The following is a 60,948-nucleotide window of genomic DNA, read 5'->3' on the forward strand; positions in this document are numbered from 1 at the left end:
AATCAACTTGTCGATAGAAGACTCCCTCACTTGTCTTAAAGCCATAGATCAAAACACACAACTCACAATGCCCATACTCTATTACTGCCATAATACCGCAGTGAGATTCAACCAAATCCTTCCTGAGCTCTTGTAACGCAAACCATCTAATACTTCACATTATCTGCAAATCTCGCACTCACCCTTATAATAGTCAATCCAACTTCCACAAGCGATCCAAACTAAAATTGCAACATATATCATTCACTGGTAAAATAGAACTCTCTATAAAACATCATAAGGACCAAACAACCTCAAGACACCTCGCAGGAGATAACCTACTTGCTCTGCCTCAAACTGACATCTCTCTATACCCTTCCACAGTCACGACTACTATGCAATCACTTAATCTTCTTGATTCGGAACTCATCAACACGACATGAGAATCTACTTTACTCCACAACTAAACAACATGAGAGATCCCTCAACACACCCAGAACTCGAGACCATATGCCAAATCAAGACAGAAATCAAACACCCCATAGTCTTTGCTGCCTCTCAAGTAAACTCTTCTCGTCATATTCGAATGATTCAAACACATCTCGAAGTCACATCATACTCACCACATAGCCATTTCACCGCTCATCGAGCCACAAATTCCTCTCGTAGGGACATTACCGGACATATGAGTCCAAATGTACAAGTTACCACTGAAGCTACCGAGCTCAAGTTGCGGTCTAACCATGGCCTCAAGTCCTCTAGATTGGCCCGCCATCAAAACACATACTACACATCCCAAACCTAGTTCATAGAATCACAAGCCGGAATTGCACATCCGATATCGAGCGCTCACATGCGCATACGAATATGTGGAAGGAATTCAAAGAGTTATGCTTGAAGCTAAATCAATATCGCACGATAAGGAAAGAAAGATGGAAAATATATCCTAAATGTCCTGTAGCCTCTTGAAGATATGTATGGACGTCATAATACCGATCCGCAAGACTCTACTAGACACTTGCTCATGACTTGTAAAATCTATGAACCTAGAGCTCTGATACCACCTTGTCACGACCCAAAATCTGACTAGTCGTGATGGCACCTAACCCAATCCGCTAGGTAAGCCAATTAACCACTAACCAATTCCAATAACAATTAATAAAGTAATTAAGTAAAGAAATATCTAAATCTAATACATTTCCCAAGAACTTGTAGTACAAATCATGAGCTTCTAAGAATTGAGTTTACAAAGCGGAAATGAAATAAATACATAGTCTGTTTGAAAAGTACATAAACAGAGTTTTATAGATCTAAGGCTACCACAAACAAAAGGCAGCTACAACCGGGACGCAGGTACATCTTCAATCCAGCTCCCATCGAATACAGCAACATCAGCAGCCCACATCTGCATGCAAGGTGCAGAAGTGCAGTATGAGTACAACTGACCCCATGTACTCAATAAGTAACAAACCTAACCTTAGGTTGAAAGTAGTGACAAGCTTGTACCAAGGTCGGGTTCCCACTTCAATAACCAACAATAGTTCATAACAACATAAATCAAGTAATACCAGAAGTAACTGAACAATCAAATGCTCAACAAAAACATGATTTCGGAAAATAGTTCTACCTTTCAAGTACATCAATAAAAACCCAAATCGTTTACCGGAGTTTCCAAAAATATGAATAAGTTTGAAAATAATAATTTTTCCAAAATCCTTTCCATAATAAATAAGATGTTTCATTTTCTTTTCAGATAACCAATGTAAAACAAATGCATCACTATGCCCATCTGTCAACATGTGTGAGAAATTATGAATGATGTGATACCGTACAACATGAGAAAAATACATCTATATGCATGTATGTCATATGTGTATGTCAATGCAATGTATCTTAGAGATAAACTCACGTACTCACACTCTCATAGTACTCAATCTCACATTCTCACACATTCCACTTATCATGCCCAATCACTCGGTACTGTATATGGCCAATCTGGTCCAAGGAAGATCCATCCCGGAATATACATATCAACTGATCATCAGTCACCCAGTATCGAGTAGGGCCAATCCAGCCCGTGGAGAAGATCCATCTCCAGGTATATAATGCTTCGGATAAGATCCATGTCCAGGGAAGATCCATCCCTCAATAATAGCAACCGCGCTCACTGGGGGTGTGCAGACTCCGGAGGGGCTCCTTCAGCCCAAGCGCTATATCAAGCCAATCATGGAACAAATCAATATAACATGTTGCGGCGTGCAGCCCGATCCCAAAATGTAATAAATATAAAATCCTGCAGCGTGCAACCCGATCCCATAATATCACTCATAATTAGGCGCTCGGCCTCACTTAGTCATCAATCTCTCCAGTCTTTCTCCCATGGTCTCACAATGTCATGATACTAGCCCGGAAACAATGACATGATGCATCAATAAATAACAACAGAGACTGAGGTATGATATGCATATGAATGCGTATGACTGAGTATGTAATGCAATGAAAGCAAATAACTCAACAGCAAAAATGACCTCCATGGATCCGAGCGAAATAAGCATGTAGCCTAGACATGGCTTCTAACATGGATCACAGCTCGATAACTCTAATACATAGAGATTTCATGATTACAGATAAGTTCAAGAAATTATACAGTACACAGAACTAACGGAGTCACAGTTCACACGGTGCACGCCCACAGGCCCGTCACCTAGTATGTGCGTCACCTCAACACCAATCACATAAGACATATAGTCAGGGTTCATACTCTCAGCTCCAAGATTAAAAGAATTACATACCTCGAACAAGCCAATATCAATACCGAGCAAGCCAAGCGATGCTCCAAAGTTGCCATCACACGCATTCCGACCTCCAAAGGGATCGAAACTAACCAAAAACAACTCAAATACATCAAAAAATGCTAAAAGAAACCAATCCCGATCGAAAAAGATCAAATCTTGAATCAAAATCCCAAAACCGGCCAAAAGCCCAACCCGAGCCCGCACCTCGGAACCCGACAAAATTTATAAAATTTAACAACTCATTCAATTACGAGTCCAATCATACTAGTTTCACTCAAATCCGACCCCAATTCGATGTTCAAAACTCAAATTTTCATTTTATGAAACTTTAGGCCAAAACCCCCCAATTTCCTCTTTAAAATTCATCAACCAAAAGCTAAAATCGAAGATAGATTCATGGAATATAACCAAAACCGAGTCGGGAACACTTACCCCAATTCATATGGTGAATATTGCTTCAAGAATCACCTCAATCCGAGCTCCATAGCTCCAAAAATGTAAAAATAGTTGAAACCCTCGAAATAGAGTACTTTATAATCTGGCCAGGCCTCCTTTTTCGCGAACGCCGGAACTCCATCGCGTTCGCGATGAATAAAACTCACACTGCCACAAAACGACTTTACGCGTTCGCGATACACCCCACGTGAATGCGATGAAAACTGTTGCCAAAGCTTCGCGAATGCGACTAACCTTACGCAATCACATAGAAGAACACTCAAATTCCCAGCTGCCAACCTCAACACTTCGCGACCGCGATCCTCCATACGCGAAGAACAATTTTCTGCTGTCATCAAAAAACATTACGCGTTCGCGACACTTGCCATGCGAACGCGATGAAGAACAGAGACACCAAAAAAATAGCAGAACACAGCAGTACCAAAATGAAGAAAAATAATCTGGAATCAATCTGAAACACGCCCGAGCCCCTCGGGACCCCGTCCAAACATGCCAACAAGTCCCATAACATAATACGGACCTACTCGAGGCCTCAAAACACACATAACAATATTGGAACGATGAATCACACCTCAATTCGAATTCAATGAACTTTGAAACTTCAAACTTCTACAACCGATGCCCAAACCTATCAAATCACGTACGATTAACCTAACATTTTGCACACAAGTCACATTCAATATTACGGACCTTCTCCAACTTCCGGAATCAGAATTCGACCCCGATATCAAAAAGTCCACTCCCAGACAAACTTTCCAAAATTTCAACTTTCGCCATTTCGAGCCAAATTCAACCACGGACCTCCTAATCATAATCCGGATGTGCTCCCAAGTCCAAAATCACCCAATGGATATAAAGGAACCATCAAAATTCCAACCTGAGGTCAAATGCTAAAAAGTCAAACTTGATCAACTCTCCCAATTTAAAGCTTCAACTATGAAATTCATTCTTCCAAATTCGATTCTGAATGACCTGAAACCAAAACTGACGATTCACATAAGTTATAATACATCATACGGAGCTACTCATGCCCTCAAAAATCCGAGCGAAGTGTAAATGCTCAAAACGACCGGTCGGGTCATTACATTAGTAGTAGGCAGCAAAGGTGGACAAAGAAAGATACTCATTTCTCTCTCAACGCATGTTAGCATAGCATGAACCACCATGGGGAAGAGAGCTCGAAATCCCTCGCATAAGGCAATAATGGAACAGGAGACCATCGAATTGGGTGCGCATCATCAAAGGAAGAAGGATAATAAACTGAAAGGAAGTGAAATTTCAACAAAGCAGCTCGAGGAGGTGGGAACTAATGGAACAATACCATGCATGGATGAATTGATTGAACAAGGGAAAATTAAAGAATTAGCACCAATTGATAGTCAATTAGGATCGCATGTCAGGGAATTGGGGGAAGGAATGTCATCAATACCACAACAATGGAAGGAAATGTTGAATTCTAGGGCATGTAAAGGGAAAATGTCATGGGCTGATGAAGCTGAAGCTTCGCCAGAGTTGAATGTTAAGGGTTCCATTTGGGACAATTTTGATATAACTAAGGTAACAAATGTTGGTTTCAAACTCAAATTTGTAGAACCTGAAATACATAAACAGGCACATGTTTGCGAAATTGAAGCAGGCGACATAAGCTCTGAGATAGAGTACTGGAAATCAGCAATAGTGTGTTATGTTCAATGAGCTCACCCGCCATTCTCAGTGCTTAATAGGTATGTGCGTAGACTCTGGGGTAAACATGGTATAAATAAGGTGTCTATGTTGAAGAATGGGATTGTATTAGTGAGGTTTGATTCGGAGATTGGGAATAATGAGGTGTTACATGGGAGTATATATCACTTTGACAACAAACCTGTCATTGTGAAAGCCTGGCATGGAGACATGGAACTCACAAGAGAAGGGTTGTATAGAGTCCCTATATGGGTTAAATTGCCTAGGCTGGACTTCAAGTATTGGAGTCCAAAAGGTCTAAGAAAAATTGGTAGCTTAATAGGAAGACCATTGACGGTTGATAGTCACACATAAAGAAAGGTGGGGCTGAGCTTTGCACGACTTCTAATGGAGGTTCAGATGGATACCCAATTTCCTGATAAAATTTTCTTTAGAATGAGAAAGGGATGCTAATGGAACAGAAAGTTCAATACGATTGGAAGCTAATTTTGTGTAAAGTGTGCTGGAAATATGGCCATGATGACCAAGTATGCAGAGCAACGAAACAGCAGCAACCAGCTGGTACCAAAACTCCAGAGGATACTAATGGAAAAAAGGATGATATAGGAGCAGAACAAGTGGTTAAAGAGAATGATAAGGAGGTAGTAGCAGAGGGCAGGCAAATGATAGGAAAGAACAATGCAACAGGGCAGTCAATCACTCAACATAGGTAAGACACTGCAGGATGGGTGACTCATTTAAATGCTGCAAGACCAACAAATCGACAGTAATAAGAAAAGGGAGCAGGAGATAAAAGTTATCAAAATAATTTTCAAGTTTTGGTGGTGAATGATAATGCTATAAATGAGAGCAGTGCAACTAAATCTGTTAGATATGTGAGAGGGAAAGTACTACCTCCCAATGGTCATGGATAATATTTTATGATGAAATGTTAGGGGTATGAATGCCCCTAATAAACAAAAGGAGGTGAAACTCCTTTGTAATAAAGAAGAGATAGGATTTATTGGTATGTTGGAGACAAAAATAATGGCTGAGAAAATTAACCAAGTGGCTAGTAAGCTATTTGGTGGGTGGGGTTGTATACCAAATTTGAGGCAGCACTATAATGGAATATGGCTGGTATGGAGACAAGATTGTTTCAAAATGAACCTTCTATCTATGAATGTACAAGCAGTGACTTGCCAGGTTACTCATAGCAGCATGCAAGTCACCTTTATGATGACTGTAGTGTATGATTTTAATACAAAGGAAGATAGAAGAAGCTTATGGAATTATTTAGAGGTAGTGAGTATGAGTATGGGGAGTCCATGGATTGTTATGGGAGACTTCAATTCTGTCTTGCACATAGAAAATAGAGTGGGAGGAATTCTTATAACTATGGCTAAAATAACAGAGTTTCATCAGTGTATAGAGTAGAGTGATCTGCTTGAGTTACCAATAAGTGGTAGCTGGTATACATGGAATGACAGACATGGTGATAGTAGGATCTTATCCAAGATTGACTGGGTGTTCATAAATACTGATTGGCTCAATTCTATGCTAATATTTAAGGCGCAATATCTAGAAGAGGGGGTCAGTGATCACTGCCCACTCAAGTTACCAGCTGCAAATATACCTAGGAGAGCTAAAGCTGCCTTCAAATACTGCAATATATGGGCTACTCACCCTAAATTTCAAGATGTAGTTAAGGAGAGATGGGAATAGGAAGTAATAGGGTGCAGTATATTCAGAGTAGTCAATAAATTAAAGTTGTTGAAGCATAAACTTAAAGATCTAAATAGAAGGCATTTCAACAACATTGGTTCAACAACTGATGCAGATAGGTTGGCTCTTCCTAGAGCACAAGAAGAACTTCATAATAATCCACTGGATGCTAGGCTGCAAGAAGAATAGTTGCAGCAGTTTCACAAGTTCAAAAGGTCCTCTTATCTAGCTGAAGTATTCTTACAACAGAGGAGCAATGTTACATGGCTTAAGCTGGGGATGACAATAATAGATACTTCTTCTCTATGATTAAACACATGAGATTACAAGAAGCTATAATTAAGTTAGCTGATAAACATGGGATAATGTAATCAGATCAAGAAGACATTGCAGTTATTTTTGTGGACTATTACCAAGAGTGCTAGGAACAAGGGCAGGAACAGGACACATGCTTTTCACAATTTTCTGAAGGATGGGAAGACACTATCAACCACCCAACAAATGCAGTTGTTAAGGCCATATACAGCTGCTGAGGTGAGGTCTACTATGTTCAGTATTGATGAGACAAAAGTCCCGGGCCAGATGGTTATGGAAGTGGTATTTATAAAGGTTCATGGTCAATTATTGGTGAGGAGGTGACTACTGCAGTCCTAGAATTTCTTGAGAATGGGCAACTACTTACAAGATTAATTCTACAATCATTTCTCTTATTCCAAAAGTGGATAATCTCATGTAGGCTAGATAATTCAGACTTATCTTATGCTGCAATGTTATTTACAAGTGTATTTCTAAGATCATTTGTAAGAGATTAAGGAAAGCAATTCCAATTATTGTAGCAGACAACCAATCAGCTTTCATAGAAGGAAGATCTATAATTCACAATGTACTCATATGTCATGACTGTCATGCCCCAACCTCGAGAAGCGCGACCGGCACTCAACTGAGTAAACTCAGCCGAGCAAGCATTTTAGATACTTTCTACCCAACTCACCCATGATCAAGAAAGACGTGATTTCATTCATTATACAAAAAGAAGCTCATTCATTGCAATACTAAATTCTTTCATTAGCTATTTCGCCTTTCAATCTCAAATACACATATTCTTATAGTCTGAGTGGAACAAGTGATCAAGCACAACATAACTTGCTTAACATTTCCAACACCTATATACAACCCACATAGTGTCTACGGAGCCTCTAAAGATACAAAAGAGAGTAAAGATGGTGCCGGCAACAAGGCCTCAGCTATACCTCAAAAGTGACTACAATATAAATAAAAGGTACAATACATGACCCCGAAATGAAATGGGGCTCACCGAGTCCGCTGAGAAGAGGATGCAACACTATTTGTGATCAACATTATCTGCTATGGAACCACCTGCATCCATTTAAAGATGCAGCGCCCCCTACAAAAGGGACGTTAGTACTGTCGAATAGTACTACTATGTAAAACTAAAATACTGTTTCAATAGGATAAACAATAATACGGGGGGGTAACAGTCAAGAATGCAATACGAGCTTTAAATAACACTAAAATATCAAGTTAAGGATCACATAGATTTTTAATTCAATTACCGCATTATTAGGTTGGATGGTTTTTAGTGCCATTATGTCATAATCCACAATACCACCGTGTTGTTACACGGAGTCGGTCTCGGCCCGATTAGCTAGGCCATCTTATTTGAAACATCAACCATATTCACAATTTCATCCACAATACCACCATGTTCTTACACGGAGTTCGATCTCGGCCCGATCGGCTAGCCATCCCATTTGAGACATTACCCTTTTTCAATGAGTCATCTCACTTCGTATTTTTTTCCCATCTTTTCAATACAATGGCACGAGTGGCCCTAATTATAAAGTTATTTTTTGCGCTTGGCCGTATTTCATGATTCAAGTTCTTTTCCATATTCCAATATTATTATTATCATCAACCACAATAAGGCTTCCCATTCAAGACATTAAATTCACATATGAGCAATTTGGAATTAAAGGCACATAGAGGCTTTTCACACAATTTGGCATAATAGTCTTTAATCGGATTTGACTTGAAGTCTAGGCATTTTTAGCACATATCCTAAGTTTTTGAACTTTTCCTCAGATGACGAGATAACATGATGAAATCATGGGAATACATATTACACATATATTTTCAAAACAAGCACATTCGGGATAGCAGTTTCTAGGATGTTCATTTTGGGACTTGCATCGATTTCATGAATACCATGGGATTAAATTCTAAGAAGAGGGGGTATAGCCAACATACCTCAATTGAGCCTCTTAAAACTCTAATATGTTCTAGAATATTAGCAACTTCAATCTACTTTAGCAATATAGCAAAATTGAACCCAAAATTAGGAAAACGATCATAATTTTAGCTCACTTGAGCATTCTATCAAATACTATGTGTGTATTAAGCTTTCATGGCCCTTTTTATGAAAGACTCTACCAAGCCACACTCCATTCTTTTCTATCTTTAACTCACAATCTCCCCACATACCTTAGGAACACATGCATGCAAGGTAAGCACCCTCATCCCCATGAATTACCTTACTAATGGCTCATTCTAGTTATATTTTGAAATTAAGAGTTTGGGTGATAGAATCTTACCTTTTAGGAAGAAGACCTAGGTGGCTCTCTTGATAATCTTCAAGGTTTTAAGTGAGAATCGAAGAGCAATTTGATGAAGATCACTTTCTCCCTCTAGGACCCTCTCTCTCACTCTAAAAATATCAAAAAATAAGTTCAAAATGGTCCAATGTAGGTGTTTTAACGGAATAGGGTCAGGTTTAAAAACCCCAAAAATGAAGCTCCGGAACAGGTTCTGCGGTCGCATATGCGACCGCATAATGGTTATGCGGTCCGCGAAATTGGGTGCCAAAACTGGAGAGAAACTGACCAAGTTTGTGGTCACTATGCGGCCCGCAGACCTGTTATGCGATTGCATAATGCCCGCAGACCTATTATGCGGTCGCATAGTGTACCGCAGAACCTCCATCCGAATAATCCCAAGGCGGGATATGCGACAAGAGTGCGGCCCACGAAATAGTTATGCGGTCGCATAATGGGCCGCAAAAATGACATTAAAAATGGCCCAAAAGACTGCTCCACTTTGCGGCCATTCTGCGGTCTGCAGAGTGGTTCTGCGGTCGCAAAACGGACCGCAAAAATATCTACTTCTGCCCAACATTTTCCTTCAACTCCCCAGCGCATTCAATCCATAAAGTCTAAATCGCGACTCTACTATTATTAACCTCTACGCCTACTTCTGTATCATGAAATCTGGATTTTTAGGAAAATTTTACGGGGCCTTATAATGACATTTTGAGGCATTACAATAGGAAGACTACCCCAAGGTGCTTGATGAAAATTGATCTAATGAAAGCCTATGATATGGTTAGATGGGAAATTATTGAGGAAATGCTTAAAGGCTATGGATTTCCTATGCCATTTATACCCTTGATCATGGTGTGTGTTACAAAAACTACATTTATAGTAAAAGTGAATGGTGGTGGATTTGGCTATTTTGAGGGGAAGAGAGGTCTTAGACAAGAAGACCCCATGTTCCCATTGTTGTTTGTTCTAGTCATGGAGTACCTAACTAGAGTGCTGAACAAAATGAGTGATCTTCCAGACTTCCAGTTTCACCCTATGTGTAAGAGTACTAAGCTTACTCATCTCATATTTGCAGATGACCTGATGTTGTTTTGCAAAGGCAACTTCCAGTCCATTCACGGGATGATGGAAGTTGTGAATCACTTTAGTGAAGTCTCAGAATTGGTGGCTAATATAGAAAAATCTAATATTTTCCTAGCAGGGATGGATGATGAATTAAAGCAGATAATCTTGAGTAACACAGGTTTCTCAGTGTGTACATTACCTATGAGATATCTCGGGTTGCCTCTAACATCAAAGAAGTGGAGTAAAGTCGAATGCCATCAACTAGTGGAGAAGATTATAAAGAAAATCAATTCTGGATATTCTAAACAGCTTTCTTATGCTGGTAGACTGCAAGTTATAAATGTTGTTCTCTTTGCAGTATATAATTTTTGGGGAGCTGTCTTTATACTTCCACAACGTGTCATCAAGGAAGTAAATAGGAAATGCAGGGAGTACCTATGGGGTAGCACTGAAGGGCATAGGAAAATGGCACTGGTAGCTTGGGACTTAATATGTAGACCAAAGAAGTGTGGAGGTTTAAACATCAAGGGATGTAAACTATGGAATATGGTATCAGTGGAAAACTGTTATGGCAACTAGTGACTAATAAGGAAGTGTTGTGTGTGAGTTGGGTGCATGGTGTTTATATGAAGACATGTAGGAGCATTTGGGACCACCAACCACCGGCAGATTGTAGCTGGTATTGGAAGAAGATCAATGGACTAAAACTTAGCATTGCTCAATGGTACAATGGGAATATTTATACCTTGACTGGAAATGGCTCATATTCTGTCTCGAGCAGTTATAATGCAATGCTTGGTCATATGTCAAGATATTGGAAAATTAATTTGGTATAAAGTGGAGTTATGCTACGCACACACAGATTTGTGTTGTGGTTAGCAAACCAACAAAACTTACAAACTAGGGAGAAACTTCTACAGATGCATATTTCTATCACAGGAGATGTTGGATGCTGCATGTGTGAACTGGGAGTGCTAGAGTTTCATCAGCATCTGTTTGTAGATTGCAGTTGGGTGAAGTCCATAAGAGGAGCATTGGCAAGGTGGTCGGGTATCAATCTACCAGATATGGCAATATCTGAGACTTTGCAGTGGATTAGAAGAAGGCACTGGAAACAGTTTAGAAAGGTAATAGCATCAGCAATAATAAGTGCAATAGTATACCATACTTGGCAAGCTAGGAACTGAAAAAATTTCAGACAAATCAACTTGAACATGGAATTCTATATTGGCCAAATCAAGAAAGAGCTCACAGAAAGACTGAGAATGCATGCAGAGTCTAGAAGAGCAAGGAAGTGTCCAATGTTGATATAAAGATTGTGTAGTTAGTTTGTATAGTAGGTCTCTCTTTTGGTTTGAATTCATGTATTTAGTTAGATGTATTTGAGGTCTTGATGTAATGGGATGTGCCTAGTACACTATGGTAGTATTCACAGATTATTACCAAAATTTTAATTTCAAATAGCTATAAACCATGTATCCATATCCTTACTGTTCAACCACCGCAAATACATCTGCCGTGCTTCCTATTTTAATAGGTTTTACATAGCGCATATTTGGATTAGTTGGGTTAGTGGATTCCGAATATTAAATAATTATTACAACAACAAAAAATTAAATATTTTATAACATTATTAGTGTAATTTAGCTTATAATAGCAAATTAGTTATCATTTTTACAAGGTCATCTACTAATCGTATTATAAAGGTTTACTTATAATTACCACTTTATAGTGAAAATGCACAGAAGTTGAAGCCTATTAATTATTTGCAAGTGGATACATGCATCCCTGACTTAGTTGACTTTCCTTAATTAAACAATTAAACATAGCCAATGGTGGATTATAAATTACTACCAAAGGATATCAATATATTGCATCATTTTACGAAGTACTACGTTAATTCTGCCACTAATATTAAATAGTTGGTGGTACTATTTTAACAGTTCTATGTTTGGAATTATTGAGCGATAATAGTATATTTACATACTAAAAAGAGAAATCTTTAAGTTATACGCCATAAAAAAAGAATAAAATAAACGTAGAGTGAAATATTCGTTGTTTTAAGATATACATTTTTTGCTATTTGTCTGACTTTACTTGGATTATTCGACTTAAGGACGTTGAATGGAATTATTATTATTATGATGATTTCTTTTCGAAATAGCATGGTTGACCACGGAACCAGTCCTGTATATCTTTCTCACATCTTTAAAAAACTGGAATTCGTGTGCACATTAATTAACTTATCCTATTTATGACAAATTTAAAAAATTAGCAGTGACAATTTAAACACTTGACCTCGCAAGGGAATGATCAACTCAGTTAATAATAGGATAAATATGTTTCGTTAATTGCAAGAAAAGAGAAGGCAACATCAAATGGAAGAACACTTAGGGATCGTTTGGTTTAAGACAAAGATTATCCCAATATTAAGATTATAATGTGACCTCCCCTGTATGAGATAGATAATCTCATGATTTTGGTATAAATTTTATCCCGATTTTAGTTACTACGCACATCAAGTACTGAATAAATTTAATCCTAAACTTTATACCGGAATAACATCCCTAATCCCTTTAACCAAACGACCCCTTGGGAAGATGTGTCCTTACTATGGACGGAGCTAGCGTATGATTTACGGGTTCGACCGAAACCAGTAACTTTGGTACAAATTCTGTATTTTTATTGAATATGTATAAATTGTTAATTTAGAACCCAATAACATAAACAAACTAGAATCCTGAACCCGCAAGGTTCAAATCTTGACTACGCCTCTCATCCTTACTATGTTTATTAGAGATATTTTAATTTTGTGATACCAAGCTAAAAATTCAAAATTAAATGTTTGAAACTGCCAAATTCGGCCACCATTTGCTTGAAAGAATCAGTTTGAGTGAAATGATGAAGCAAGAAACACTTTCGCAAATATAATAAGAACTAAGTTATATATGTTTCTTGTAATCCCATAATAGCATTCCAAATTTGATGAATTTCAAAGTGAATATCATGGTCAATAATTAGTTTTGTGTTGTAATTAACTAATAGAAACAAATATCAAAAGAAGTATTTTATTTGTCTTGTGAGGATTGGAATTCCAAGTCTCAGGAATCCCAAATAGGACCAAAGGCAGGAATTCCAGACTTCTTACATGCATTAACTACATCTCTACTCCCTTCTGGATTACTAGTAACAATAACCACTTCAGCTCCCCATTTCTTGGCTGTCTCAACACTCATTTCTGATACATTTGGTCGACCAAGCAAAGCTGTATCATGTATAATCACTTTCTCATTCGGATGTCCACTAATCATCTCTTTGATTTCCTTTCCAAAATTTTGTTCCACCCCTTTCGTCACCCAAAGCAAGCACACATCAGCTGAACATGGTTGCAAAAGAAATGATAGAAAAACACAGATTCCAGAGCCAGTGGCCACCACCAGGACCTTGTTGTACATGTTTACTAGATAAGGCAAGCCTGCAAAATGAACTTGTCGAACCCATAAATGGCTAGGAGGATTTGACACTAAAGATTTTGTGAAATCACCAACTGCACCTGCCAACATCATGTGTTGTTTCTTTCCATCCGAAATGATCCCAAAGGCATGCCATTCGGAGAAGGGTGAAGGGCTAATCCTTCCTAAAATTCCAGCTTTGATTCCATCCTCGAACTTGATAATAGAAGCATGTCCAGATGGAGATGTGATCTTCACAGGAACACGTCTCACTGTTAACCATGGAATGATTATTAGCACTGTAATTGCCACTGTCAACCAAAATTCTTGTTGTTTTATCAGTTTGGAACCAATCTCAGTGCTATAAGATTTTGTTTCAGGATCATAAGAAATTGTTAAGGTTATGAAAGCCCAAAGAAGTGCCAATGCTATCCATCCAACAAAACGATGAGTTCTCTCGAAGAAATTGTGATGGAGATGGCGGACAAGGGGAAATGCAGCCAATGAAGATAAGCAGAGAAGTGAAAGGATTGCAAAAGCAACACCAATAATTTCAGTGGAAGTGTTTTCTCTGTCATTCAACGTCAGGATTAAGGCATAAACGAGCCATGCAATTGAAGAAACTGCACAACCGCTGTGAATTCCACCTAGAGATTGAAGTAAAGACGTTACCATAGTCTTTATCCGAATAGGAATCCAAGACCATCCTAAACAATTCACTGCAAGCCAGAACACCACTCGCAAACATGCTTCACTTCGACTTAGTGTTAAAGCAAAAATATTCCCGATGGAAAAGGAAACAGCTTTTCTTCTTGCATATGGGAAATTCCCAGTAGCAGCAAGAATCAAACAAGTAATGTTCAGAACGAAAGAGAGCACGAACAATCGCTTGTAAACTGTAAACAAGCCTTGATCAAGAAGAATGACAGACAATCTTGATGAATTAGGGTTTTTCTTTTCGCGTTTGCTCAGTGTTTTCGGAGGAAGAAATGGCAATGGTGATGATCCCACTTGAATTTGCAAAGGTGACGACCCTTCTTTTTCATAATAGCCTTCTTCAATGTCAGCTAGAGTAACATCATCATCATCGTAGTCATCCAAATCTATTTCTAGATCACAAAAATGGCTACTAGTGCGACTCATTGATCTTTGCATAAAAGATGAAGAGGGTACAATTTTTTTGCTAAAACTATTAAGCCAGTATCTTTTGCTACCTTGGGAAACTTCAGTTATTGGTTGTTTAGGGACAGCAAATGGATCTTCACGAGGCTTTATTTCAAATGCTACACCTCTACAGCTTGCGAACCTCTCGAACTTTTCTGTGGTTTTCATATTATTATTTTTTCGCACAAAAGAGAAGAAGTTAAATGAAAATATAGAATGCTAAAGGAGATGAAGAACTGAAGATGAAAAGCTGAGGAAAGTCTATGTATTTATAGTCTATTTCATAGCTTGATTAGACATTTAAAATTCCTTTTCTTTTTCCTTTTTGGCTTGTTTTGCTTTTAGTTTTATACTCCCTCCGTACAATTTATGGTATCCCGTAAAACTTCTTAATTTTGATAGCAAATATCGACATAAAATTTTTAAATTTTTTGAAATAAAATTTACATGTTTGAAAACTACATAAAAAGTATTATAAGTCATACAAATTAATAATTTAAAAAATTTAAAATACATACAAAAATATTCTAATCAAAGAAAAACTCGTTTGATCGAAATCTGAACCGCATAATATAAATTGAGACGAAGGGAGTAATTTTTTTTTTTTTTTTGTCCAATTATCTTGAACATCAATACGTGTGAAGTTTTTTTACTTTATAATATTGTTTGTCTTTTATGAGTTTTATTATGTGTACTTTATCGAATGTCATCTTCAAAGTATCTCTTGTAAGGAGTTTCTCCGAATGGATTTTATACGTAATTTCCTTTTTGGGTGCATCCCAAGTGATCGGCTAAAAGTATCAAATAGTGGTTCGCGGGGTGTAAATGAATATTTAAAAATCGACTAAATTGATCGAATTATATCGTATCGAACCGATTTTTAAATTTTTTTAATAAAATCGTAGGTTTTATATATTTCTATAACCGTACCGATAATTAGGATAGGTTTTTTATTTTATGAAAATAAACCAAAAAAATATTAAACCGTACCGAATAAATTTACATGTAAAAAATATATTTATATATTAAGTTTAAAAATAATAAAGCACTAAATTTTGTCGCGGGACTTGGAATTATGAACACGGTTACAAGTCAAGAAGTAATTAAAATCAAAATCCTAATTCCCAACCTATTATGCTCCTTATGTTAAAACTAAATTATTTCCAACATATTCACTAGCAAGACACAAGGTATTCTAGCGATTATGAGTAGCAAAGTACAATGTATTGAATACGTATCATTTCGTATGATTTAAATTTATCTTTTTGAGTATTTAATCTTCTCTAGACTTTATTCTTGAGTCATAGTTTTATTAATGATGTTTTATACGTCAATGCCACACAAGAGGGAGGGTGATTTGTGTGGTGTCTAATTTTCGCGTGTACTGACTACAGAAGGACCTAGTTCTTCTAAGTGTTCCTTAACCTACTTTTGCTGAAATAGTAAATGCGGAAAATAAAGAACATAAATATTTTTATATGGAAAACACCCGGCTCAAAAGGTGAAAAAACCATGACCTACTACTCAGTAGAATTTTTCCCAACACTTCACTAAATCAATGAGCCAAAACAGTATTTACAAAATTTTTTGTAAACCTAAGGATTAACTCTAATCCCGTTGTGGCAACCAGCCTTTAACTGTTGCGACAACTTCAAGTTAATTCTAACTTGAATACTTAGAGTACCTATTACAATTGCCTCTAGATAAAGCTGAGAGGTACAAATTAAAAACCACATACTACAATTGAACTAGAATAAAAGACAGACATTTAGAACTAGTTCTTATATCTGGTTCATGTAGCTTCAGGTTCGCACACTTGAATCATACAAGAATTATTTGCAAAATGCCTTGCTATTTTGCTCTCAACTCACGTTTAACTTCTATTTTTGTGCATGACCATAGAATGAGAACATCCTGCAATATATAGAGTAAGTGGAATAGAAAATAACCAAAGTTTTAATGTTACTCTTCCTTGGTGGAAGAATTCTAGTTATCCTCAACTTCTAGCTCATCCCTTATCTTGGATAGTGTTCTCTTTAAGTAAGGAGTCCTTCTCCTTATCAATTATGCAACCTTTTCGATCAGGAGATATCAGGTATAACAAGTTAAGCTTATCTCCTTCACGTGCATTCCTCGTGCTCGAATCTGCCCGTGTCTGTGAACACAGGGGATGGACCTGGTTCGTGCCTGAGCTTCCTTTGTCAATCTTCAAAATAAAAATTCACTTGGGCCAACAAATTCCCCATTTTGATGATGACAAACTTTGTGCTTTTCATAAGCTTAGGCCATGTTTCGACTCAGCTCAACATCAACACAATGTTAGAACATTTTACCTTTTTATCACTTATCATCAAGGACCAGGTTCATTAGGTTATAAATATCACTTTCCAAAGTATAAGCACAACCTTTTCCCCCTTTTGGCATCATCGAAAAGTTGCATAAATATGAAAGATAACCAGATTTTAAAAAATTACTCATGGCCACTAGGGCTACTTCAAATGCAATCATAGATTAATCATCATATATCAATCTAAGGATATTAGACATCTAAGAAATAGAAACAAACAGTTAGAGCAAAGACAGTGAATTTTAGTGATTGATAAGATCCTACCACAAAACATAAGAAGAAATAAAAACATTAAGGTTCGGAAGGACCAGGTTCTTGGTTTTTGGCTTGGAGTAGCTTCAGCATATCCTGAAGAATGCCATCATTCTTCTCATTTTCTTTTGCCAGCTCGGTTCTCAGAGCATATCTCCCAGTCTCCACTTCTGCCAACCTCTTCTTTAGCCTATCAATCTCAGCATCCTTAGCCTCACTTTCTTGTACCAAGGCTCACACTTTGCTATTCACTGGTACCTTTTTGGATGAACCAGATTCTTTAGGAGTGGTTTGGACTTCATAGTCACAAGCAGTCAAAGTATTTGCCCCAAAATGATCCTTGCTTGTACCAACCTTCCATTTCTTGATGGGTACCTTGAAGTGCGCAAGTACAGCCATGAGAATAAAGCTATAGGGTATGACATGAGTCTTGGTACCATTTAGAACCCTCTCAAGAAGCTGGATTATAAACCCATGCCAGTTGATTTGCCTCCCACTATGCAAACATTCATAAGGACCAGGTCCATGAATGTGGCAATGTGCCTCCTTTACTGCCTAGGCAGCACACATTTGTTTACAAATTCGAACAACACTTTGTGGGGTGGCTTCATCTCACTTTTGTAAATAGCCTTGGGCTCAAATTCCTCTTCATTGTCACCAAATTTCCTAGTAATGGCAAGGGCAGTAGGGAGATTCTATAAACTTGGCCATTTTAGTTTCTTATAATCATTTCACCCTTCAGCTTGTACACACAAGATCTGTCCCAGCTCTTTCTAATCAAAAGTTACTTTCACCCACTTTACCACACTGGTGACCCTACCATCTTTTATCTCACAATTGGCCATAAACTCCACAATTTCATTGCTGGCCAGCCTGCCATCCATCTGAAGGACCATGTCCTTCCAGTCTTGCAACTGTAACTTCTCCAAAAGTATCACCATTCCTTCCTCCTTCAAGTCCCTAAGGAGTCTGCCTTTCAAGATAGTCCCTTTTTCAAATTTGACCATCTTGTCTTTCTCAGCATCAGAATCATCATCTTCTTCTTCTCCACTCCATTCTTCTTCCTCCGTAATTTTCACTTTTCTTGATTTAACAGCAGACCTGGTTCTTTTAGCCAAAGTGGATGGTTCAACAGACTTTGACTTTGAAACAGATTTCTTGGTGGAAGTCTTTGCTTTCTTAGCTTTGGGAGTCGGAACCTCCACTTCTTCTGTCTCATCTTCATCTCGAAGGACCAGGTCTATCTCATCAATTTCAACAACCTCAACAGGCTCACTCACCTTCTTCTTTCCCTTAGCATCAACTTTTCTTTACTTTCTTTTAAGGCTTTCTCCAGTTCAGCCTCACTCTGCTTCTTCTGACTTCTTGTGGCTCTTCCTCTTGTGGGAGGAATTTCAACAAGGATAGAAGAGGCAGCATTCCTTTTCTTGTTTGCCCTAGCAGTGCTAGGGGTGTTAACTCCTGAACTTCTTTTCTTCTTTGGATTGTAGCTTGTAGTCACCCTTTTCAGTAGGTGTGCGAGAGTTTCCTGTTCAGATAGAACAGGTTCATCTACATTTTTCCCAAGTTAAAGCAGCCCCTCAACAACTTCTCTAGACCCACTTCCCCCAGTTTTTCTCACACCCTCCTCTATTGTAGTAGACTCATCACCCCAAACAACCATTGCACCTGATTCTTTAGTTAGACTAACAAGAGTGGGTAAAGAACCAACCATTCCTTTTCCCTTTTCCCTTTTCCCTCAAAGTACTCTGAGCACCCTCACTCTCTTTTTCTTTTCCTTTTTTATTTTTACCACCAACCCTTCCAGACTCAATAGTTTTAACACCTGTCATGGATCCTACCAGCACAAAACCTATTCTCCAAATTCGTAGCAACCTCAGAAATAATTTCAGGAGTAATTTTAGGGCCAGATGATACCTGTTCAGTCTCATAAGAAACCGTTTGTTCCCCCTCAGTAGCAGATTTAAATGAGTCTTCAGATTTCTGAGGTTCCTGGACCTGGCTATCCTTCAATTGTTTATCTAATGTTTTAGATAATGTACTCCCAGCCACAGTCTTGCGAGCAAGCATCTTAGTTCTTTCTTTCTTAGATAGAGGTATGGTTGAAGGTGTGATAGATAGTGTGGGTGTGATTTCCTTGGGTGGGGATGAAGGTTTTTCAGAAGGGTTTGCCATTTTTGAGTTTGAGAGCTTTAGAAAACGAGTTTGTGTGAGAGTAAAAGAGGAGAGAAGTTTGAGAGAATTTGGACGGCTTGAAAGTTTAGAAGTGAAGAAACAAATAACTCCTAATCAATATAAAGTGGAGGAGTTCACTTGAGTAACGACAGCTTTTGCAGAAGTCTAATCAAACTGCAAGTTAGTTTGAAAAGACGTTTAAGACTATCCCTAGAATCTAGGCACTTAATGCAGTTAGGACTCCTCTTGAACGGAATTGGTTCATTTGTAACTGATAAGTCCAAAAAGGATTTGGGATTAGATGGGACTCTTCTTTTAATCATGATCCAAATATAGTTATTTCAAATTATGCTGAGTATAGAATACATACCAAGTAATCTTGATGAACCAGGTTCATCACTGAAAAATCTCTTGTGTAAGTCTAAATTTTCCAAGAAAATAGAGATAATATCATTAGGGATTAATGAATCATTTTAGCACATGGCACAAGAGTATACTATTAAAAGTATGAGACCGAGAAAAATTTAATCTAACTATAAACAAAATTTACAGAATTTATAACCAAAAACATTTTCCATCAAATTCTTTTTTTTGTTTTTTTTTTCAATTTTTGTTTTTTTCAATTTTGAAATTTTGAATTGGTCTTTTTAAGTGATCTTAATCATCCCTAATTTTAACATGTTCCTTTCAAAGTGATCTCTACTTGGAGCTTTTGTAAAGATGTCAGCTATTTGCTTGTCAGTAGCACAAAATTCTACAGTGATCAAACCCTTTTCGTAGTTGTCCCTAAAAAAGTGATGCCTAACATCTATGTGCTTAGTTCTCTTGGGATGAACCGGGTTCTTGGTCATACTAATTGCACTAGTGTTATCATAAAAGATGGGGATACAACCAACATCAATTCAAAAGTCCATTAATTGTTGTTTGATCCACAACAATTGAGCACAAGATGAAGCAGCAACAACATACTCAGCTTCAGCAATAGATAAGGCCACAGAATTTTGCTTTTTGGTGGCCCAAGACACAAGACATGAGCCAAGAAAGTGTGTCATACCTAAGGTGCTCTTTCTATCTACAAGAAAACCTGCATAACCAGCATATCCCACTAGATTGAAATTACTACCTTTTGGATACCATAGACACAGGTCAGTGGTGCCTTTTAGGCATCTCAAATTCCTCTTGACAGCAATCAAATGAGACTCCTTTGGATTCGCTTGAAATCTTGTACAAAGGCCTACACTAAAAATAATGTTAGGTTTGCTAGCAATGAGATACAACAATGAGCCAATCATTCCCCTATACAACTTCTGATCAACAGATGAACCAGATTCATCTATATCCAACTTTGTAGTTGTTGCAATAGGAGTGTCAATTTCTTTGGAATCTTCCATTTTAAACCTTTCAAGCAACTCTTTTACATACTTCTGCTGATGGATCATAGTTCTATTTGAATTTTTTTTAATTTGTAATTCTAAAAAGAAATTAAGCACACCCATCATGCCCATTTCAAATTCACTTCTCATTAGTTTAGCAAATTCTGTACTTAACTTATCCGTAGTTGCTCCATAGATTATATCATCAACATATATCTGAACTACCAAGAGATCTTTACCTTTTTCTTTCAAGAACAAAGTATTGTCAATTTTACCTCTTTCGTAGTCATGCTCAAGCAAAAATTTTGATAGTCTTTCATACCATGCTCTTGGAGCCTGCTTGAGCCCATATAGTGTCTTATCAATCTTGTACACATGATCAGGACATTCCTTGCTTTCAAAGCCCGAAGGTTGCTTGACAAACACTTCTTCTTTTAGATAGCCATTGAGGAAGACACTCTTGACATACATCTGGTAAAGAGTGAATTCCATATAAGCAGCAAAAGCTATGAGAAGTCTTATGACTTTCAACCTTGCAACTGGAGAAAAGGTTTCATCATAGTCTATGCCCTCCTATTGGCTATATCCTTGAACCAACAATCTTTCCTTGTTCCTTGTTCCTTGTAACTGTTCCATCTTCATCAAGTTTATTTCTGAAGACTCATTTTGTGCCAATTACTTATTTGTCCTTGGGTCTTGGTACCAGATGCCAAACTTGAATCCTTTCAAATTGGTTGAGTTCATCTTGCATTGCATTTACCTAGTCTGCATCCTGCAAAGCCTCAACAACATTTTTGGATTCAATAAGAGATAAGAAAGCATCAAAAGCACAAAGATTCTTTAATGAAGATCTAGTTTTGATTCTAGAGGTTGGATCAGTAATTATGTTCTCAGTGGGATGAGAACTCTGATACTGGTAAGATTTCATAACCAGCTGGTTTCCCCATGATGTTCCTTCAATGTTTTGTTGCTGAGCAACAGGTTCATGGACATGTTCCCTTGAGGTTTAAGGATCATTTCCTCTTTGTTCTATTCCCCCTGTCATGTTGCCCTGGGTGGAATGACATTACATCTCATGTTCCTTCCTCTAGTGCATCTTCAATCTGGGCTATGGTTTTATTTGAGTTTCTTACCAGCCCAATTGCTTCATCATCATATTCTTGTCTCTTAGAAAGAATGTTAGTTTCATCAAAAACCACATGAACACTTTCTTCTACACACATAGTTCTTTTGTTATAGACCTTATAAGCTTTACTATGTGAAGAATATCCCAAGAATACTCTCTCATCACTTCTGGGATCAAACTTACCTAGGGAGTCTTTACCATTATTGTGCACAAAGCACTTGCATCCAATGCCCTAAGATGGGATATGTTTGGTTTTCTCCCTTTAAGTAACTCATAGGGAGTCTTCTCTACAAGAGGTCTAGTCATGCACTTATTTATGATATAGCATGCAGTGTTTACAGCTTCTGCCCAGAAGCTATGGGGTATTTTACTAGAAAGAAGCATAGTCCTAGCCATATCTTCAAGTGTCTTATTCTTTATTTAAACTACTCCATTATGTTATGGAGTCCTAGGAGCAGAGAAATTATGGTCTATGACATGCTCATAACAAAATTCAGCAAATTTAGCATTCTCAAATTCAATGCCATGATCAGACCTAATTGATGCAAGTTGATTAACTAGTTGTTTCTGAGTTTTTCTAACAAAAGATGTAAACATGTCAAATGCTTCATCTTTAGATGTTAAAAACAATGTCCAAGTAAACCTAGAATAATCATCAATAAGAACCATCACATATCTTTTACCACATCTACTTAATGTTCTCATTGAACAACAAAGATCCATATGGACCAGTTCCATCGTCCTGGTGGTGTTTACCATTTTCTTGCATTTAAAAGAGGATCTTACCTATTTCCCCCTTGCACAAGCCTCACAAACTTTATCTTCCTTGAACTTGATGTTAGGCAACCCTATCACCAGGTCCTTGGAGACTAATTTGTTGAGTTGACTCAGACTGGCATGACGAAGTCTCTTGTGCCAAAGGAGGGGATCATTATCCAATATACTTAAGCATGTGAGTTCATTTTCTGAAAGTGTGGACAGATTTACAACATATATATTGTTCACTCTTTTTTCCTGTAAAACAATCTTGTCAGTGGTAAGATTAATCACAAAGCATTTGGTAGAGGTGAATGCTATCATGTTACCTCTATCACACAATTGTGATACACTTATTAGACTGTAATTTAGTCCATCTATCAAGTAGACATTCTCAATAGAGTGAGAATCAGTCTTACCTACCTTTCCAACCCCAATGATCTCACCTTTCCTCCCATTTCCAAAGGAGGCATTATCTTCTTTGAGGCCCTCAAGTGAAAGGAACTGGTTCTTGCTTCCTGTCATATTCTTTGAGCAATCACTATCCATGTACAATATTTGGCTGCTCCCCTTCACTTGGACTAGTAAAAGGAAATCAGGGGTTAGTCTTGGGAACCCAAACTATTTTTGGTCCCTTTCTATAGGCAAAAGGATGAATCAAATTCTTTTTTGCCCAACTTGGTAGCCTATTTTTCCCTTGAACAAATTCTTTGTTCTTTTGACTTGCCTTTTCTTTTGCAGTGCATTCACTTTTATAGTGACCTGTTTTACCACAGTGTGTGCAAATTTTGTTCTCGGAAAGTGTGAGTTACTTGCTTTTAGGATCCCATTTAGGTGCCAGGTAAGTCCTCTTCTGTTGTTACTATGATGTTCCTGTAGCCATAAAAGTGCATCGAGGACCTGTTCCATTTACAAGTTCTGTCTAGATCATGCTTGACCTTGCTTAAATCCTACTTTAGAATTCTTACCTGCTTATCCCTTTTATACAGCTCATCTTTCATTTTACCTACGTTTTCTTCTAGAGTGAGTTTTGTGTAATCAACTATCCTTTTACTTGTTCCTAATTTTAGTTTTAGATTTTCAGATCTAAGCTCTAGGACAATTGAGTCAAGTGCATGAACCTGGTTCTTTAACACAGCATTTTTACTTATAGTTTCACTAACCTTAAATTCCAGGTTTTTTCACTTATCCTTCAAAATCATACATTCTTTAGACAACTATTCCTTTTCATTGTTTACATCCTCAGATTCATCAATCAGTTATAGAAGTAACTCAGACAACCTTTCTTTAGACAATAATTTAAATTTTTCTTTGAGATGAATTACACTTACCTCAGTTTCTTCATCAGATTCTCCAATGGCCATAAGTGTTTGTTCATCCCCATCATCACCATCTGAGCTTTCTCCCCAAGCAGCGACCATAGCCTTGGTTGATCATTTGTTGTTACTTTTCTTGGGTTGAACCTGTTCTTTCTTCATGTTCCTTCGTTCAGCTCTTTCCTTCTTCCACTCAATTTCCCATTGGGGACAGTTTTTGATGTAGTGATCCGTCTTTCCACACTTGTAGCATCCATCATTGGTTTGCTTCTCAGGAACTTTTGATTTACTATAGCTTCTACTTCTTGAAGGACCCTTTCCTCTCCTCAAGTACTTCTTGAAGTCCTTGGTGATCATAGCCACTTCATCATCTTCTAGATCAGAACCTTCAGTAATTCTGAGTGTCAGGCTTCTTTCCATCTTAGGTACATCTATTTTCATGGTTTGTCTCCTAAGTTCATAAGCAATGAGATTTCCAATTAACTCATACAATGGGAGAGTGGCAATATTCTTTGATTCCTGAATGGCAGTGATTTTGCTCTCCCAAGTAATAGGCAGAACCCTTGTCAAAATCTTCTCAACTCTATCTTCTTCAGAAATAATCCTTCCAAGAGACTTTAGTTCATTTGTCAATGTAGTAAACCTTGTGTACATCTCTTGAATGGTTTCCCCTTCCTTCATGGTAAAGTTCTCATAGTGAGAATACAGTAGAGTTCCTCTGGACCTATTCACTTGAGGTGTTCCTTCATGGGCCACTTGTAAAGTGTCCCAGATTTCCTTAGCATTGGTACAGCTTTGGATTCTACTGTACTCATCTTGATCGAGTCCACAAACAAGCCATTTCTTGGCTTTAGTATTCTTTTCCCATTTCCTCAAGTCCTCAGCAGTGTGGTCAGCTTTTGTCTTTGGCACCTCTACTCCTTTGGCATTTATCTTCATGGTAGCCAGTAGACCATCTGTGACAATGTCCCATAGCTCATAGTCTTCTCCTATGGTGTGATCTCTCTTCATGTTTTTCCACCAAGAGTAATATTGGTCGTTGAAGAGTAGTGGCCTAGAAGTGAATTGCCCTTCCCAGTTTTTAGGTGGTGCACTTATCTTGATCTTCTCCTAAGGTGTTAGCCTCTTCAAGGATAACCTACTCTGATATAACCTACTCTGATACCAATTTATGTTTTATACATTAATGTCACACAAGAGGAGGGTGATTTGTATGGTGTCTAATTTTCGCGTGCACTGACTACAGAAGGATCCGGTTCTTCTAAATGTTCCTTAACCTACTGTTGCTGAAATAGTAAATGACCCGACTCAAAAAGTAAAAAAATTACGACCTACTACTCAGTAGGATATTTCCCCAACCGTTGTGGCAACCAGCCTCTAACTGTTGCGACAATTTCAAGTTAACTCTAACTTGAATACTCAGAGTACCTATTACAATTGCCTCTAGATAAAGCTGAAAGGTACAAATTGAAAACCACCTACTATAATTGAACTAGAATAAAATACAGAAACTTGGAACTGGTTCTTCTATCTGGTTCATGTAGCTTCAGGTTCGCACACTTAAATCACACAAGAATTGTTTGCAAAATGCCTTGCTATTTTGCTCTCAACTCACGTTTAACTTCTGCTTTTGTGCGTGATCGTAGAATGAGAACATCCTGCAATATATAGAGTTAGTAGAATGCAAAATAACTAGAGTTCTAATGCTACTCTTCCTTGGTGGAAGAGTTCTAGTTATCCTCAACTTCTAACTCCTCACTTATCTTGGATAGTATTCTTTTTGAGTAAGGAGTCCTTCTCCTTATCAATTATGCAACCTTTTCGATCAGAAGATATCAGATATAACAAGTTAAGCTTATCTCATTCACGTGCATTCCTCATGCTCGAATCTGCCCGTGTCTGTATACACAAGGGATGGACATGGTTCATGCCTGAGCTTCCTTTGTCAATCTTCAAAACGAAACTTCACTTGGGCCAACAGTTAATATTTTTTCACTCGTGTGATTTATATTTTCTTTGTCTTTGCTTAGTTTCTTTTATGCTATTGTAGAATAGTTAATGGATCTATACTCTGACCATATTTTATGTTCTTAATACATCATCCTTTAAATAGTAAAAATGTATAAAGAGATTTGCTAAGTCCTATAAAAGTACGTATGTTATTGCATTCTACTTCTACTACTTTTACATGACATTTAGAAAAATACCGAAAATTAATCGAACCGTACCGATACCGAAGAGAAACCGACATGATTGGAACGGTTTTGAAAAGTCTAATTTTGGTTATACATAATAAAATAACTAAAGAATTGGTATAATACTAATTTTATAAAATAACCGGCAGAACCGAACCATTGACACTCCTAGTGGTTCGTATCGGCATTTCCTAATTTGGCTTGGTGTAAAAATCAATATGACTTTTTGATGTTTGATGACAACCCACAATCTTCTTTATGTCTTATATGTTTTATAGTTTAATAAAATCCAGATATTCGTTAGAATAATGTTTTCGTCCGTTAATAACCAAACAACTAAGTCAAATTTATTTAACTAAAAATCCAGTAAACAAATTTATCCGTTTCCATCAGTTTCTACTAGGTGGGGGTAACACGGTCATTTTAGAATTTTATCCCTTCTATGAGGGGAGATTAAGTAGGCGTTTGGACATAAAAATTATAATTTTTGAAAAAAAATAGTATTTAGAGTTAAGTTGAAAATAATATTTGCAATTTGAAATTACGTTTGGGCATGCATTTTACTTGAAAAAATATTGTAGTTTTGTGAGTAAGAAATTTTCAAAAACTTGTAAAATTTCATGAACAAACACATTTTTGAAAAATAAATATATGAACAAACGGGCCTAAATAATTCCAAGATTGTGGTATAAGATTATCCCGTAATTAGCTAATCTCTATAATCAAATATAAAATAAATTTAATTCCAATTTTTACACCAGGATATCCACCTTTACCTCATGAAGTACTCGATTGCGCCAAATTTGAGTGGCTATTTATGTATTTGACCTTTTCTTTTTTGGATCTTTAAGTTCTATTCTTTCCGTGTCTTACTGTCTTATAGCATCACGAACATATATTCAAACATTTAATTCAATGATTTGCAATTAACAAACCTCATAGAATCTCAAACATATCCAAACAGTCAACTCAAAGATAAAGCAATTAACAATATCATAGCTTCATAAGCATATTAATTCAAACAATCAAATTCGAGCATATATTAAATCAAAGCTGCTACGGTCCATTCATGAAATTTGATCCAAAAAAAAAAAAAAAAAAGCCCATTCAAGATTCCTAGTACGATAAGTGAGGCTTGCTCAGTTGGTAAAAAGTACCTCCACCTACGACCGTTAGGTCCTGGGTTCGAGTCACGCTGGAGGGAAAGTATGAAAACACTATAGATCTTCCAAATTTGGGAGGGGTTAAAAAAAAAAAAAAAAAGTACGACTTGGTGACAGATCTGATGCCTATCAAACTGGACCAGAAAATTTTGAGGAATACACCACGTAATTAGGGGCGGAGTTAGAGTATAGCTTACGGCTTCTGCCGACTTCAAAGCTTTAGTTCAAATCCTGTGTATACAATTATAATAACAACAATAAACTTAGTATAATTCCATTAGTAGGATCGGGGAAAGTAGTGTATACGCAAACCTTACCCCTACCCTGTGAGGGTAAAGAGACTGTTTTTGATAGACCCTCGGCTCAAAGACAAATCATGTGTTTGTCTTAAGAAATTTATTAAATATGTATAACTTATTAATTTAAAACTTAGTAACTTAAAATGACTAAAATCTTAAATACATAAGATTCAAATCCTGGCTTCGCCTTTGAATGTAATTCTTTGATGCTAATTCTAGAAGAAATCCAAATATACTCTTAAAATTATGTGACCGAAATCCAAGTACTTTCTGTTAGTCTCGCCAATATTGCTGTATTTGTAAATAATAATTCAGTAAAATATAAATTATCGTAATGAAACAGTAATTAATTCGAGCCCACTGAATTCACAGTGTTTCTTTAAGGAATTTAATCCCCTCCTAGTACCCAAGATTATGGATTATTTCCTCCCAGGATAGAACGAATCACACACTAGTGTAGCGGTACTTCAAACCCCAGTGTTTCAGCGAACACAAAGTTCGGTAGCAAATCACACTTACAGTTGCTTTGTTTGAAGTTAAAATAATGCAGAATAAAGGAGTAGAAACTCAGAAAATCGTATGAAAATGCTGAGAGGAAGGAGTGCAATGTATAGCCAAAGTTGAGCGTTTTCAGTTTTGTGTTATTTTCGTTCGTGTCTTTCTTCAACAGCTGCTGCACATATATATAGCAGCCAGCTTTGAAGATGAACGACCCTCCATCCTCCATGGTGGATCATGCACTAGCTTGTTTGTGGAGCAAGCACTTGGCCATGGTGGGAAGAGCATTAGGCGGCTGCTATTGCAGCTGGTGGTCAATACACGGATTGGAACATATCCGTTACAAATGCGGATAATCTTACGTTAATATTTACTATTAGCAAATAAATTTAGTCCAAAAAATTAATCAATCAATCATTTGACCAAATCCGAATCCGAATCCGAATCCGAAGCCGAAGCCGTAGCCGTAGCTGAAGCCGAGCGAGCGACGACAACGACGGCGCGAGGCTTGCTTTCTTCTTAACTCTTTAAGAGCTACAAGAAGAGCAATTATATATATACCCACCAAAAATCTTTGTCTCTTCCAATATGGGACAATGTCTCATTATCAAGAGGGGGAAACTTAAAATTTTACTCAAAAATTTTATTTTCCCTCCATTTCTCATTCACCCTCATTTTAAGAATATTACATCTTAAAAAATAAAACCTCAACAATCCCCCACATGAATGGGGAATGGCTATATCACGGAAGTATGCATGAAAAACTGTGTGATTTACAAGCAAGGATTAATTGCATCTGGATAAGTAGGTTTCCCTTTGAACTTTCCGTAGTAAACTTATGTCGGATATACTCGGTCAATCGGTAGATTTGATATCTTTGAACCGTCGATCTTTGGTGTATACCTAGACAACCATAAGTCACACAATCAACCCTTAACCGTCTTTGGTTCTCATTGTTGTGTTCGTTTCAGCCATGAACACCGCCTGGTTTCATAAGTGCGTAGAGAACTGGCCTTACAAAGTTCTCCTTGAAGCGGCTAACACTTCACACTTACATAGGTGATTCCTAAACGTGTCATCCTGTAGATACACTATTTGATATACCCCGTATCAAATTTAGAAATCATTAAAAAGCCTTAATGCTTTATCCTTGGTACTGAACATTGTCTCATCACGAGAACGGACTAAAATTTTATTTGACAATGTTGAACCGTCATTAATGACTTTGTTTGATCTCCTTGAACCTAGATCTTGGGATCTCCAGTCTTCTAGGTAGAGTTACCGCCACAATGACTTGTTCTCGGCCATAGCCCCATTCCCCTTGATGATTTCTCAACTACCTCTCTAGTTAGGCCTTTTGTAAGTGGATCCGACACATTATCACTTGACTTTACATAGTCAATCGTGATAATTCCTCTAGAGAGTAATTGCCTAACGGTTTTATGTCTTCGTCGTATATGACGAGATTTACCGTTATACATAACGCTCCCAGCCCTTCCAATTGCCGCTTGACTATCACAATGTATGCATATTGGTGCCAACGGTTTGGGCCAAAATGGAATGTCTTCCAAGAAATTCCGGAGCCATTCAGCTTCTTCACCGGCTTTATCTAAGGCTATGAATTCAGCCTCCATTGTAGAGCGGGCAATACATGTTTGTTTGGACGACTTCCAAGATACTGCTCCTCCACCAATAGTGAATACATATCTACTCGTGGACTTAGAATCAGTCAAACCGGTGATCCAATTTGCATCACAGTATCCCTCAATCACTGCAGGAAATTTACTGTAGTGCAAGTCAAAGTTCTGGGTATGTTCTAAATATCCCAAAACTCGTTTCATTACCATCCAATGAGGTTGGCCTGGATTGCTCGTATATCGACTCAGTTTACTTATAGCACAAGTTATATCTGATCGTGTACAATTCATAATATACATTAAGCATCCTAACACACGAGCATAATCCAATTGTGATATGCTTTGGCCTTTATTCTTTGCTAATACAAGATTCACGTCAATTGGAGTCTTTGCAACTTTAAAGCCCAAGTGCTTGAATTTTTTAAGTACTGTCTTAATATAATGAGATTGTGACAATGCCAGACCTTGAGGAGTCTTATGGATCTTAATTCCCAGAATTAAATCAGCAACTCCCAAGTCTTTCATATCAAACTTGCTATTGAGCATATGCTTAGTAGCATTTATGTTGGCAATGTCATTACTCATTATCAGCATATCATCCACATATAGGCAAACAATGACTATGTGATTTGGAAAATTTTTAATATACATACATTTATCACATTCATTTATCTTAAAACCATTTGACAACATTGTTTGGTCAAATTTTGCATGCCATTGTTTGGGTGCTTGTTTTAGTCCGTAAAGAGACTTAACAAGTCTACATACCTTCTTTTCTTTACCTGAAACCACAAACCCTTTAGGTTGTTCCATGTAAATTTCTTCCTCCAACTCTCCATTTAAGAAGGCCGTCTTAGCATCCATTTGATGAATTTCAAGACCATACACCGCAGCTAATGCTACTAACATCCGTATGGACATAATTCTTGTAACTGGAGAGTATGTATCAAAATAGTCTAGACCTTCTCATTGTCTATACCCTTTGACTACGAGTCTTGCCTTGAATTTATCAATAGTGCCATCATTTTTTATTTTTCTCTTAAAAATCCATTTAGAACCCAAAGGTTTATTTCCAGGAGGAAGATCAACCAATTCCCATGTATGGTTGTTCAATATGGATTCTATTTCACTATTGACTGCCTCTTTCCAAAATAATGATTCCGAAGAAGTCATAGCTTCTTTAAATGTTTGAGGCTCATTCTCCAATAAGAAAGTCACAAAATCTGGTCCAAATGAAGTAGACGTTCTTTGACGTTTACTACGTCTTGAATCTTCCTGATTACATGTACTTTCTTTTGTTTCTTCCCGAGGTCGTTTAGATCCTTCACCAAACGACTCACATTCCTTTTTATACGGATATATATTTTCAAAGAACTCAGCATTATCTGATTCTATAACCGTATTATTATGAATGTCGGAATTTTCTGATTTATGAACCAGAAATCGATATGCTTTACTATTTGTCGCATATCCTATGAAAACACAATCAACAGTTTTCGGTCCTATCTTTACACTTTTGGATTTAGGAACTTGCACTTTTGCCAAATACCCCCACACTTTAAAATAATTCAAGTTGGGCTTCCTTCCTTTTCATTTTTCATATGGAATGGATTGTGTTTTGCTATGGGGCACTCGATTTAATATTTGATTAGCCGTAAGAATGGCTTCCCCCCACAAGTTCTGTGGCAAACCAGAACTTAACAACAACGCGTTCATCATCTCCTTTAATGTGCGATTCTTTCTTTCCGCAATCCCATTAGATTGGGGCGTGTAAGGGGCTGTTGTTTGATGAATAATTCCTTATTCAAAATATATTTCTTCAAAAGGAGATTCATATTCACCACCCCTATCACTTCTTATCATTTTTACTTTCTTGTTAAGTTGCGTTTCAACTTCATTTTTGTATTGCCTGAATGCGTCTATTGCTTCATCTTTACTATTCAGTAAGTAAACATAGCAATATCGAGTACCATCGTTAATAAAAGTTATGAAATACCTCTTTCCACCGCGAGATGGTATTGACTTCATGTCACAAATATCTGTGTGAATTAAGTCTAAAGGATTTGAATTCCTTTCAACTGACTTATAAGGATGTTTAACATACTTAGATTCCACACATGTTTGACATTTTGATTTTTCGCATTCAAACTTAGGCAGTACTTCCAAGTTAATCATTTTCCGTAAGGTTTTATAATTGACATGACCCAAACGTACATGCCATAAATCATTTAACTCAAGTAAGTAAGAAGAAGCTGAAATATTATTATTGTTTTCCACAACCATTACATTCAGATTGAAAAGGCCCTCGGTGAGGTAACCTTTTCCTACAAATATTTCATTCTTACTTATGACAACCTTGTCGAACACAAAAATGCACTTAAAACCGTGCTTAACAAGAAGTCCAGTAGAGACTAAATTCTTTCTCATTTCGGGAACATGAAGGACATTGTTCAAAGTCATGACCTTGCCAGAAGTCATTTTCAGAAATATCTTCCCATATCCTTCAACTTTTGCTGTTGAAGCATTTTCCATATAAACTGTCTCTCCGGGTCCAGCAGGAGCATAAGTAGCAAAAGCTTCTCTAACTGCACAAACATGGCGAGTGGCTCCTGAATCAAACCATCACAGTTTAGGATTTCCCACCAAGTTACATTCAGAAAGCATGGCACACAAGTTATCAACATCATCATGGTTTACTACCATATTTGCTTGACCCCTTTTCTTGTCTTTCTTCGGAGCACGACACTCCGTAGATTTGTGTTCGATTTTCCCACAATTGTAGCAGTTTCCACTGAACCGCTTCTTGCTTGGGTTGTATTTCGGACCAGAAACCTTCTTCCTCTTTTTGTTATCTTCAACAATATTTGCTCCCATTATTGTTGAATTTCCACGGCCTCTCCTTTCAGCAACTTTATTGTCCTCTTCGATTCTCAACCGAATAATGAGATCTTCAAGGGACATTTTCTTTCATTTGTGTTTTAAATAATTTTTGAAGTCCTTCCACAACGGAGGCAACTTCTCAATCATTGCTGCTACTTGGAATGCTTCATTGATGACAAGACCTTCAGCAAGTAGATCATGAATAATCACTTGCAATTCCTGAACTTGGGTAATAACAGACTTGCTATCTACCATTTTGTAGTCCAAAAATTTTGCGGCAATAAATTTCTTCATCCCGGCATCTTCAGTTTTATATTTCTTTCCAAGCGCATTCCATAATTCTTTTGACGTCTCCACGCCACTGTATACATTATACATATTATCATCCAGTCCACTAAGAATATAATTCTTGCATAAAAAATCAGAATGCTTCCACGCTTCAATCATGATAAAGCGTTCATTCTCTGGTGTTTTATCTGGCAGATCAGGAATATCTTCCTTGATGAACTTCTGTAGACATAACGTAGTTAAGTAGAAGAACATCTTCTGCTGCCAGCGCTTGAAATCAATCCCGAAAATTTTTTTGGGTTTTTCTGTCGGTGCCAACGTCGGTGTTCGGCTTGTCGATGCGTTGGCAGTCACCATCGGAACAGCTTGGTTTTCGCTTTCAGTCGCCATTTTTTTTCTGGAAAAAAAAAAGACACAAACAAACGTTTAATACACGTTTTCAAACTGGGGTAAAAATCACGTAGATTTGAATCTCCAACAAAACGCCACGAAGGCTTTACTCTCCAATACGGGAGTACACAAAACCACAAAGGTTTTAGTTTGCAGAATAATAAGAATAACACAAATACAGAAATAAATATTAAATTACTTAAGATTGTTAGTCTCGCCAATATTGCTGTATTTGTAAATAATAATTCTGAAAAATATAAGATTGTTAGTCTCGCCATTCGTGCAAGTTGCTGCTTATGCGACAAGGAATTTCACCACCTTAGGACAGTTAGAGTTACTGCAGCCGTTGACTAAAAATGAAGATGAAGATCACAATTAGAACATGATACGAGGATTAATTTCATCCTCATATAATCAATGCTGCATAAAGAAGTTGGTTCCAAGTATCAGGCAATCCAGGAAGGCACCAATGGCTACAATCAACACCGGGGTGCTCGCCGCTGTAAGCTGATGGATGAGCATCTTTCCTTAATTGTGACAAAAATGTGATATCGAGGAGATAAACCGGTGTCTTAATCCTAGTTAATACATTGTTAACGACCATTGCAGATGCTGGTAATCCTGCTGGATATGTTGATCCTGATAATGGAACTTGCTCTGAATTGCAGTTCCTTGTTGAGGAACCCCATTCTTTACCCCTGATCAAAATGTAAACATAATGTGTGACTTCTAAGCTCTGAGAGTTGAAAATTCATCATTTGCTATTAGTTCGAGGTGTTGACATCAAACAAATAACAATAACTATGCACCGGTCCCACACAAGCTATGGTCAGCTATATGAATTCTTACTGTCTATTTAAATTTATTGCGGGCGAACATTGTAGAGAATAATAGTAAAAATGAAAAGTTCTAAGTTATTTATGTTTCATACTCGCACAAAAATCTTTAATAGGCTAAAATACGCCTAAAAACCATAGGAACTAAAGTAAATGTATTGACATGATTAAAATATATTTAACTACTAATTGGTAGTGCGGATATAAAAAAAAATTCTTTCATTGTGCTTTATCTTTTGCTACGTTATTAGTTCTAAGAGATTGTAGATCTTTCGATATAACTTACTTTCATATGATTTTAGGTCTACCTCGTTCTCTTTTAACATCTTTACTCACTGTGGATTCTATTACAAGATGTTGACAAAAATGAAAATATTACTTCATTCGTTTTATTTTATGTGGCATTATTTTCTTATTAGTTCGTTCGGAAAAAAAATGATACGTTTTTATATTTAAAAATAATTTAACTTTAAACTTTTTATTTACCATTAATGCATGCTTTTATATCCACATAAATTTCATGATATTTTTAAAACCACAAATTTCAAAATTCTACTTTTTTTTAAAAAGATTCTATTCAGGCAAACCATGCCATATAAATTGAACTAGAGAATAGTTGAACATGGCGTTTTGTCAAAGTAAGGAAGAGGAAAGTGCAGGGCAAATTAAAGGGGGTTAACACTTACATATAATGAGTGGGAGAAATGCCCTGGAAAAAGACTTTGGTTTTGGAAGAATCAATATTTTGATCTACCCATCTTGCCCAAGTTGTTAGGCCTTTGTAAAATGCCATCAAACGGTCCATATCTTTTGACACTTTCGAGCCATCTTGCACGTAGTCCCATCTGCAACATTAGACATTGGTTACTGCAGTGGGTTTAAGACTTGGTTAGAGTTTAATGTTTAATGTTGCACTTAAGGTCATAACAAGAAGGGAATCAAATTTTATTTACGAGATTATTTGATCTAAAGGTAGAGAGGTCTTGACTATTGTTTTTTCTTCACAGGATTATAAATTGTTTCTTTGCGACTATCTCTTGAAAGGGGCCTTGAAACAATGGAAAAGTATATTTTCATGAAGGTTTGAATTACCATCGCCTACAGAGGCGGACTTGAGATTTAAAGGTCGCGGGTTCACTTTTGGATCCAACCAAAACTTGATTTGTATATATATAGGGTGGTCACTGTTAATATATCACTATTTTCTAAAGACTTATACATATATACATGAAATTTTTGCCTAACTTTATGGGTGTCGGTGACCCCTCTATGTATAGCATAGGTTCGCCTCTGATCGCCAATACTAGGTATGACCGTCTATATTGAAGAATTAATCTAAATACTCCTCCACCCAGCTCCCTAATTTAAAAATAGTTACCGGATGTATAATGTATATAAAATCAAAGTAAGATATGTGTAAATTTAGTGTAAAATCTATGTATATCCGTTTAAAAAAATAAACAGTAAATTCAGTCACCTATTTACGTAAAGATCCCGTCTATCATTTGTCTTTCTGGACCCGCAGGTCGGGAGCCTTTTAAAACTTGGGTATGCATTTCCTTTTCTATATAGGAAAAAGGCAGTCTGGTGCACGAAGTATCCCGCATTTACGCAGGGTTCAGGGAAGGGCCGCACCCCTTAGGGTGTGATATAGCCAGCCTACCCTAATATAAGCATTAGTCGCTAATTTCACGGTTTGAACTCGTGACCTATGGATCACACGGAGATAGCTTTACTTTGTTCTAAGATCCCTTTCTCGGTATATATCTTTTGAATTTTCTTTAAGAGAAATGAAAGGAGGAAGGAAGATGTTACCCTTGAGATTTTCCTTTGTGAGTCCACCAATGCCAAGAGTTGAAAATCAACATATCCATTCCTTTCCAAGCTTCACCTTGTTGAATAGAATCCAATTTCAACACCCGACCAACGTTCTCTCTTACTATATCCACCAGATATGGGGTTCGATAAAGAAATAAAGTTACTCCATACTCCTGCAAATCATCAAGAGAAATTCAAGGGGGAAAATAAGGTGTAAGGATTAAATTAATGTTGATCATTGAAAATGACCCTACAATATTCTCAAGTTTTATTTATTGATCTGATGTGCTATGCTCCGAGGCGGATATATCCTTTGGGTAAGCGGTTACCGGACTCCGATAACTTCAAAAAACAAATATACTCCTTCCGTTTCAATTGATGTGAACCTATTTCATTTTTAATTCATGCCAAAATAATCACCATTTTCCTTATTTAGAAACAATTTACCTTTTATGCAATGATTTATAGCCACACAAAATATATATATATGCATCATTATACACCACAAGTTCATGTTTTCTCTATTTTCTTAAACTCTTTGCCCAGTCAAATAAGTTTATATAAATTAAAATGGAGGGAGTATAAGTATATATATGTTTATATATTAAATAACATGTATATATTTTGATTGACGCCTTAAGATTCAAATCTGGCGCAACTACATTGGTCGATATATATATAGGGGCACAACTTGACTTTTATGTGCTACCTGAGTTCGTATTCGGCTCTAGCATTTGCTCAAATCTTTATCCTCGTCACTTTCAAATTTTGGGTCTGTCTCTGATGCTTTACCGGTCTCCATGAAAAGGGTAATATATAACTAAGACAACATTATATAATGGGATATAAAACAGAAATCTCCTATCGAAACATATAGCCGAATACCCTTTGAAATTCAATAAATATGAGCACAAGTTGTCAACAAGAAATATCAGAAGCTTTTATATAAGCATGCAAGCAATGCCTTTCAGTGTTAGGTCTGAGAATTTTACTAGAATTGGCAAAGGGGATGAAATATTTATACCGTGACAAGTGACAATCAAAAAGTTATTAATAAAAAGTGGTTATGACAAATTGACAATGTTCTAGTAAAGGTAACATAACTCGATAACGAACCTATCATTTTCAAGATGTGGGGACGGCCGCATATAGGTATATGGTTTTGCTTGTATGGACTGAAATTACATGCAAACCAACTATTTTGACACATCCAAAGTATATTACTCCTTTAGTTAGTTTAGGTTAGTCTATTTTGTTCTAGTTCATTTGAAAAAGAATTACTTTTTTAATTTAAAAATAATTCAATTTAAACATCTCATTGTATCCTTAATGAAAAGTTTTTATAGTCACACAAATATTATAACATGTTTAAGACTATAAGTTTGAAAAATTATATATCCATACATATGATATGACATGTTTAAGACTACAAGTTTTAACAATCTTATAACCACACAAATGCTACAACATGCCTAAGATCACAAGTTTCAAAAGTCTATTTTTCTTTCTTAAACTATGTATCCAATAAAATATGTTCAAATCAATTGAAATGGAGAAAGTAATATATTTATAGCCTTTTGGCCAAGGTTCTTTTCGGCTAAAAGTACTTTTTGAGCCAAAAGTATTTTTTTTTTCTAAAGTTAAAATATTTGGTCAAGCTTCTAAAAGGAAAAAAATACTTTTGACAAGAAGCAGAAACAGTTTTTGAGATGCAAAAAAAATAGTTACTCCATAGTTAAAAGCACTTTGAGAAAAATACATTTAAAAGTATATCTTAAAAACTTGGTCAAATATTAGTTACTGCTCAAAAATACTTTTTAAATAATTAACCAAATACAACACCAAAAATATTATTCTGGAAAGCACTTTTAAAAAAATTAATTTTTAAAATAACTAATTCTATAAGGTTGGCCAAACATGCTATTAGAATGTGAAAGACTCAAAGATCTTTCGAATATTTTGTAGACTTAGAATTTCAGGAAATGGACAAAACTCAAAAGTAACATGTGGCGGAGAAACTACGTCATTTTCAGTATGAATACATATATATATTCATCTAATTATCTAAAATAATATTCTTATATTTACAAATTACAAACGAAAAAACGAACTATATAGTACAGTAGTTAATAATTTCAAAAAGTTTTAAAATATTGTACTCAAAGGAAACTTTTTTGACTACTCAAATAATGGTAATATCTGTTATACAAAATGAAAAGGCTAGTAAAAGAAACGAAATCGATAACGTTAAGTGATATAAAACAGATACAAAATTTATTACAGTAAATAGTTGGTAAAACAAATGGTATTGCTCCGACAAGAAAAAGGAACAACAAAATAACTTTTTATTCTCTATGCTTAACAAAAGAGTAAATATTAATGGGAAACAGCAGTTTCAAAGAATGTAGAAATTGTTGTTCACGCCTCTGACAAGTCACGGGTTTTACTCAATTAAAAACATACAAAATCCATAAAAATCTTTGTCTCCCTTGGACATTCTGCAAAGGCTAAGAGGAACTTTTTCTAAAATATATCTTTTTGAAAAAAGGGGAAGCGGAAAAGGGCTAAAAATGTCTTTGAACTATTTGAAGTAGTTCAAAAATGTCTTACGTTTGTTTTTAGTACCAAAAATATCTCTGTCTATGTTTTGAACCATAAATGTCCATAAACCGCTAGTCTTGCCATTGAAGGTGACATAGCAGCCCAACTGGGTTAGATTTGCTTACATGGCCATCCACCTAAGCAATCCAGCACGACAAAATTATTTTTTCGGAAAAAATATTTTTCAGATTTTTTTTATTAAAATACAAAATCAACACTTATTCCGCAAAAAATAAAAAAAATTGGAAAATTTATTTATTTCGAAAATTTTTATTAAAATACAAAATCAACACTTATTCCGAAAAAAAGTAAAAAAATTCAGAAAAATTTATTTATTTTGGAATTTTTTATTAAAATACAAAATCAACACTTATTCCGAAAAAAGTAAAAAACAAAATACGGAAAATTTATTTATTTCGGAATTTTTTATTAAAATACAAAATCAACACTTATTCCGAAAAAAATAAAAAGTTTGGAAAAATTATTTATTTCGAAATTTTTTATTAAAATATAAAATCAACACTTATTCCGAAAAAAAGTAAAATAATTCCGGAAAAATAAATATTTGGGGGTTATTTTTCCGGAATTTTTTATTTTTTTTGGAATAAGTGTTGATTTTATATTTTAATAAAAATTTTCGGAAAAATATTTTTTCCGAAAAAATAAATTTGCCATGCTGGATTGCTTAGGTGGATGGCCATGTAAGCAAATCTAACCCAGTTGGACTGTCATGCCACCTTCAATGGCAAGACTAACGGTTTAAGGGCATTTGTGGTCCAAAACATAGACGACAGGAATATTTTTGGTACCAAAAATAAACGGATGGCATTTTTGAGCTATTTCAAATAGTTTAAGGACATTTTTGGCCCTTTTTCCGTAAAAAAAAAAAAAAAAAAACCAGAGACAAAGAAAACATTTGTGGTCATTTAGCTTCCTGAAAAAAAAGGTGTAAATTGATATTCATTCCATGAAAATTATACTCCTGTTTAGATAGGTAAAAATTATTTTTATGTATATATACTATGTATCAGAGCAATGATAAAGTTGTCTTCGTGTGACCTATAGGTCACGGGTTCGAGCCGTGGAAGTAGTCACTAATGTTTGCATTAGGATAAGCTGTCTAAACCACACCCCTAAGGTGCGACCCGTCCCCGAATCCTGCATAAATATCGAATATTTTGTGCACCTAGATACTTTATGTACTATGTATTATTTTCCTTTAATTTTTTTTATATATTTACTTCTTTAAATTTTAACACCCTTTAATAAAAATTATAGATTAGCACAAAGAATAATGTATAGTGCTGAATTTTGCATCAAGACAAAAATTTAACACGTGTATCATAGAACTAAATAAAAGTAATTCTAAGTTATGGAATCTATAATTAGTGGTACATTGGAACATATAATAACACCAAAAACTACCGAACAAAGAAGAAAAATAAAAAAGAAAATTGGAGAGGGAGAAAAACCTGAAAAGTCACAGAAGAAATTGCCTCTTTTCTGGTAAAAGAAGTAGTGGTATTAGGCACCGACGAATGTAGCATACAAGCCAAAGATTCCCACATATTCAAACTCAATGAATCACCCACAAACATAATTTTCTTCCCTAACCATCTTTTCAAGAAATCCTTCCCATCAAATCTGCAAAAATTTTAAATAAAAAGTAAGAAAACAAAAGCTATAGGGACACCAATATCTATCAATATCTTGGAAAGGGCAAAAACAAATATATATAGTTTAGATGATAAAGAAAAAAGTATCTTTTTTCAAAAAAAACAAATTGTTGTTTCCTATTTCGGGAGTTAATTAAACTTGTGTATACCGACATTGATAGTACCTAAAAGGTTAGATAACCATTCATAAAAAGCAAGAATACCAAATTGAAAAGAAAAAAAAAGATAGTAAGTTATAGCCTGAATTTGAACCTGTGATTTAAAGCAACTTTTGAAGAGTCTTTATCACAATACTAAAATAATTCTTTTATTAAGCTGGTTGAAAAATTTATATATAGCAAAAAAATTACTTTTACATATCTTTTTTCCATAAAAGAGATTCCATTGAAATACCTTTACTCTTAACTAGCTTCACCTCTAACTATAACATGTTACCGTATTCTCCGTCCGTTTCACAGAGAATGAACCTATTTGACTATTTAATCGGATCAAAGATTTAAATTCTATGAATTCAATTTTTAAGATTTTTAACATTGAACTCATTGTATTTTCAAACTTATGGTTCATATATACTATTTGTTGCGATTTTTTAGTGAAATTTTATACATAAATTTATTATCCGCGTCGAAAATACTGGGTTTAGATGAAACCGATACTAATATGTTACATCCGTAAGAAGCGGAGCCAGGATTTAGAGTTACTAGGTTCGGTATTCTAGTTTTTAAGTTACTGGGTTCTAAATTAACAATTTGTACATATCTAACGAATTTCTTAAAATAAATACAGGGTTTGAACCAAAGTTATAGAGTTCAGCCGAACCCGTAACATGTATACTAGCTCCGTCCCTGGCATCCGTCTCTGTTTGATTGAGCAATAAAGTTTAAGGAAAATAGAAAATTTTTTAAATTTATGGTCTAAAATAATCCATAGATATTTTGTGTAGTTATATATTATCTCATTAGGGTAAAATGAGAACTTTAAAACTAGTATATTATTTCTAAATTTCGAAAAGATTCAGTTGTCCTTTTTAAACGGACTAAAAGAAAATAATTAAATCCTTTTTGGGTTACCTGGGTAAGTTGCAAGAATCAGGTTTCCAAGCATATTTGAGGTATTCTTTATCAGGGCGTCCATATTTTTGGCAATCAAATTCTGGGTCAATGAAAGGGCAATTGGAAGATTGGTAAAGAGGAAATGAAGTGTCAATTACCCATTTTCCTTGAAATAAATTGCAGTTGCTACTACTCATTTTTCCTCTGCTACTAACATTCTTTAACACAAGCTCAGCTTTAGCAGTTTCTGCTTGTAAGAAGAGAGAAATACTAATAACTAAAGCTATTGATTGAAGAAGCAGACTTGACATGACTTAGTTTCAAAATTTTCTGTTTGGGTTTTGGGTTTTTTTTGGTACAGACAATGTAGAGAGAGAGATGAGTATAAAAAAGAAAGTTGGCTTCATATTTATAGTAGGTCTATGTAAGTATATACGACCAAACATCTCTATAACATCATCGTTTGTTTCGAAATTGTTTGGTTGTTATATTGAAGTATTGTATAGAGAACATATATCATATAACATGAAAAATTGGTTCCAAAAAAAAAACTTAGACCATCACAATAAAATGTTGTTATAAAAGATATCTATTATAGAGGGGTCTGTATATAAAACAAAAAACCAAACACAAAACGAAATGCTATTAATTTCTTTCCTTTATTTTTTGAGTGTGGGGAAAGACTTACTCCGTTGTTTATACCAAATTGTATAATTATTAAGTGAAACAAATAATATTAATTACTATGGTAAGTGATTTAATGAACTGAAAATATATAAGTATTAATTATGATAAAGCAAAGAAGTCTATCTAATTTCATTTCATGTCCATCCATCATTTTTCAAGTACTAGCTTAGATTAGTTTCAAGTGTACATCCATATATACCTTTAATGGCTAAGATTTGTTCTTTAATATTTTCATTAATAATAAAATATTTTAAAAATAGAAAAGAAAGATCTGGTGGTTTTTGTTTTTTCTACTAATATATACTTTTATCAAATTTTTAATTCAATTAAACTTTAATTTTTGTTTTCTATTTCTTTATACAATACATGGGTGCAACTTCCTCTATTGGTCTTTCAACTAGAGTCAATTTTTACTTTATACTTCTTAATTCAATACATGAATTTCAAGCTATATACTAATATGGAATATTCACTCTAGTTGAAAAACCAATGGAGGAAGTTGCATCCATCTAAGAACTCTTGAAATTAAAAGAAAAAAAAAACTATCTATTCTTGTTTTCTTTTTCATCATTTTCTTTTTTCGGTTTGATTTACTCTATATTATCTTTCTTGAAATATTAAGATAAAATAAACATTTGCAAGTTGAAATAACAGGGAGGGAGAGAGATGGACAATAGTCCTAACATAGTATACTAAATTTTCAACATAATATTCCTTGTTAATCCCAAGAGGGCCAAGACATAATTATTAAGTAGAAAAGGAATTAATCACTTTACAATCTTTGCTAAGCAAGTTGCCGGTGATTACGGCACCTATAAAATTTCTATGTATTTGCTTTAGAGATAAGCTTATTTCCTCTACACTTTGAGTGTGAACAAAATTTTAAAAAAGATTAACAAACTTTTGAAACTTGGTCTACAAATCGTAGCTATGCGTATAATTTTAAATCATCTCATTAAAAATAAACTGAAAAGTTTAAAGTTAAGTAATTTTTAATTTTTAAATATATAAATATATCTTTTTTAGAATACACTGACAAGAAAAGTGTATGACAAAAATTGAGACAATGGAAATAATCTGCAAGTGGAGTTGATTCTTTTTTCTTTTTTAATTTTTGAAAAAAGATTCAAATTTGTTTCTTTACTACTCAAAATTGCTCAATTTTGTCTTTAATAAGATATTTGGTCCATTAATATCGTATATTGCCTTGTAATTAATATAACTACGACATGAAATGAATATATTATACGTGTCCAAAAATTCATCGAATAAAAAAGTTCAAAGTAACTCTATAATTTTGAATATGATTTACAATTAGCCTCAAGTTGTAATTATGCTGGAGGTCAAGGGCAAAACGGGGGGTTTTCCTAACAGCAGGGTAAAATTATATCAAAAGTATAACGAATGACAAAGCTTCAATTTCGGATATTAAAGGGCAAATTTGCTCAATTTTTGTTTAATCAAAAAGTTATATAACAGTCAAGAGTCTATCAGACAATATCTCTACCTTACCCAAGACATCAGTAAGGCATGGGCGTAGCCATTGAAGGGATCGAAAAATTATACTGAGTATATAGAAAATTATACTATGTATATAGATCAAAAATTATACTATGTATGCAGATGAAAAATTATTTTAAAAAATATGTATTAAAATTTGAACATTCTTTGTAAAATTTCTAGCTCCGCCACTGAAGTAAGGTCTGTGTATATCGTATTCTTCCCAGACCCACTTATAAGATTACATTAAACCTTTTGTGATGACAGTACTTCGCACCAAGCAATCTCAATTTTAGAGAAATCTTCAACTATATGATAGCATTTCTTGAAAAATAGAACACAAGGAAAAAAAATCCTTAACCATTTAGGGAAGCAATATAATGCATGGTCATACATTGCTTGATAGATAAACGCAAGAAGAAAAAACAAAGATCAAATTATTGAGAAATGGAGAATTTCCAAGACTTCCACTCTTTCCAAATTGCAGAGTTTCAATCATAGATGATTTCAATCTTAGTGGTCTGTTACTATTTTACGTATTTTTTAGGTGGAGTTAATTACTCTTTAAACAACTAATTCATTTGTTTAATTTATTGACGAACGGGAAGCTTTGAAATAATGATAAAATTATCTCTGCGTGACCTATAATTTATAGGTCACGCATTCGAGCCGTGGAAACAACCACTAATATTTGTATTAGGATAGACTGTCTATACAATATCCCTTGGGGTACGGCCCTTTCCCGCACCTTACGCAAATGCGAAATATCCTATGTACCCGACTTTTCTTTTTAATTTATTGATGAACGGAGGAGAATCTTATAAATCAATTCATTTCAATTACCAATCATACTGGCTAATAGAACATTCTATTTATCTTTTACTAAAATAAATACCCTTTGAAGATGATAGGATTGCTATTGACCTACAGTAGAAGAATACTAAACGCTTTGATAATAGGTAGTTAATTTCAAACAAGCTAGTTACTCCACTGACGTATAAAGTTTTACTTACTAAATTATTATATTATCAAATTAAACTTACTTTTGATATGTAGTTGCCATTACTTTATCTAATCGTATACGAGAATAATATACTGTCATTAGTGTATATAAGTTAAACTCTTGTGTTTTCATTAAATATGTACTTTTAACTTAAAGGCCACTTAAGATTTTTTTTTTTTAAAATTACGAAAGGAAAAGGGAAATAGGAAACCACACTACTGATGGATTTCAAAATTCTGAAAAATATTAAATTTTAAAATTCATAATATTTAGAAATATAATGGGTTCTGTAGACATTGAAATTTTAGCAGATCAAGATAAATTCCAAATTCAAAACAACTCTTGAAATATTAGGAGTCTATTAGGGTTACTGTAAGGCCCCATAAAATCTCACCTAAAACTCGAGGTTCCGTGGTGGCGAGGTAGGCTAATTTATTTGGTTACGAACGTTTTGGGTCGAACAGTGCGCTAGGGAGTTAAAGAAAAATGTTGGCAGAAAAAGACATTTTTGCGGCCTACTATGCGGTCGTGGAATCACTGTGAAGGCTGCAGAATGGCCGCAAAGTGAAGCAGGAACTTGAGCAAAATTTGTAGGCCATTGTGCGGTCCATTATGCGGCCGCAGAATTGCTTTGCGGGCCGCAGATTGCATCGCAGGATCGACATGAGGAATTTCGGGAGGAGATTCTGCGGTGCGGACCGCAGAACGGCCGCATACCCAGGCAGGGTTGGCCAGTTCCGGAAGGACATTTCGCTGCCTTTTTTGCGGACCGCGGAAGCATTATGTGGTCGCATATGCGACCGCATATTGGGCTCTGGAGCTTTATTTTTCTAGTTTTTATAACCTGACCCTATTCCATTATATAGACGCTATGGGATCATTTCTTGAGTAAAAAACTGGTATTTTGAGAGTGAGAGGGTGCTCTGGAGTGGGGGAGGGTTCCTCAAGAATTTATTCTTCAATTCTTGCTTAAATCTTGAAAGTTTAACAAGGGAAACTCACTAGGTCTTCATCCTAGAGGTAAGATTCTACACCCTAACTCTTAATTTCAAAATTCAACTAAAAATAGGTAATTAGTAAGAAAATTCTTGGGTGTGAAAGTTGTTCATTTTGCATGCATGTGTTATCAAGTGGTATAGGAAGATTGTTGAGCTAAAAATGATAGATAATGGATTTGTGGGATGATGGAATCTACCATAGGAGAACCTTGAAACCTTAATGCACACCTAATGTTTGATAAAATGCTCAAATGAGTTGGAACCATGATCATCCTCCTAATTTTTGGTTCAATTTGTTACATTTCTGAAATAGATCGAAGTTGCTAAGATTTATGGAACATTTTAGAGTTTAAGGAAGCTCAAGTGAGGTATGTTAGCTAAACTATTTCCTTAGAATTGTACCCCACAATGTCATTGTAAGTCCCAAGTAACTCATTATGAATCGATTATTCCGAATAAACTTTGCGTCAAAAGACTTTTATGTTCAATATGTATTCCAAATCCTCTTGTTAAGTTGTACTACTATTTAGTAATGTGTTCAAGGTATTAGTTGCTTAGTTAAATGCTATGACTTCAAGTTGCATTTCAAATGATAGCTAATGTCAATTGTGTAATAAATCTCAATGCATTTAAGACTCTTGTTTGCTCATATGTATGCTTATTGTCTTGAATATAAATGCCTTGTTGTTGAAAATCCATGATGATGGTTGAAAGTGAAAACGTGAGTACAAAATATAAAATATGAAATACGGCCAACACGCCACACAAAAAGAGGATATTACAATTGTGACCACTAGTGCCAATGAAATAAATAGATGTGAAAGAGGTATGAAATTGGATGATTGGTAGAAAAGGATGATATCTCGGATGAGGCAGCCTAGCCGATCGGGTCATGATCGGACGCCATGCCGCACACATGGTGGTGATTGTGTTGAAAATTAAAATTAAAATTGTGATTGTGGTTGTGGTTAATGTCTCGTATGAGATGGCCTAACCGATCGGGTCGTGATCGGACGCCATGCCATACACATGGTGGTGACTATATCGGAAATTATAATCGAAACTATAAACGGTGGCATATCGGTACTAAAGATCTTCCAACTTAAATATGGAAATCACTTGAAAACTTGTCTTGTTCCTAACTTGATGTTTTGGGTATTGTTTGAGACTCCCATTGATTTTATGATTGTTCATTCTTGTCCTATCATTCATTCTATTGAGAGGGTGCTTAGTCATTCATACTAGTACTATTTTACATGTACTAATGTCCCTTTTGCCGGGGGCGCTGCATCTTTAATGGATGCAAGTGGTTCCACAGTAGGCGGCTTTGATCATTGTTAGCGGTACACTCTCTTCCGAGCTGACTTGGTGAGCCCCACCTCATTCAGGGTCGTATATCTTTTGTCCTTATGTATTATGTTTTGAGGTATAGCCGGGGCCTTGTTGGTGGCACTATCATCGTACTCTTTTGTATCTATTAAAGGCTCTATAGACATTGTGTGGGTGGTATGTCGGTGTTGGGAAAGTCAAACTAGTAATTTTGGTAACTACATCACACGTTTCACTTCAAACTATGAAGGTGTATGTATTCTAAAACTTATAGATGATGAAACTACTGATAATGAATTGGTCACTGTCTAATTAATAAATTAGATCTTCACTTTATTCATGAGTGAGTTCGGGTAGACGACATTGTGCAGGCTTGCTCGGTCGGGTTATCTCGGTTGAGCGCCGGTCGCGCTCCTCGAGGTCGTGGCGTGACAGTTACTTGGTGGCTAATCCACCCAAATTATAATTCATGCCTATAAATAAGGCGACATATATCCTTCAAAGAGGGTCTCAAAATCCCATAAATTCTTAGGATATTCAAAAAAGGGATCAAGGCATAAAATAATGTCGTGATCAATAGATGTTCTTCTTGATAATCAAATACTTCAAGAAGAATATCCATACAATGATCAACTTTCATGGAGATCAAATAATCCAGAGAGGTCCGCATCATCTTATGTTCGAGAAATATGCCGCTAAGGCCCTCGAATTATGCAGAACAATCCAGAGGAAGAATCAAGGGAATAAATAGAATTGTACCCGCATCGTTTATCAATAAAATTATGTTTCTTCATATTTATATTGTAGTTGCAATTTATTTTTATATCACAAATAATTTGTTGCAAACAAGTTCAATAATAATATAACAGCCCAGCCCGCTAGTGATATTGTCCGCTCTGGGCCTAGGTCCTCACGGGTTTAAAATATGTCACTAAGGTCTAAGGCTTGTTAACTTATATGTCCAATATCTTTCTTGTGTTTTATCAATGTGGGACTCTGTCTAAAGTCAGTCTGGGGACTCAGCGTCGGATTCACAACCGGGATTTGCCTAAACTCAGTTGAACTCTAACCCACCATCGGCAAGGCTGATACAAGAGTGACTTTGATACCATCTATAACAGCCCAGCCCACTAGTGATATTGTTCGCTCTGGGCCTAGGCCCTCACGGGTTTAAAACGCGTCACTAGGGTTTAATATTTGTTAACTTATTTACCCAATACCCCTCTTGTATTTTGTCGATGTGGGACTATGTCTAAAGGAAATCGTCCGCCCTGCACCCACCCTCGAGTATATGCTTCAACAGGAATCACACATGGGTAGATTAGAAACCTCTGGTAAAATGTCCGCCCGTAACCTAACAGATAAAGTACATTACATAGTCCAGGGACTGGCGACTTACCCATTCAGTGACTTTGGCCTTGGACGTTCCCAAAATGGGGACTATAGGGTAAATTCAATATAATAGACGCTTGTTGGCATTCCAGCCTTCCTTCTCCTTTCAAGGCCTATCCGAAAGAGAATCTAATACTTCTTGGTCGTGGATATCTGAACTGGTTGTTTGCTGTTCAAGAATTTTTGTTTAGGCAGTTCATACTATCCATAGTAACCCATCCAATAGTATTTAACATCCAAAAAACTGCCAAATAAAATGTGTCCCATGCCGAAAATATCACAAGTACCGCCCTCCTGGGCCATCGCACGGAAAATTATAACCGAAATCCTTTTTATCTGGCATTAACTTGGAACCACATGCATCTAAAGCACTTTTACTAAGATCAATGTAGTTGTATGTAAACCAAGAACAATAGCATTATTTAAAGATTAATTACGTCAAATTTAAATCTTAATTCTATCATGGCCCATATCTAACACAAGTGGAGAGTGGAGACAAGCCATGAAAGAACAACAATGAAACACTTGTGTTTCCCTTTTCAAATAGCATTGTGATTTGTGAAAGAAGCCAATTCTAATGCGTGTTGTGTTATGAGTTGTGACTGTTGTCTACCGCTGTGCTTAGCACACTGCTGTTGTCTGCTCGGATAAGTCGTTAGGAGTGGGCCAAGTAGATAAAAGGTTCCTACTATGCAGAGCGGCTCAAATACATATGTTTCCTAAAGTCAAAAGTTAATATGAAATCTAAATTTTTAAAAGAATATTATAATTTATTTTTTTAACTTTTTGAGATGCAAATTTATTAAAAAAAATTATAATAGATTCCCTCTAATAGTTATTTTTCAATTGATAATATAATCAACCTATTTATCTTTCTTGAGATATTGTTGATCTTAAGTAAGATTTTATTGATTATAATTTTGAGGCAACTATTATAGAAAAATTCTACTTTTGTACTGAAAGTACTAAATATTCTTTTTTAAATACCTATAAACTTATTATTTCTAAAAAATGAGGCCCCCAAATTCAGGGGCCTAAGGCACAAGCCTTACTTGCGATAACCTTAGAGTCGGCCCTGCTACTGTGTCACTAATAAAGAAATGTATATTTTCCATCGCTCTAAAAAATAATAGTCGATAATATATATATATATATATATATATATATATATATATATATATATATATATTTTGTATATATTTATTATGTACATAAATACAAATATTTTATATACTTTTTAGTTAGCGGATGAAATTAGTTTCAACCGACCGATAAATTTTATATTTTTCCCCTAACTGATATATGTGGTCGGCCGAAATTTTATATTTTCCCCCTTACTAATATATGTGACTAAGAAGTTCCTTTTGATTATTGTTAAGAAAAAAATTGCTATTACTTGGTGGAGGGAAAGGGAAAGGGAAAGGGAAAGGGAAGGAGATAGAACGAACACACACTTATCCTGCAGAAGACTCCAATTAGTATGATTACACCACTAAGTTTTGGTTGGTTATGTTGGCATTCAGTTTTGTGCCACCTATTAAATTTGTACTTATTTTTAAAAAAAAGTTTAATGGATATCTAATTTTGGATTAACTTTAGATCCATACACTTTTCTCTTTTTCTTTACTTCTTTAATGTTGTTTTCTTCTTCTTTGTGCTTAGACTTTCTCCTTCTCCTTCTTAGTTGCAAAATGGGTTTGTTAAATTTGTTATTATTTGTTAATTTAATTATTTAGATTTGTTCTTTATGATATTTGAAAGTTAAATTTTAAATTTAAGTTTATTTGCAGTAGATTTGGACATTGAATCGTGTATTGAATTTTTGAAAGATAAAAGAACTTCAGATTTAATTTTTGAAGTTGCATTGAATAGATTGAAGTACTTTAGATCGGGAGCGCGTAAACTTTACAAAATTTTGTGCAATGCGCGATGGTGACCCCAAAAGTGGATATTGTTTTCGCCTTTGAGGAGACGGGTATTCTAGGCTAAAATCATTATAAAACAGTGGTCTTGTATGTCAATGATTGTTGTAAGGTCAAAATTAATGGGCTTAGGTATAAATGGATTACATCCAGATAGTGGGCTTAAGGTGGAGATGAAGGCCCACTTGAATGGCTGTATTACATATTTGAGAGTTGCAAGTGGCTTGTTCTTAATTTATTTGTAATTATTAAACTGGCTTTTTCTTTCCTTTTTTTTCTTCCCATTTACATTGAGTTACTTAAATATCAATACACAATTTTAAAAATTAATCAGTGACCTATAAAGGGCAATTTGCTAGTCGGAAAAAGTTTATTCTTAAACAATATAAGTTGTTCGTTTTGTACAAAACCATGAGAGGGACTTATCAGAAGGTGGTCAGGAGAAAGCTTGTATGTAATAACTTAGTAGTACCAAAATGGATATTCATATTATTCAAAAAGTAATTTACAGAGCAAGTTTGAAGACAAGATTGACAAAAATAATAGAACAACTTAATTTCCTTGAAAGATGTATATCTAGAGGTATTAGTAGTCTCTGGATTGGTAGGAGAAGCAGGTTGCTTATGTTGGAAAGTTGGGACTATGTCTTTCTAATTTCTTTTGTTTTGAGCTGTATATATCTCCTTGGTAATTGTTGCGACCAAACACACTCACGCAAGTATACGCGGTCGTCGAGTAATAAAGTGACTAAAAGTCGGATGTCGAACCCACGAGGACTTATGATTAACTATTAACTAAATTAGACTATCCTAATTATCTAAACAAGAATTAAATCTAAAAATATTTTATTCCAACTAATTAAATAAGAAAAATATAAATAATAAACTTTGAACAGAGAAAGAGCAGATTTTAATGATATCAATGTAATGAAAACGATCTAGGGTTATGGTCTATCTAACAATCCTATTGTATTCTTCAATTGAATTGACCGACTAATTTATCTAGCTTATTGGTTGACAGGGTTAATATTGCTCATAAGAATCTGTCGAGTTCTTACTCGCCTATTCCAGCTAACTTAACGCCTATATGTCTATGGAGTGAGAATCAACAAGAACGCATTTATAATTCCTGTAAATCAACCAAGCAAGGCAATTAGGTATATGTCTATCCTAACCACGAATCCGTTCCCCGATGCCCGAGTTCAAGAACTTGCCCTACTCAATCCTATATGCAATATAGAATTCCCACTTTCGAGTTCAATTCTAGATTCGTAGATAATATTCAATTGGTGATCAAGCAATTAAATAATTAAATGCAAGATTGAATAAATAAACTAATATGATAAATCAAGTAGTCAAAATCAATATCCGAATAACAATAGTCATGAAAGAACCACAACCCTAGAACGTGAAGTTTAGCTCCACATAGACATGGTAGCCAAACAACAAATCATATAAAGAAACATAAAAATTACTAAGTTTGGTGGGAGAAAGATGAAACTTGATGAATTCCGGCCTCCACAGCTTTGTCGTGGCTTTTTCCCCCTTCCCAATATGTTAGATAACCTAAAAGAGGCGTTTTTAGCTTATATATTGCGTACAAAAGTCGTGGGCCAAAGCTCTCCTATTCCTAGTCCAATTCGGCTTCAGGGATTGATGCTAAGGTGGATGCGACGCATCCACCTTGTCCTCCATTTCAATTTTTTTCCTGCGAAGGTGGATGCGACGCATCCACCTTGTCCTCTATTTCTCAGCTTTGCACGCGATGGTGGACGCGACGCATCCAGCCTTCTCTTCTACTTCCCAGTTTCGCACGCGATGGCGGACGCTATGGCCCAACTTCACTGCTAAGGTTGCATGCAGGATGATGTTTTCCTAGGTTGGATGCGACGCATCCAACCCTTCTTCCTCTGGCTAAACCACCTTTTCTTCATATTTTGCACTCCGAACACCTTAAATCGTCACACATAACTTAATTAGTCATCAAACCAATAATTACACCATGTTGGGTGTTTTAAAGATTAAATAACATCAAAAAGTGGTTAAAACATGGGCAAAGTAACATCAACACATATCGAAATATGCCAAACATCACTACCCCACACTTAAACCTTTGTTCGTCCTCGAACAAACCATCACTATAGTAAACAAAATAAAATTAAGCTCTTATCATTCAAAGCACACTACATCTATGACCATGGTTATTTGCTACAATTAGGCTCTAGACTATGCATCAACACACTTCCCTTTTCTTATGCCCTTCTTTAAACATATTCGAACAAAGACAACATGCTCACAACAATCCTAACCTCAAAAACCGACTCAATGTCACAATGCACTCATGGCTTGAACAACCAACATCATAGAGAAGTCTAATAACGTTACCTATCCCTCGTGAAACCATGTGCCCTCACAACAAAAGCAGAGAGAGTAGAATCAATCCACACATTCGAATCTCATGCTCACAAAGAAAATCGCTCACTCTCACAAAAGAAGTCACATGCATGTAGTTGGTACCATAGGCTTGCCCTTAATGTAAATCTCTACTAATGTAAGCTCGCTCGATCTAAAATCAATTAGGACTTTTTCATGGTTGTAATGTGGGCTAAGGGACGGGTAGGATATATTTTAGGAATAGTGACTCAACCTCCTAAGCACTTTAACACATCATCAAATAACTTAAGCGCAAATTCTTCAACACCACTTCAATTTCACAAATAATATCACCCCAACAATATTTTCTCTTTCTTTAAGCACTACTTTAATTCATACCCACTAGCAAGAATAAGACAACAATTTATTCCTCTATATTTTTCTTTCTTTTTTTTTTCTTTTTTTTTTCGCTAGTGGCGTATTATTTTACAAAATAAGTGCACCCTTCTTTCTTTCATTGGTTCCACTCAAAAGTCACCCCACACTTAGTCCCTTCTTACTTCTTTTAGCGCTCATCTAACAATTAAAGTACTTTAAGAGGTAAAAGGATCAAAACAATGTCAATTAAGAATAAAAAGGGTGTAGGCTTGTAATGTGGGTACCAAATAAAAGGTCTACAGGCTCAAAAGGTTTAACTAGGGATAGATTTTATTTGTGATAAGCAATAAGCTCAAAAAGATCAAAGAAAGCCTAAAATCATTTTTCAAACCGAGCATCACCTAAAATTTCGCTTCAACTCACATACCGGGCAAGTTCTAGACACAAGTACACTACATGGACTACACAAAAACCTCACCACATATGGCACATGACTCGCTAAGGACGGTCACATTCCGACTCTCAAACAATGCAAGTATTCACGGAGCAACGAGATATTAAGCATTAAGCGCAAAGTGAACACAAGTCAAGAAAATGAGAAATAGGCGCCACAAAACATGCTATCCGTTTTAACAAGGCATCATCAATAATTTCAGAGTGAGAAGGGAAGATATTACATATGTAAAAGCCTAAATATGCCATTATCAACCAAGTCAAGGTCACCTAGGTTCATCATTCTTCCTCCTTTTATTCCCTACATTCCTACTCTACTCTAAAAAGAAAACAAAATTACCCGGTTCAAACTACATCCCATGGAAAAGAACCGAGGCACAAAGAAAAACCACAGGGGATTATTACTATCTACAAAGATACTATATATATATATATATATATATATATATATATATATATATATATATATATATATATATATATATATTTTCATAATGATAAACTGATAGATAAACTGATAGTTACTCCATATAGATGAATTTACTGCTATTTTATGCCATTAATCCAGTGAATATTTTAGTACATTCATCCATACATCAAACATGAATCACCCCCACCCCACACTTAGGACTGTGCGTTGTCCCCAACGCACACAAACAAGGTAAAGTAGGGTGAGAAGAACTCCCTCAAGTCAAGGTGGAGGGCTCATCCGCAGTCTGTGGAGGAGCATCTGCATCCATAGCATTCCTATCATCAACAACTGGTGCGGATTCTGTATCAGGTGTTACAGCGACCTCAGTAGGCCTGTTGAGTGGAGCCTCGGTGACTATGGGAGGAACAGGAGTGGATGGTCCGGCAGTGGATGATGCAATCAGCTGGGAGATGTCTGTACCTGCACATTGAACCAGAGCTCTGAGGAGTAATGATATCTCCTTCATCATCGTGGCCTGCTCGGTCTGAACTCGGCTTAGATCCGCACGAGTCTGTCTCAACTCATCCCTGGTGGCACTCAACTCGACACGAGTCGCTATCAGCTCAGCCCTGTTCTCTTGCATATCTGCTTGCATATGCTCAAATAATTGTTGGATGGTGAGCTTAGAAGACCTTCCCTTGTTCGGCTCTAGAACATGAGTGACATCATATGGTCCTGGAGCTTTAGCCTCAATGTCGTCATTCTCCTTGTCCCATAGTACTCCCCTCTCTGTTAAAAAAGCCGTTAGGGTATTAGCAAAGAACAGCCTCCACTTGTAATTCATCCTGGTTCGCTGCATTTGATCATGCATGATGGCTCCGAAGTTGAGTGGTATCCCTTCTAATAAAGCATATAATACGAGGGCGCGGTAACGAGGGACATCAGTTTTATGTTGGCATGGCAGCAGGCAGTTACAAATGAAATTTAGAGCCACACGTGCTAACGCACTCATGAATTCCTTTGCTATAGAGTGGTACTCCATACTCCCATGCTTCCATTCTGCATCCTTCCTGGTAGGGCATAGGACAGACTTAATGTGTGCATAATCTGGTGTTTTGCATATGGCGTCAAACCTGTCTGTAAGTGTGTGTGGCACCCTTAAGAAGTTATTCAGAGCTTCAGCTGACACATTAATATCTACCCCTCTTACTCGCACAATGTTTCCCCTTGCGTGACGCCAATTGGCATAGAGCTCTCTAACAATGGTGAGGTTGGCTTTGCCGTGACCTTTCAGAATGGGTCCCCATTTTTGCACCTCTCGAATTGACTTTAGAAACTCTGAGTACTTTGTCTTAAGTGGTCCGATGTTTATCGGCTTTTCCGGAATATACTTCTTTGAAACCAGTATCTTCTTATAGGCTCGGAATGCCTTCTCATTAACAAAGTATTTCTCCCAATCAACTCGGTCTATGGGTTCACCCTCGTCTTCATCACTCATGTTGACCTGTAGGTGGTCATTGTCCGAATCGGAATCGGATTCAGATTCTGTAGTAATCTTCTCCTTCCCTTTATCAGTCGGAGCACTCATTCTCGAAGCTTTTCTTTGGTATGTCACAGGCTCTCTTATCTCTATTCCTTTGCTTGGTGTAATACCCTTCTTCACTGTCCTCCTGACCAATGTTTCCTCCTCCTCTTGCTCTGAATCATCACTTAACTGCCTAGGCAGCAGTTCCATTTCCTTCTCCGTCTGCTTCCTTTTTTTCTGTGGATTTGGACCGCCCGCTGCCCTTCCGGTAGGCTTTTTGGGCGGTTGCTTGTTACCATCTTTGTCTTGTTGCTTGGATGGTTTACTCACTGCTGTCATTTTACGAATCTAAGTACCTGCAATGCAAAGAATTCAACAATTAGCAGATGAAACAGCGAAGTTCAGCTTGAAAGCAATTGCAACAGCTTGCAGACTTCAATTTATTCGTAAAGTCATGCCATTCACTCTTCATGGAATTGTAGCTCATGACTTTCAGCAAGTATGTGATAACTCTCTTCAAAAATTCAATTTCACATAGCCCCTCACTCGACCCCACACTTATTCTCAAGCATACACCAATGTTGCTCGGTTACTCAGACTTCACCGACGCCTAAATTTTCCTCAGGGACAATTCGTCGAACATGTGGTATGCAACAAGTGTGCCTAGTTCATTCTATCAGTTGAGCAATGCAACTACCCTCCCAAAGTTGGACGAGATGAAGGGAATTATAGTTTATCATCTCGCAACCATTACAACTACCAAGAACGACAGCCCTAAAAATTTTGAAATTGCAAAACCTACTTGTTGCTACCATTGAAGGAGGGAGGAGAGACGAATTAGGAGAGAAGCCAACGGAAGAACGAAGAGGATGATGCGTACCTGTCGCATTTGAGCTTATTGCGTTTGTATGCGTTACAATTTCGATGAGAGAATTCTGTTCTGCGTTCGTAGGCATCGCCAAAAAGAGACGAGTGGATGCGTCGCAAGAAACATTTTTTTCGAATAGGTTATCTTAAGATGTGTTAAAATATATATTACTTACCTGTGCGTGCGAGCTTTGACGCGACGCATCCCCTTGTCTTCCTTCAAAAATTTTCGGACGCGACACGGGCGCGATAGGCAGACTTCACTGCCTTGAGCAATTGGCCCGTCAAAAAAATTTTTTTTTTTTTTTGCTGCTGAGGGGGACGCGACGCATCCGCCTCGTTTTCTCATATCTGGGGAACTTTTTAGTTTTTTTTTTTTTTTAAATAAACTAATTAACTTGGGTGGCCTCCCAAGAAGCACCTGATTTAACGTCGCGGCACGATGCAACATGTTCTTCATGCCTCCACTAAATCCATTGTGGTCTTGTGACGTGCAATGTCACCACCCCAATAGTGTTTTACTCTTTGGCCATTTACCAAGAATGTCGTATTGGACCCCTTATCACACAATTCTATCGCACCATGAGGTTTCACACTAACCACTTCAAACGGACCCGACCATCGAGATTTAAGCTTTCCTGGAAAAAGCTTTAGCCTTGAATTAAACAGTAGAATTTCTTGACCTGGTTCAAACTCACGATGTTGGATATGCTTATCATGCCATCTTTTGGTCTTCTCTTTATACAATTTGGCATTTTCATACGCATGCAATCGAAACTCATCAAGCTCGTTGAGTTGTAGCAATCTCTTCTCACCGGCCAAGTCCATCTCCATATTTAGCTTTTTAATCGCCCAATATGCTTTGTGTTCAAGCTCGACGGGCAGATGGCAGGCCTTCCCATAAACCAACCTGTACGGAGAAGTGCCTATTGGGGTCTTGTACGCAGTGCGATATGCCCATAATGCGTCATCCAGCTTCCCGGCCCAGTCCTTTCTATTCATACTTACTGTCTTTTCCAAAATCTGCTTGACCTCTCTGTTGGAAACTTCTACTTGACCACTCGTTTGGGGATGATAGGCAGTGGAAACTTTGTGCTTGACTCCGTATTTTGCAAGAATATTATTCAGCAGTTTGTTACAAAAGTGAGTTCCCCCGTCGCTTATCAACACTCTTGGGGTCCCAAAACGTGTGAAGATGTGCTTCTTTACAAAGCCTACCACAACCTTTGCGTCGTTAGTAGGAAGAGCTATGGCCTCTACCCACTTAGAAACATAGTCGACCGCCACCAAGATGTATCTGTGTCCGTTAGAATATGGGAATGGTCCCATAAAATCAATCCCCCAAACATCAAAAAGTTCTACCGCCAGTATATTTTGCAAGGGCATCTCGTGCTTCCTCGTGATAGTTCCAGTTCTTTGGCATCTATCACAATTTTTAACGAAGGCATGTGCATCCTTAAACAATTTTGGCCAATAAAAACCTGATTGTAGCACTTTTTGGGCGGTTCTATCCCCGCCGTGATGACCTCCATATGGTGACGCATGGCAGTCATGTAGTATAGCCTTCATCTCTTCCTCAGGAACACACCTTCTCACCAACTGATCTGCACACTGCCTATATAGGAATGGCTCATCCCACACGTAGAACCTTACATCATGTAGGAATCTTCTTCTATTGTCAGCTGTCCATTCTAGTGGCGTCACCCCACTTGCGATAAAATTCACATAATCTGCATACCATGGGGCTTCACCTGAGGTGATTGCTAATATTTGCTCATCCGGAAATGTTTCTTTAATTGACCCTCCTTCAGCTACATGGTTCCGGCTCTCTAATCTGGACAAATGATCGGCCACTTGATTTTCTGTCCCTTTTCGATCTCGGATCTCTAAGTCAAATTCTTGCAAGAGGAGGACCCAACGAATCAGCCTCGGCTTGGCGTCTTTCTTTTCAAATAGGTATCTGATAGCTGAATGATCTGTGTAGACGATGACTTTGGTTCCCACTAGATAGGATCTGAACTTGTCAAACGCCCACACCACTGCAAGCAACTCCTTTTCAGTCACTGTATAATTCATCTGAGCTGGATTCATAGTTTTGCTTGCATAATAAATGGAGTGAAAGATTTTATCCCTCCTTTGCCCCAACACCGCTCCAATTGCTATGTCACTTGCATCGCACATCAACTCAAATGGTTGTGCCCAATCGGGGCCAATGATAATTGGTGCAGTCACCAATCTTCCCTTCAGCTCCTCAAATGCTTTCAGACATGCATTATCAAACTTGAAGGTAACGTCTTTCTCTAGAAGCCTGCACAAAGGGGAAGAAATTTTCGAAAAATCTTTAATGAAACGATGATAAAAACCTGCATGACCCAAGAAACTGCGAATGCCTTTGATGGATGTCGGCGGGGGCAATTTTTCGATCGTCTCCACCTTTGCTTTATCCACCTGTAGACCATCTTTTGAAACCTTGTGCCCCAAAACTATACCTTCACGTACCATGAAATGGCACTTTTCCCAGTTTAGCACCAAGTTCGTCTCTTCACACCTAGCTAGCACTTTATCAAGGTTCATCAAACAACTATCAAAAGAACATCCAAACACAGAAAAATCGTCCATGAATACTTCTACATATCTTTCAACCATGTCAGTGAAAATAGCCATCATACACCTTTGAAAAGTCGCAGGTGCATTACAAAGACCGAAGGGCATTCTCTTGAACGCATACGTGCCATAAGGACATGTAAATGTAGTTTTCTCTTGGTCTTCTGGGGCTATAGCAATCTGATTATACCCCGAATAACCGTCCAGGAAACAGTAGTATTCCTGGCCAGCTAATCTATCAAGCATTTGGTCAATAAAAGGAAGGGGAAAGTGGTCTTTCCGGGTGGCATTGTTCAGTTTTCTGTAATCTATGCAAATTCTCCATCCAGTTACAGTTCTTGTAGGAATTAAGTCATTATTTTCATTAACTACTACGGTTATCCCCCTTTCTTCGGCACACATTGAACGGGGCTTACCCATTTACTATCAGAGATTGGAAATACAATACCTGCATCAAGCCACTTAATCACTTCTTTTCTTACCACTTCTTTCATGATTGGATTTAGTCGGCGTTGGTGTTCTACACTTGGCTTGTGTCCGTCCTCCATGAGGATTTTGTGCATGCAGAAAGCTGGACTAATGCCTTTAATGTCAGACATTGTCCACCCAATTGCTCGCTTGTGCTCACGTAGCACCCTTAATAGCTTTTCTTCCTGTAATTTAGACAAGTGAGAAGAAATAATAACAGGTAAAGTGTCAGAACTTCCCAAATAAGCATATTGAAGGTGAGGGGGTAGGGGTTTAAGTTCCAAATTTGGAGCTTTTTCAATTGACGGCTTTGGTGGGGGGCCACTTGGCCTATTCAGGGGCTCAAACGGGATTATTCCTTGCATGTAACCACATGATGTATCTAGGATATGCATCATCTCCTCAACCTCATCATCCATCTCCAAGCTATCAAACATCATGATTGCTTTTTCTAAACAGTCGCCTAGATATACACTCGTGTCAAGAAGTTTCTCATCCACCTCCACCACAGATATCATAGAGAGCTCCTCATAGTGGCGGGGGAGTTGGATTGCTTTGTAGACATTGAAGACTGCCTCCTCGTTGTCCACTCTCATAATCATTTTCCCTTCTCTCACTTTAATTATTGCATCGCCAGTAGCCAAGAGAGGTCGTCCCAATATGATTGGAACTTGTTCATCAGCCTCGAAGTCTAGAATAATGAAGTCAGCTGGGAAGATGAATTTTTCAATTTGCAGCAGCACATCTTCAATCACTCCTTCGGGGTAGGCTATGGACCTATCAGCTAATTGCAACATCACGGTGGTTGGTCTCGGAGCTCCCAGACCTAATTGCTTAAACAAGGATAAAGGCATCAGATTTATGCTTGCACCCAAATCACACAGAGCACGTCCCACGTTAATATTACCGATTTGTACTGGAATGGTGAAGCTGCCAGGGTCCTTAAGCTTTTGGGGAAGCTTGTTTTGGACCCTTGATGTGCACTCCTCAGTAAGTGCAACCGTCTCGAACTCAGTCAATTTCCTCTTATGAGCCACTATGTCTTTTATGTACTTAGCGTACTTTGGAATTTCACGAAGTACATCCACTAATGGAATATTTAATTGAACCTGACTCAACATGGAGAGAAATTTGTTGAACATGCGATCGTCATTCCTTTTCTGCAATCTTTGGGGGAAAGGTGGTGGTGGCCTTGTAACCTCCATTCGCTCTGAACTTGCATCATCTTCCTTTGACTCTTGTGTTGCCTTAGGTGTCAACTCCCCCCAGGTATAGGTTTTTCTTTTATCTTCCTTGGCACTTCCTCTAGTTCCCTCCCGTTTCTAAGTGTAACTGCATTAATTTGAGGGTTCTTCTCTGTATCACTGGGAAGTGAGCCTGTAGGTCTAGTATTTTGGTTTGCTGCTAACTGCCCCATTTGCCTCTCAAGATTTCTGAAATCGGT

General features: G+C 36.6%; 3 protein-coding genes across 3 annotated transcripts; all 3 read right to left on the reverse strand.

The window, feature by feature from the left end:
• Positions 1-13,307: 13,307 nt before the first annotated feature.
• LOC104096099 (adenylate-forming reductase 03009) lies at positions 13,308-15,128 on the reverse strand. The gene has a single exon (XM_009602406.4). It carries the CDS (start codon positions 15,082-15,084, stop codon positions 13,402-13,404), a length of 1,683 nt encoding a protein of 560 aa, XP_009600701.1. The 5' UTR covers positions 15,085-15,128; the 3' UTR covers positions 13,308-13,401.
• A 9,250-nt stretch (positions 15,129-24,378) lies between these two features.
• LOC104096101 (uncharacterized) lies at positions 24,379-25,272 on the reverse strand. Its single transcript, XM_070185465.1, has 2 exons — positions 24,905-25,272; positions 24,379-24,823 (listed from the first exon to the last, which is right to left on the reverse strand). Exons 1-2 carry the CDS (start codon positions 25,270-25,272, stop codon positions 24,379-24,381), a joined length of 813 nt encoding a protein of 270 aa, XP_070041566.1.
• Positions 25,273-33,666: 8,394 nt separating this feature from the next.
• LOC104095541 (protein trichome birefringence-like 37) lies at positions 33,667-41,980 on the reverse strand. Its single transcript, XM_009601688.4, has 5 exons — positions 41,613-41,980; positions 40,339-40,510; positions 36,263-36,438; positions 35,134-35,292; positions 33,667-34,309 (listed from the first exon to the last, which is right to left on the reverse strand). Exons 1-5 carry the CDS (start codon positions 41,903-41,905, stop codon positions 34,018-34,020), a joined length of 1,092 nt encoding a protein of 363 aa, XP_009599983.1. The 5' UTR covers positions 41,906-41,980; the 3' UTR covers positions 33,667-34,017.
• Between the last annotated feature and the right edge of the window lie 18,968 nt (positions 41,981-60,948).

The sequence above is a fragment of the Nicotiana tomentosiformis genome, chromosome 9 (assembly GCF_000390325.3).
Source record: "Nicotiana tomentosiformis chromosome 9, ASM39032v3, whole genome shotgun sequence".
NCBI lineage: Eukaryota > Viridiplantae > Streptophyta > Magnoliopsida > Solanales > Solanaceae > Nicotiana > Nicotiana tomentosiformis.

Bases quoted from the DNA above. Each gene is read 5' to 3' on its own strand.
- LOC104096099 (XM_009602406.4), bottom strand. From the start codon at position 15,084: ATGAAAACCACAGAAAAGTTCGAGAGGTTCGCAAGCTGTAGAGGTGTA.
- LOC104096101 (XM_070185465.1), bottom strand. From the start codon at position 25,272: ATGAAGAGAGATCACACCATAGGAGAAGACTATGAGCTATGGGACATT. The intron at 24,824-24,904 runs GTTTACTACATT...GATTTTGACAAG, and splicing joins ATTCAAGAGATGTACACAAG to GGTTCTGCCTATTACTTGGG.
- LOC104095541 (XM_009601688.4), bottom strand. From the start codon at position 41,905: ATGTCAAGTCTGCTTCTTCAATCAATAGCTTTAGTTATTAGTATTTCT. The intron at 35,293-36,262 runs GTAACATCTTCC...CTAATGTTGCAG, and splicing joins CACAAAGGAAAATCTCAAGG to ATGGGACTACGTGCAAGATG. The intron at 34,310-35,133 runs GTAAGTGTTAAC...CATTTTGATCAG, and splicing joins ATTTCTCCCACTCATTATAT to GGGTAAAGAATGGGGTTCCT.